At 39.3% G+C, this 72,089-nt stretch overlaps 1 protein-coding gene and 2 pseudogenes across 1 annotated transcript in view; all 3 read left to right on the top strand.

The window, feature by feature from the left end:
* Positions 1-41,488: 41,488 nt before the first annotated feature.
* On the top strand, positions 41,489-42,389 carry LOC117720607 (vomeronasal type-1 receptor 100-like; annotated as a pseudogene).
* Positions 42,390-43,848: 1,459 nt separating this feature from the next.
* On the top strand, positions 43,849-44,943 carry LOC117720608 (sorting nexin-3 pseudogene; annotated as a pseudogene).
* Positions 44,944-69,207: 24,264 nt separating this feature from the next.
* LOC117720711 (vomeronasal type-1 receptor 90-like) overlaps positions 69,208-72,089 on the top strand; it is a 6,764-nt gene continuing 3,882 nt past the window's right edge. Inside the window, exon 1 of the mRNA XM_034519344.1 lies at positions 69,208-69,234. The gene's annotated coding sequence lies outside the window, so the exon portion shown is untranslated. The remainder of the gene's footprint in view (positions 69,235-72,089) is intronic.

Here is a 72,089-nt window from a genome sequence, read left to right as displayed (position 1 = left end):
AGAGACTTCCCCACCTGGGGATCCATCTCATATGCAGACACCAAACCCAGACATTATTGTTGATGTCAAGAAATGTTTGCTGACAAGAACCTGATATAGCTATCTCCTGAGAGACTCTGCCAGAGCCTGAACAATACAGATGTAGATGCTTTCAGCCAATCATCAGACTGAGCACAGGAACCCCAGTGGAGGAGTTAGTAAAGGACTGAAGGAGCTGAAGGGTTTGTAATCCCATAGGAAAAACAATATTAACCAAACAGAGCTCCCCACCAGAGATCTCAAGGACTAAACCATCAACCCCAGAGTACACATGGAAGGACCCATGGCTCCAGCTGCATATGTAGCAGAAGATTACCTTATCTGGCATCAATGGAGGGGAGACCCTTGGTCCTATGGAAGATCAATGCCCCACAGTAGGGGAATGCTAGGGCAGTAAGTTGGGAGTGGGTGTTTGGGGGGAGCACCCTCTTAGAAGCAGTGGGTAGGGGAGGGGATAGGATGTTTGTTTGGAGAAAACCAGGAAAAGGAATAACATTGGAAATGCAAACAAATTTTTAAAAACAATAAAAGTTTTTTAAAGATTCTGAAGAAAAAAATGAAGAAGGTTGAATGATCTCTCATGTTCATGGATTAATAGGGCTAACATAATGAAAATGCTCATCTTACAAAAAGCAGTCTATGGGTTCAGTGCAATTACCACCAAAATTCCAACACAAGTTTTTACATAGCTTGAAAGAGCAATTCTCAACTTAATATCAAAAAACAAAAACCCAGGAAAGCTAAAGCAATCCTGAGTCATAAAAGACCATAGGGAGGGATCACCATCCCTGATCTCAAGCCATAATACAAAGCAATAGTCATAAAACTGCATGGTCTTAATATAGAAAGAGACATGTTGATCAATGGAATTGACTGGAAGAACCAGAAACTGAAGAACCCCCAAACTCGGGAGACCCTTCCTCAAGTCTCAGGAAATCACAACAACCCAAAAATCACAAGAAACCATACCTGGATGCAATCAGCAGAGGTTTATTAGGGAAGAAAGCTGGCAGCCAGCAGCCAAACTGCACACTCACACAGGAGTAGAGTTTGACCCCGCCAGCCAGTCTGAGGAGGGTTTTAAAGGGAGAAACCACAAACCAGGGGAGTGGGAAGGGGGGTGAGGGGTTGTCAAGGATACAAAACATAAAAAAATAGTGGAACGTTTCAGAGGTACTCACCCTAAATGATTAGAGTCGTGTGAAAATCACTCTGCACACTCATTCTTCTCAAAAAATGTAGTTTTACCATGTCACTGTGCCCTACCCTGTCATTTCCAACTATTTCAGCTTAAATATTTCTCACTTTCTTCAGTCACAGCCACATCTAAATGAATTGTATCTTTTTATGGTCAGGAATGTGTCTTCCTGCTTTGGGCTTTTCCCACCCACAGGTGGGGTCTACTCCCTGAGGCTTAAGAAATGTAATCTAGCAAGTGTCCTCTGATTCAGGGATAATGTCCTCCACCCTGAATTTGTCCCAGGGCAGTGAAGGCCTGAAATCTTATTTTCAGTTCCACATTCTGGAACCTGCACTTTTTCTGCTCAGGTCTAAGAGCAAAGAAAAAGTCTACATATATTTCATAAAATGGTCTTTATAATTTTTCACTCTATAAAATAAATACATGTGCATAAGGGCACTTGATTTTTTTGTCAAGGAAGCTGAAAAACATACAGTGGAAAAAAAGACAGCATGTTCAACAAATGGTTCTAGTCTACCTGAATGTCTGCATGTAGAAGAATACAAATAGATCCATATTCATCATCCTGCACAAACACTCAAGCCAAAATGGTTCCAGGATGTCAACATTAAAATGGATACACTAAAGCTCGTGGTGAGGAAAGAGGAAAGAGGAAACTAGAATGCTTTGGTACAGAGACTTCCTCAACAGAATACCAGTTGCTCAGTCTCTAAGATAAACGATTGATAAATGGGACCTCATAAAACTGAAAACTTTCTTTAAGTCAAAGGACAGTGTCAATCCTACAAATGGCAGCCTACCAGTTGAGAAATTATCTTCACTAACCTTACATGTGACTGAGTGCTAATATCCAAAATTTATAAAGAACTCAAGGAGTTGGGCACCAAATAATTAAAAAAAAAAAAAGTACAGAGCTAATCAGAGAAGTCTTAACAGAGTGTGCCCTCCCCCCAGCCTTGAACAGGCCTGAAAGACATTGTTTACCACAATAGACCAAATAATAGGACCTAGGTAGAGCTACCCACCTTGGCTCCACTACAGCCTGCTATAGCCTGCTACAGGAACTTAGAAGAATAACTGCCTGCTGAGCTTGCCTTGATACATCTCTGGCTGTGACAAAGGATGGGTTCCCCCACCCATTTCTGGCTGAAACAAGAAGGGGTTTTGTAGAGCTTTCCCTTTAAATTGAGAGCTGAAAATTAAACTTTGAGCTTTGATCAGAATACTTTGTCTTGGCTTCATCTTTTCTCACCCTCCATACTTTTCTTCATTTCCAGCCCCACCTTTCAGGAGAACCCAGTTGGTCCATGGCTTCAGGCAGCTACAACAAAGCAATCTCAAATAGCCAGGAATCATTTAAAGAAATGTTTGATACCCTTAGTCATCAGGGAAATGCAAATCAAAATGACCCTGAAATTCCATCTTATGACAGTCAGAATGTTTAAGTTCAAAACTTAAGGGATAGTACAGTACATGCTAGTGAGGATATGGAGAATGGAAAGAAACACTCCTCCATGACTGGTGAGACTGCAAATTAGTACATTCATTCAGGAAATCAATCTGGCAGGTTTTCAGAAAATTGGGAATAGTTCTTGCTGAATACCCAGTTATACAGCTCCTGGGCATATAGCCAAAATAAACTCTATCTTACCAAAAGGACACACACTCTAATATGCTCATGTCAGCTTTATGCATAATTGCCATAAACTGAAAGCAACCCAGATATCCATCAACTGAAGAATGGATACAGAAAATATGGTTCACAATGGAATAGTTCTTAACTATTAAAAACAAGGAAGAACATCGTGAATTTTTCAGGCAAATAGATGAAACTAGAAAATATCCTGAGTGAGGTAATCCAGATCCAAAATGGTATGTATGGTATGTGCTCACTGATAAATTGATATTAATTGTAAAGTAGAGGATAACCATCATAAACTCAGAGATCCAAAGAAGTTAAACAAGAAGGAAGGTCCAAGTGAGAATGCTTGAAGGTCAAGTAAAGTAATCATAGGAGGCCGAGGGAGAAAGGGAACTGCATGGGAGCAGGGATGAAAAGGGAAATGTGGGGTCAGGATCAGGTATTTGCAGAAAGACACTGGAGTGTGCCAGAGGGATGAAAGAAAGAATGGAAATCTGTAGCTCTCTGGAGGGGTTGAGGTTGGAGGAATCTCTTGAAAGCACAGGAGACCTGTAGGGTTGGAAAGGCTTTCAAGAGTCAATGTGGGTGACCTTTGCTGAGATGCCTAACAGTGAGGACATGAAGAAAGAAAAAATACACCTCAGTCATGGGATAAGGACAACCCACTCACAACACTTTTAGCACAAAATCCAGTCTAAAAGCAATACAGGGACAAAGATGCAGCATATACTAAAGAAATGGCCAAACAATAAGAAGTCCAACTTGAGATTCATACCCTGCATAAACACCAACCCCTGATACTTTTAATAATACTCTATTGTATTTGCAGACAAGAGTCTAGTAGAACTGAAAAGTTTTGAAAATTCTTTAAAAGGTATAGAAAGTTTTCTCTATGTCCCCTAAAGCTGAGCCAAGAATGTATGCCAGCTGGTTCCAGGAACTAGCTGACCACAAAGAAAGATGCAAGTCAGCTGGGTGGTTCCAGGAACTAGCTGACCACAAGATGAATAGTTGAGCAAGATTGCATTCTTGAGAAAAATGTGTGTACAGGGTGTTTCCCATATGACTGACTGAATTATGGGCTGGGACTTTCCACTATTTTTATGATACATGCCCTTGGCTACCTCCTCATCCCCCTAGTTTGTGGTTTTTCCCTTTAAAAAGCCCTCCTCTCCCCAGGGTCTTTGGTCAATTCCTCTGCTCCTGTGTGAGTTATGAGTTGACCATCAGCCAGCTGATTCCCAGATTAAAACCTCTTGCTGTTTGCATCTAGATTGGTGTCTTGTGAGTTATTGGGTGGTCATGACTTCCCGAGACTTGGGTGAGGGTCTCCCTTCTTGGGGGTCTTTCACTGGCACATAGGATTCCCTCGTCTGTCCTCAGTGGGAGAGGATACTCCTAACTGGGAAGAGACTTGATGTGCCAGGCATTAAGGGGGCATTAAGGGGGATGGGGGTTCCACCCTCTAAGAAGAGAAGGGTAGATGGATAGAGGCAGAAACTCTTTGAAGGGGAACTGGGTGGGGGAAAGCATTTGCAATGTAAATAAATAAGAAATGATTTAAAATAAAAAATTAACAAATAGTCCTGATAAACTATAAAGCTACTGTTGAAAAGTCACAAGCATGCTTCTATGTTCTACACTGATCTCAACATTCTTAATTTATAAACTGCCACAGAAAATCCCACAGAAAAACCCACTGAGATCTCAACACATAGTGAGAATTCTGGTTTCTTGAATAAAATCACAATAAGATGAAAATAATGTTTGTTTTAATCTCAGGTTTGGGGACTTGGGGATGGTTCAGAGTGTCCAAAGCAGCTGTCTATAATTTGCCTTGTGCTCTAGCAGGGACATGATTTTGCCAGCTGCAGAGAGTTATTGTCAGTATGTGACTTCTGGAGTTCAAGAGATTTCAGACCACCCTAATCTCCAAGAACCTGTAGAGTGAAAAATTATAAAGGCCATTTTATGAAATATGTGTAGATTTTTCGCCTTACAGAACTCGGAACTGAAAATAAGATTTCAGGCCTTCACATTCCAGGTGAAGGACACTTGCTGGATTACATTCCTCAAGCTTCGCCCAAGGCAGGAAGACATTCCTGATTACAGATAAAGATGCTACCACCTAGGTGGGGCTATAGCCCTATAGCCGGAAAAAGTAAAGATAGTAATCTGAAATGGCAGGATAGGGCACAATGGCATGGTAAAAACCACATTTTTGAGAAGAATGCAGGGCGATTTCCACATGACACTAATCATTTAGAGTGAGTACCTCTGAATTGTTCCACTGTTTTCATGTTTTGTATCTTTGACAACCCCTCACCCCCCTTCCCACTCCCCTGGTTTGTGGTTTTTCCCTTTAAAACCCTCCAAGGACTGGCCGAGGAGGTCGGACCTTGACTCCAACGCAAGTACCTGGTCAGACCGCTGGCTGCCAACTCTTTCCCTAATAAACCTCTGCTGATTGCATCCAGGTATGGTTTCTTGTGATCTTTGGGTGGCCGCAATGTCCTGAGGCTTGAGGAAGGGTCTCCCGAGTATGGAGCTCTTCAAACCCACTTGGAGGTAAGATTTCACTTGCTTTGTTCTGTCACTGTGTACCCATTTGTTTATCTGGCTATTCAGTTTCTGAAAAGTGCACTTTTGGTTTGCAGCTGTGTTTATTTTGTGAGGCATGATCTGCAGACATGCTGGGGAATCACTGGCTGTAGCCCTGGAAGACATCTCAGGAGATGAGGGACCCCAGGGACGCCTGGGTGATTCCCATTCGGAGGCTGAGGAAGACATGGTGGTCCTAGTAGAGTGGAGGACCTTGGTAAATTCCCAGCCATCTGTCTTTCTGGAGTGGTGTTGGCACTCGTAATTGAGACCAGTCTTTGTTAGTCTTTTTGTGTGTTTGTTCTGTCTGTGTTTTGTGCTACTTGTGACGATGGGACAGACCGTGACAACCCCCTTGAGCTTGACTCTGGACCACTGGACTGAAGTAAGAACTAGGGACCACAACTTGTTAGTTAAAATAAAGAAGGGACCGTGGCAGACTTTTTGTGCTTTCAAATGGCCGACTTTTGATGTTGGCTGGCCGCTGGAAGGCACCTTTGATTTGACCATTATTTTTGAGGTGAAAGCTATTATTTTTCAGGAAGTACCAGGGTCTCACCCTACATCACTGTATGGCAGGAACTGGTCCAGGACCCCTGCCATGGGTAAAACCATGGATTTGGGGATGAAAGCCAAGCTCCTGAGTCTTGGCCTTCCGAGAATCGGAGCACAAGCTGAAACCAAAAACATTGCTTGAGACTAAGCCCTTGGCCCTTCCAAAGATCTATCCAGAGATTGAGAGACACCCCCCCAAAAAAATGGCTGAGCCCTTTACCTCCCCCTTATCCCCAACCCCCTCAACCAAGAGGGAATAAGCTGCGGGCTCTGGCACCACAGGGAGCGGAAGGAGGCGGGCCAGTGACAGGAACTTGGATCAAAGAGGGCAGAGCCCGGAAAGGCCTGATCAGACTGTGGCTTTGCCGCTGTGTGCCTACAGACCTCCGGCTGAGGACCCAGATGCCCTGCAGCCATTACAATATTGGCCCTTTTCCTCTGCTGATCTATATAATTGGAAGACTAATCACCCTTCCTTTTCAGATAACCCTGCCAGTCTGACAGGACTGGTAGAGTCCTTGATGTTTTCTCACCAGCCCACCTGGGATGATTGTCAGCAGCTTTTACAGGTTTTGTTTACCACTGGAGAAAGGGAGGGGATTTTGTTAGAGGCTCAGAAGAATGTTCCTGGGCCACATGGAACACCAACCAACCTCCCTAATGAGATTAATGCTGGGTTTCCCCTCAATTGACCAGACTGGGACTTCAATACAGCTGCAGGTAGGGAGCAGTTGATGGTCTACCACCAGGCCCTGGTGGCAGGTCTCTGAGGGGCAGCATGGCACCCCACTAATTTAGCTAAGGTAAGAGAAGTTCTTCAGGGATCCATTGAGCCACCATCTGTGTTCCTTAAGAGGTTGATGGAAGTCTACAGGTGCTATACTTCTTTTGACCCAACCTCTGAGGGACAACAGGCTTCTGTGGCTATAGCCTTTATAAAGCAGTCAGCTCCTGACATTAAGAAGAAACTACAGCATATAGAGGGATTGCAGGACTATACTTTGCAGGATCTTGTCAGAGAGGTAGAGAAAGTGTATCACAAAAGAGAAACTGAGGAAGAGAAGCAAGAAAGAGAGAAGAGAGAAAGAGAAGAAAGAGAAGATAGGTGGGACTGCAAGCAAGAGAAAAACCTTGACTAGAATACTGACCGCAGTTGTAGGGGATAGAGAGAAAGAAAGGACAGAGCCAAGACAGACAGGGAACCTGGACAACAGAAGACCAAGACCGAATGGGAGGGGACAGATGCAGAGACATCTGTTGGAAAAAGATCAATGTGCCTACTGTAAAGAAAAAGGACACTGGGCTCAAGACTGCCCAAAGAAGAAAGGCAGGACCTCTAAGGTCCTGACTCTTGAGGAAGATGATTAGAGTGGACGGGGCTCAGACCCCTCTCTGAGCCTAGGGTAACACTAAATGTGGAGGGGACCCCTATATAGACTTTTTGGTAGATACCGGAGCAGAGTATTCAGTCATGAAATGATCATTGCGAAAAGTGAAAGACAAAAAGACCATAGTTGTGGGGGCAACTGGGCAAAAGCAATATCCTTGGACCACATCACGAATGGTTGACCTGGGAAAAGGAGGAGTGTTCCATTTCTTCCTGGTTATTCCTAAATGCCCTGTACTCTGCAAGATGGGAAGTGGTGGTTAACGGAAGCTAGGAAAAAGACTCACCTAAATCTTAGTCCCAACCACTGCGTGCCAGTTGAGGGAGTTTCTGGGCACCAGCGGCTTTTGTAGACTTTGGATTCCTGGGTTTGTCACCTTAACAGCTCCCTTGTACCCCCTTATGAAAGAAGGGGTGATGGTCCCCTGACCATCAGAAGGCCTTTGAAGACATCAAAAAGGCCCTAGTAACAGCACCAGCCCTGGCCCCTGCCTGATTTGACTAATCCTTTTACTCTATATGTAGATGAGAGAGCAGAGGTTGCCATAGAGGTCCTTACTCAAACTCTAGGACCATGGAAGAGACCGGTGGCTTATTTGTCAAAAAAACTGGATTGTGTCGCCAGCCAGTGGCCTACTTGCCTGAAGACCATTGCTGCTGTGGCTCTACTTGTCAAAGATGCTGACAAATTGACGCTGGGACAGCAGATAACTGTTGTGGCCCCCTACTCTCTTGAAAGCATTATCCGACAGCCCCCTGACCACTGGATGACTAATGCTAGAATTACACACTACCAGAGCCTATTATTGACTGAGAGGGTGATACTCCCACCACCACCGGCCATCCTGAATCCTGCTACCCTACTACCTGAGGCCAATGATTTAGCCCCAGTCCACTGCTGCCTTGACATCCTGGCAGAGGAGACAGGTCCCAGAAGTGACCTAAAGGGCCATCCCTGGCCAGGAAATCCGAACTGGTATACTGATGGAAGCAGCTTCGAGGTCTAAGGTAAGCGGATGGCAGGAGCTGCAGTGGTGGGTGGGAAGCAAGTGATTTGTGCTGGCAGCCTGCCAGAAGGAACTTCTGCCCAGAAAGCTGAACTTGTGTTGACACAAGCCTTAAAGATGGCAGAAGGAAGGTCTATCGATATTTATACTGATAGCAGGTACGCTTTTGCACTGCCCATGTACATGGGGCAGTGTATAGACAAAGAGGACTGTTGACTTCTGTAGGAAAAGGTATTAAGAATAAAGAAGAGATATTGAACCTCCTTGAGGCTATCCATCTACCCAAGAAAGTAGCAATCATCCATTGCCCTAGGCATCAGAAGATTCAAGATGCTGTAGCCAAAGGGAATCACATGGCTGACTTAGAGGCCAAAAGGGCGGCTCAGGGGACAATGATTTTGACTTCTTTTCAGTCTAAAAACTATTATGATATCAGAGAAACTAGTTTTAGATACACACCTGAAGATTATCAAGCTATGGAATGGGTGGGACTAACCTGTGAAACCCCCTATGGAGTGGTTGAGGCTGAAGGAGGAAAGCAGGTGCTTCCCCATAGAGAGGCCTGCCAATATCTTACCAACCTACATCTACTAACTCACTTGGGAGCAAAAAACCTAAGAGATCTGGTACGAACTTCTGATTATTACATTATTGGACTTGGTGACCTAGCCTCAGAAATAGTTGGGAGGTGTGAAGCTTGCACCCTAACTAATGCTATACCTTCCATGGAAAATGGAAAATGGCTCAGAGGAGATAGACCAGGGGCCTATTGGGAAGTGGACTTTATTAAAATTAAACCAGCCAAATAAGGTAACAAATATTTGCTAGTTTTTATAGATACCTTTTCAGGATGGGTAGAAGCATTTCCTACCCAGAGACTGCTAATATAGTAGCCAAGAAGATCCTAGAAGAAATCTTCCCAAGATGTGGGATTCCAAAGGTAATCGGGTCTGACAATTGACCTGACTTTGTTGCCCAGGTAAGTCAGGGACTGGCCACTCAACGGGGGATTAATTGGAAATTACATTGTACATATAGACCTCAGAGTTCAGGACAGGTAGAGAGAATGAATAGAACTTTAAAAGAGACCTTGACCAAATTGGCCTTAGAGACCTGGTGGGGGAGACTGGACAGTCCTCCTTACTTTTGCCTTGTTTCACATACGGAACACCCCTGGGTGGTTCAAGCTGACCCCCTATGAGATTTTATGTGGGGAACCGCCACTTTTGACGGAGGTGGGTGGAGTTTTTAATCCTGATGCTATTCTTTCTCGATCCCTGCTCACCTGCATGAAGACCTTAGAGGTCGTCCGAAGTGAAGTGTGGGAACAGCTAAAAGAGGCTTATCGTCCTGGAGACCTCAGCGTGCCACACCAGTTTCAAGTGGGAGACGCAGTCCTGGTCAGACAGCACTGGACAGGAAATCTAGAGCCCCATTGGAAAGGACCATACCAGGTGCTTCTGACCACACCCACAGCAATAAAGGTTCAAGGGATCTCCGCCTGGATCCATGCGTCCCATGTGAAGCAAGCTCCTGAACCCTCCAAAGATGAGTGGAGACTGGAAAAGACTATGGATCCTCTTAAGCTGTGTCTATGTCACAGGCATCCTTCCAGCAAAGGGTGACAACCCTTATGCCCCCCCCCCAAAAACTGACTTGGCAAATATCCTCTCAAACGGGGGAGGTTGTTTGGTCAATATCTAAGATAGAACCACCATGGACTTGGTGGCCCTCACTTACACCAGATGTCTGCCAGCTGGCAGCTGGCCTCAAACAATGGGATATCCCTGAGTCTGATCCCCAGAAACTTCAGCTGACCATTCCCAAGCGATTTTCCCCATGGGAGAAGTTTGGCTCCGGGGATGTAGAGGCACGTTGTTGGCTTGCTCAACAGGACTTCTATAATTGCCCGGGAGAAGGGAGAGATAGGTCTCAGGCCCGGCGCTGTGGGGGACTAGAGAGTTACTATTGTGCTAGCTGGGGTTGCAAGACCTCAGGAGAGGACTATTGAAACCCTTCCTCCTCTTCCCTGGGAGCACTGGGTGGTATGGCCAGCTAACATTGTTCTTCCTATTGGGGTTACAACCCACCTCCACTCCTCTAGTCATTCTGCCATCTCCCCACTATGTTCCCCAAGCTCAGTCTGATGGTTGGCTCCAAGTATCCATATATACATTGGTCAGTTGCTGGCAGAACCTCCCAAGGAACAGCCACACCAGGTTCCTGTCTGCTAGCAGCTCTTGGCAACAGCAACAGTGTCAGGGTTTAGTGTCTGCAGGCAGAATGATTCTCAAGGTGGGGTGGACCCTAGATGGCCCTTCCTTCAGTCTATGCTCCATTTTTTTGTCCATCTTTCCTTTGGACAAGAACATTTCTGGCTTAAAAACTCTGAGATGTGTAGCTGGTCCCATTCCTCAACTAGAGGCCTTGCCTATCTACTGGAGATGGTTTCTACATGTTCTATCTTCCCTTCACTGTGTGCATCTCAGCTAACGTCATCCCCTTTGGGTCCTGGGAGCCTCTCACTTCCCTGATGTCTGAGACCCTGAAGTGGCTACCACCAGCTCCTCATCACCCACTGCTTCATATTTTTATTCAATTTCCTGACCCTCTGTACCTCTCTGCCTTCCCCTTCAGTACATGATACTGCCCCCTTATTTCCTTCCCTCCTCTCTCCCTCCCAGGTACGCCCTACCCTCCACCTCCTGCCATCATGCTGTTTACTCCTCAATGTAGGACTTAAGCATCCACACTCTGGTCTTCCTTCCTCCTGAGCTCCATATGGTCTGTTGGTTGTATCATGGGCATTGTTAGCTTTGGGGCTAATAACCACTTATCAGTAAATATAAACCATGTGTGTTCTTTTGTTTCTAGGTTACCTCACTCAAGAAAATATTTTCTAGTTCCATCCATTTGCCTGCGAATTTCATGAAGTCATTGTTTTTAATAGCTGACTAGTACTCCATTTTGTAAATGTACCACATTTTTGGTACCATTCCTCTGTTGAGGAACATCTAACTTTTTTTCCAGCTTTTGGCTATTATATGGCTGCAATGAACATAGTGGAGAATGTGTCCTTTTTATATGTTGGAGAATCTTTTGGGTATATGCCCAGGAGTGGTACAGGTGGGTCTTCAGGTATAACTATTTCCAATTTTCTCAATAACAGCCAGATGATTTCCAAAGTGATTTTAGCAGCTTGCAATCTCACCAGCAATGAAGGAGTGTTCCTCTTTTTCCACATCTTTGCCAGCATCTGTTGTCACCTGCATTTTTTATCTTAGTCATTATTATTGGTCTGAGATGGAACCTCAGGGTCCTTTTGATTTGCATTTCCCTGATGACTAAGAATGTCAAACATTTCTTTAAGGGCTTCTCAGCCATTTGAGATTCCTCAGTTGAGAATTCTCTCTTTTTTAGCTATATACCCCAGTTTTTTAATGGGGTTATTTATTCAGTTCTCTGAAGTCTAACTTCTTGAGTTCTTTCTATGATTTGGATTTTAGCCCTCTATTATGTGAGGTTGGTAAAGATCTTTTCCCAATTTTGGGGTTGCCTTTTTGTCCTATCGAGAGTGTCCTTTGCCCTACAGAAACTTTTCAATTTTATGAGGTCCCGTTTGTCAATTGTTGATCTTAGAGCATGAGCCATTGGTGTTCTGTTCAGGAAATATTCCCTATACCCATATGTTCGAGGCTCTTCCCTAGTATTTTGTCTATTAGATTCAGCATATCTGGTTTTATGTGGAGGTCCTTGATCCACTTGGATTTGAGCTTTGTACAAGGAGATAAGAATAGATCAATTTGCATTCTTCTTTTAAATGCTGACCTCCAGTTGAACTAGCACCATTTGTTGAAAATGCTTCACACACACCCCTCCCAGATGGTTTTAGAATCTTTGTGAAAGATCAAGTGACCATAGGTGTGCAGGTTCATTTCTGGGTCTTCACTTTTATTCCATTGATCTACCTGCTTGTCTCTGCACCAATACCATGTGGTTTTTATTACTAATACTCTGTAGTACAGCTAGAGGTCAGGGATGATGATCCCCCAGAAGTTCTTTTATTGTTTAGAATAGTTTTCACTATCCTGGGTTTTTTATTATGCCAAATGAATTCAAGAATTGCTCTTTCCAACTCTACAAAGAATTGAGTTGGAACTTTGATAGAGATTGTATTGAATATTTGGGTAAGATGGCCGTTTTTACTATATTAACCTTTCCAAGCCATTAGTATGAAAGATCTTTCCATCTTCTGAGATCTTCAATTTCTTCCTTCAAGGCCTTGAAGTTCTTGTCACACAAATCTTTCACTTGTTTGGTTGGAGTCACACGAAGATATTTTATATTGTTTGTGACTATTGTAATGGGTGTTGTTTTGAAAGAGTTAAAAATTTTTAAACCTTCCACAGATGGAGTCAAGAGTACAGATCTGCTTGTTCTGTGCTCTGAGTCCTAGGAAACTAGCTATCCACAAGACAAAATAAATAAGATAAGAGTTCAGAGCTGGGAGTTCAGGTCAGCGTGCCCGAGCACCCTGGATACCAGGAACTGAACTAACCACAAGATAAATTAGATAGGGTTTGATATTTCCCCATGGCCATTCCTTGAACCTGTCACGGAAGCTGAACACTGGACAGGTGCTTTCTATAGATACTTAATCATGATTTCCCCCCTCATCTCCCGGGGTTGCGGTTCTTCCTTCAAAAGCTCTATCTCTTCTCTAAGTGGGGGTCATACTTCATTGTTTGCCTCTGTGTAGGACAGGCTAGAAGTGCAACCTCAACACATTGAAATCAAATATACCTCTTGTTAATTGCATCAAGTTTGGTGTCTTGCAGTTATTGGGGTGGCCGTGAATTCCAGAGGGTTGAGAGGGAGTTTCTTCCTTTCTGGCAGGCCTTACAGTTTCCCTAATTTTTTCTCAGTCCATTTATCCTTTGAGTAGAAGAAGGCTACTGATTTGTTAGAGTTAATTTTATATCCAGTCACTTTGCTGAAGTTGTTTATTAGCTGTATGAGTTCTCTGGTAGGATTTATGGGGCCGCTTATGTATACTATCATATCATCTGTAAATAGTGATATCTTGACTTCCTCCTTCCAAATTTGTATGCTTTTAATTTACAGAAGTTTATGGGCCTAAGATATACATCCTTTTGAGTATTGAAATCACCTATTATTGTGACTGTGACTTTATAAGTATTTGTTTATGATGGTAATATCTTCTTGGTCAACTGTTTTTGATTACAATGAAATGTCTCTACATCTTCAGAGTTTATTTTGTGAGATGTTAGGATAGTGACAGCTGTGGTATTGCTGGTTCCATTAGAATATTTTTGTCTATCATTTTACTATATTTATACCTATAGTTCAAACTAAGATGTGTTTCTTGGAGGCAGCAGGTATAAGAAATTTGCTTCATGAGGCATTCACTCAGTCTATGACTTTTGAGTGGAAAATTGAACCCACACATGATTAAAGTGTTATTGAAATGTGTATGTTAATTCTGGTCATCATGTTGTTGATTTTTGGTGGTGTGTTCTCAGTAGTACTTTGTGACTTTGTAATTATGGCTTCATATTATTCCACAGTCCCTCTGCTATGCTCATTTCTCAATTCTGCCCAAAATAATGCTCCTCGTGTTACCTTTAGATTAGTTTGTTGAACATAAATTTTCTTTAGGCTGTCTAGGCGGTGGAAATTGTTCTTTCTTTAATCATGGCAGTAGTTTTGCTTGGTTGTGGGGAGCCAGCAGAAGGCGGCTATCGCCCTTGCAGCCATCTTGAGCCATATACCCTGACAAGAGACTTGATTACAATAGCCTACAACAGCTGAACACACTCTGATAACATCTTGTTTTAGATACCCAGGATTTTCCCTTGGGTGTGTGAGACTTAAAGGTGTGTGACTTAAGGGCATGACTTAGAGATCAGATTTAGAGACAAGGCCTAAGGGCATGACTTAAAGGTGTGACCTAAAGGCATGGCTTAGAAGTGAGACATATAAAAGGCAGAGGCAGACAGAAGAAAACAACAGATTATTATTAGGTAGTAGGCCCTTGGAGTAGGCACTTGAGACTCAAGACAGATTATTAGGTATTAGACACTTGAACCTGAGAGTAGAAACTTGGAACTTGGAAGCACTAGGAACTAGGAACCAAGGACTAGGAACTCAAGACTTGGGACTTGGAGAGAAGAGAGACTGAAGAATAAATGGGATTGAATCACACTCTGTCTGGTCTCCATTCTTCATGTCCATCCTCACTCTCTCTCTTGCTGAACCCCGACCCGTGGATTGGAGCAGCTTGGGGCAGTGTGAGCTCTAACAATTTAGCCCCCAAGGCTTTTGGCAGTACAGGTTCCAACATTGACAGAGCGGTCCATGACATTTGGGCCCCCAAACGTGGGGCAGCTCGGGCCGCAACACTTGATATAATATTTTAGTTTAGCTGTGATTTAGCATTCAGGATGTTTTGCTGCAGGCTCTTCTGGCTTTACAAATTTACCATGAGAAATCAGTTCTTCCTACTCCAACGTTTTCCTGTAATTAGGGAAGTTTATTTTTTCCATTTAATGTGTTTTATTTGTGACTTGAAGTTTTTCTCTTATTACTTTAATCTACTTTTTAGTTCTGTGTATTTTGTTTTTAAACTAAAGATGCTCTAATTTTTATTCTGCTCTTATCTTTTCTGTGTGTTCTGCATGTTTCTTGTGTTATATCAATGTGTCTTTGGACTAGTTTTTTCTGTGATTTATTCAAGGTCTTCTGTTTGCCATTGACTTGGGGTTATTTTCCACCACCTGTGCCTATAACTTGAATATATTTTTCATAGTGTCTCACATAGACAATACTTTCTAGCGATGCCCATTACCAAATGATTACATCCCTGTCCCCTTAGCCCCATTTCCACTGGTAATGCAGTTACATTACCATACTTCTGTGTTTAATATAAGTAAAAAAAGAACTTTCCTCAAGTGTGTTTGGAGAAGGTAATCTTTTCTTAATTTTATCAAAAGAGCTGTTAATTTCTAGATGAGACACTGAAGCCACTGTGAATTAACAGGGAGCCATTACAAAAGTTTGGAAAGCAGGAAAAATAATTTGGGGAGTCAAAAATGTTATTCAACTTCTTTTCAATAGGATATTATTCTAAGGTTTGTTTTGTTCACAAGTACTGGGTTCAGTTAATTCATACAGAGAGATATGGCCTGGGGAGGACACCACACCCAATAGAAACTCAGAGTTCAGCTGTGTTTACTCCACTGTTCTCCTGAACTTGGGGAAGTTTACTTTTCCATTTGATGATGTCACTTTGTAAGGACCTTAAATTCAGAAGTGCCTTCTCCAGATGACATGATAAATATGGGTCTAGAAGGAGATGAGCTGATGACATTTCTTCCTTATAACTACTTTTGAGGTTTCATCCTACAAGGATGTTTCTCCAAGGCTCAGCAAGGTGAGCATTTCTATTTCTCTTCATTACAGTGAGAGCTGTATGTGGTGGGAATGAAGCAGAATTTTCTGTAATGTGTAATTAAAGAATTCTCTTGCTATATGTTGGAGCATCTTCTGGCTATATGCCCAGGAGTGGTATAGCTGGATCCTTAGGTAATTCTCAGTCCAGTCACCTAAGCTAGACACTGAGGTGGATGGCTGGAAGTGCATGCTGTCAAGAACATGATATAGCTATTTCCTTAGAGGTCTGCCAGTGACTGACACATTCAGAAGACGATGCTCACAGCTAACCACTGATATGATCAGGGGTTTCCCAATGGAGAAGTTAGAGAGAAGACTGAAGGAGCAGAAAGGGTTTGTGACCCCATGAGGAAAGAAACAATGCCAACCAACCAGAGCCCCCCAGGGTCTAAACCACCAGCCTGGGAACATAGGGAGGGACCCATGACTCCAGTGGTATATGTAGGGGAGGATGGCCTTGTCGGGCACAGGTGGGAGAGGACATTTTTGGTCCCATGAAAAATGAACACAGAGTGGGGGGGGTGAGGGTGGGAAGAGGGTAGTGGGGGCAGGGGGTAGGTGAGGGTACAGCCTCATAGAAGCATGAGGAGGGGGTGGGATAGGAGGTTTCTGGGTGGTGGGAGGAAGTGGGGTAAGGGGATAAAATCTGAAATGTAAATATAATGCTAAAAAAGACTTTAATTAGAATATATAAAATAAAAAAATAAGTATGACAATGGCTTACTATGTCAAATATTTTTTTAAAAAATCAGTAAAATGAAAAAAAAATTCTCTTGCTTATAATTTTGATTTTGAGCCAACTGTATCATGAAAAAACACAGCAGATCATTACAGTTATAGAAATATCAGTGCTGGGCAGTGGTGGTGCACGCCTTTAATCCCAGCACTTGGGAGGCAGAGGCAGGTGGATTTCTGAGTTTGAGGCCAGCCTGGTCTACAGAGTGAGTTCCAGGACAGCCAGGGCTACACAGAGAAACCCTGTCTCGAAACACAAAAAAAAAAAAAAAAAAAAAAAAAAGAAATATCAGTGTAAAGATTTTTAAAGGAACATTTATTTCACTTACTATGATCTCTGATTATATATGTGACACTAGAAGTGGGCTATTGGAAAGAGGTCAGTGCCCAGCAGACAGACAGATAGAAATGCAGGAAAGGCTCATGGGGTGAAATTTATCAATGGATATTACACTGTGATTAAAAATATCATGAAACCCATTACTATTTACAATGGATGTACACTGATATATATGTAAAGATCGGTCCATATGAAACATTTTAAGGAGCATGTCTGACATGGGATTCTCCTGAATGTGTTCTCTCATAATGTTTCCACCTAGGCAATGCCAACTGTTAGTTCTCCATCCTTCGAAAAAAAAAAAAACACACACACACAAATACCTTTAAATGTGAAAAAGAAGGACCAGAAATGTATCAGTTTGCAGGACTATATTTATATTGTTAATATTCATTTAAATTTTACTTTTTATTTTCTAATTTTACTACTTTTCTCAAGTTACCTAGCTTTGTACATTTAATTATATGAAACTGAATCTAGGAGTATAAAACAAATATTAACTAATTTAGTCTTCATCAGTAACATTCTATTATGTTAAGTTTGCATATACTTAGGAATTCCTTGGAAAGTTTTTAGTAGTTATTTGGGTGTTTCACTTAAAATAAATTCAGTTTTGATATTTGAAGTTTTCTAAATTGAACCTCGTAATATTGCAAAATGGTTACACCAGCTTATTATCCCACTAGCAATGGAGGAGTGTGCCACTTTCTCCACATCTTCACCAGCATGTGCTGTCATCTGAGTTTTTGATTGGTGTATGGTGAAATCTCATGGTCACTTTGTTTTGCATTTCCCTGATGACTAATGAGGTTGAAATTTTCTTTAGGTGCTTCTTGGCCATTAGAGAATCCTCAGTTGAGATATCTCTATGCCACATTTTTAAATTGAGTTATTTAGTTTTCTGGAGTCTAATTTCTTGAGTTCTTTGTATATTTTTAATATTAGCCCTCTATCAGATGTAGTGATCTTTTCCCAACCTGTAGGTTGCCATTTTGTCCTATTGGCAGTGTCCTTTGACTTACAAAAGCTTTTAGATTTCAAAAAGTCCCATTTCTCAATTGTTGATCTTGGAGCCTAAGTCATTGATGTTCTGTTCGGGAAATTCTCCCTGTGCAGATGTGTTCAGTGCAGCTGTCTCCCACTTTCTTTCTATTAGTTCCAGCATATCTGCTTTCATGTGGCAGTCCTTGATTTACTTGGACTTGAGCTTTTTACAAGGAAATAAAAATGGATCAATTTGCATTCTTCTACATGCTGACCACCAGTTAGGTCAGCACCATTTGTTGAAAATGCTATCTTTTTTCAACTGTATGGTTTTCGCTTCTTTTTCAAAGATCAAGCCAATACCATAGGTATTTGGATTTATTTCTGAATTTTCAGTTCTATCCTATTGATCTACCTGTCTGTCTCTGTACCAATACCATGTGGTTTTTATCACTATTGCTTTATAGTACAGCTTGTGATCAGGTATTTTGATCCCCCCAGAAGATCTTTTATTGTTGAAAAATGTTTTTGCTGTCCTGGTTCTTTGTTTTTCCATATGAAATTCAGAATTGCTCTTGTGATGTCTATGAAGAATTCTGTTGAAATTTGAAATTGTGGTGGTGATTGCAGTAAATTTATAGGTTGCTTTTGGTAATATGGGCATTCTCACCATGTTAATCCTACCAATCCATGAACATGGTAGATCTTTTACTCTTCTGAAGTCTTCTTCAATTTTTTTCTTCAGGGACATGAAGTTCTTTTAATATAAATCATTCATTTGCTTTGTAAGAGTTAAACCAAGATATTTTATATTATTTGTAGCTAATTTGAAGGGAGTGGTTTCCCTAAATTCTCAGCCTCTTTATAATTTGTATGAAGAAAAGCTACTGATTTATTTGAGTAAGTTTTATATCCATCCACTTTACTGATGTTTTTTTCAGCTGTAGGAGTTTTCTGGTATGATTTGGGTAGTCACCAGAAGCACAGAGTCTTAATTCAACAGCAAATGACATGGTAGAGTCGTCATAAACTTCCCTCTGAAATTTTACAATCCAGGATGCCAATGTATGTACTAATCTTAACACTTCCAGCTTTTATACTTCTATGGAACAGTACACTGACTTCTCAACACTCAATGGCTTTTCTAATCTAAAGGTCAAAATTGCATCCATAATCCTTCTCCAAGTACATGGTATTTCTCAAACAAATACCCAAATATTCTGGTACCAGTGTGACTTATTTAGAAATATTATTGCTGTGATGAACATCATGATCCCAAGAAAGTTGTGGAGGAAAAGATTTATTTGGTTTACATTCTATACTTTAATCCATTATTGGTGAAGGTCAGTACAGAAATTCAAACAGGGCAGGAACCTTGAGGCTGGAGCCAATGCAGAAGCCAATGGAAGGGTGTTCCTTGATGGCTTCATCAATTATTCAGCCTGCTTCCTTTTAGAATTCAGGACCCATCCCAGGAATAGCACCACCTTCAATGAGTTGGACCCTCCCATCAGTCACTAATAATAAAATACCCTACAGGCTTGACTACAGCTACATCATTTAGAGACATTTTCTTAATTGAGGTTCCCTTTTGTCAAAAGACTTCAACTAGTGTCAAGTGGACATAAAGCTATCCAGCACATGGATCTACTTTCATTCTTTGACTATATATGTAATAATTCCTTGTTACTTTTGAGTGTAGGGACTAATTGGGTCATTTCAATACATGGCTTCCTTTTTTTCATGTTTGCTATAAATCAGTACTTCTGAGAGCCTGCCTGTCATTCTGGACTCTCTAACATGATCTCAGAATCCAGAAAGTAAATATTAGAGCCAGATTTTGTTCATTTCATACCCATCTACAAGCCTCTCTGTTCCATTTTTATAGTTTATTACAGTATCCCTTCTGCAAAGAGAAAGAGATGTTGTGGATTGCCCTGGTGCTGTTTGTATTTTGATGTTAATTCTGCTTCCTCAATGAGTAGTAGGTCACATACTCAGGTGATTTCAGGTGAACCTTCCTTTATTTTAACTGGTCCAATAAAGGCTAGATCCTGTGATTGGGCAGAGGAAGAAAAAGGTGGGGCTGGGAGTTTTAGAGAGGAAGAGAGAGGAAGAAGGGGGAAGATACAAGGAGATGGAGTAGAGAGAAAGATGAAGGAAGAGTAGATAGAAGGAGAATGGAGCAGAACTATGTGGCCTGGAGGAGCCACAAGTAGCAAGGGATCTCATAGCTGGGGAATAGTGTAGTGTAGTAGTATCTCTACCCAATCTAGGTATGCGGCTTATAAATATTATAACTGAGTTGTGTGTTCTTTGCATGGGCTTGTTGGGGTTGGAGATTTACTGGAACAAGTTGGTGCCCATCTTACCAAGTAGAACCCAACTAACCTGAGATAAAAGTTCACTACCCCTCTCCTCACCCCCACATACATGCTTAGGCAGCAATCTAGGCTGCAGCAGTGTGTGGACTGAAAGCTGACTGGGTCTGAAGAGCCTACAGAGAATTGCAAAGAAGCTTCCTCCTCAAGACCCAGGCAGACAGCTAAGGCCAGGTTCAGCACCACAGCCTGGAGAGGGACTTGGGCAGTGCTATGTAGGACTTCCAGGGAGGGGCAGAGTACCCTGGAGCACAACTGCCTGTAAAGTAGTTTTCTGGCAGACACAGTCTACTGATCAGGACATCTAAGCCCAAAAAACCCTTTCTGTGTTCACTCCCCCATATCCCCTGTGTGTCTACATAGGACACAGACAGCCAGACTGGCTCTCCCTTCTGCTTGTGCTGCAGGCTGCCTAAGATCAGCACACAAGCACATGCTGCCAGCTGCAACCCAAACAAAACACAGAAGCCTGCAGGTCTTTCTACAGTCAGCCCCTCCCTGTGAATAAAAGAATCTGAGAGTACTGCAGTGTTCTTGATCAAACAGCAGAGGGAGACAAAAGTACAAAGGGCTCATGATCAGGTTAAAAACAGTCATACACTGATAATAAAGATGAGAAACACAATAAATACCTTTTGGGCTTTATGGGATGATATTTTGAATAGTTCAACTGGGATGGATTTAAAGGAAATAGACACCTTGTCGTTCACTTGTACTCCAGTATTTATTTTCTTGATTTACTATATCTTCTCGAAAGACGGGGCCATAGATAAAGTTTCATGCCTTAGAAAAGGGATTAGAAGAAACACTAGAACAGAAGGCACAGGATTTTGTAGCTCAAAATAAGCAACAGAAAGAGAGGCATAAAGGTTGGAGACAGAAGCTAGAAGTGATGCTAGAAAACAAATTTCAGAAGTTCATAGACTAGACTGAGCAACCGAGAGATAAACTTAAGACTTGCCAACACAGCCAGAGGAACACTAGAAGTAAAGGTTCGAGATTCTATAGATCAAGATAAGCAACAGAAAGAGGAAGATGAATGTTGGAGACAGGTGCTGGAAAAAGATGCTAGAAAAAGAAAAGGATGCACAATTTCACAGATCAGACTAAACAGCAAAGAGATGGAGATAAAATATAAAAACAGAGTCCAGAGGACAATTTATGAAAGCTAGTAAATCAAAATAAGGTAGATGCTACAATATCAGAATTACAACATAAAGAAAGTTTTAAGACCACCCACTTTTACAACACGGAGAGGAAGTTCAACTACCAGGTGCTCTGACACACCCAGAATCACAGGTGAGATCACAACATCTGCCACAACACCCAGAGTAACTGAAACCCCCAAGATCCAGCAACACAGGAACCCCCACACAAGCAGAGGCATGAGTTCCTTCTGGCTTTTATCTGTGCCAAGAACATACCCAGGGCTCTGACTACCTACCCACTCCTGTAATACCCAGAGAAAACTTGACTCCTAGGAGCTCTGACACAACAAGATCCCAGGAGCTCAGACACACCAGGATCTCAGGGTCCCAGAGACAGCTTGACTCCCAGGAGGTCTGTCACACCCTGGATCTCAGAATCACAGGATTCCTCCAGAATCACAGGATCACAGAGTCAGCTGGACTCCCAAGAGTTCTAACACAACCAGGCCCACTGGAGGGACAGGCTTCAGTCAGTGGCAACAAGGGCAGTTAGCACTAGAGATAACAAGATGGGGAGAGACAAAGGCAAGACTATAAGCAACAAAAACCAATGCTACTTGACAACATTTAAACCCAGTTCTCCCACAACACCAAGCCCTGGATACCCCAACATACCTGAAAAGCAAGATTCGGATCTACTATCCCATCTCATAAAGATGATAATGAACTTTTAAAAGGACATAAATAAATCCCTTAAAGAAATACAAGAGAACACAGGTAAACAAGTAGAAGCCCTTAAAGAGGAAACACAAAAGTCTCTTAAAGAAATACAGAAAACACAATCAAACAGGTGAAGGAATTGAATAAAGCTATCTAAGATCTAAAAATGGAAATAGAAGCATTAAAGAAAACACAAAAGGAGATAAGCCAGGAGATGGAAAACCTAAGAAAGAGATCCAGAGTCACCAACAGAATATAAGACATAGAAGAGAGAATCTTAGGCATAGAATATACCATAGAAGACACATTGAACCTCACACAACAATAGTAGGAGACTATAATACCCCACTCTCACCAATGGACAGATCATGGACACAGAAACTAAACAGAGACACATTGAAACTAATAAAAGTTATAAACCAAATGGATTTAACAGATATTTACAGAATATTTCACCATAAAACAAAAGAATATAACTTCTTCTAATCACCTCACAGTACCTTCTCCAAAATTGACCATATAATCAGACAAAAAAACAAGCCTCAACAAATACAAAAAAAAATAAAATAATACCATGCATCCTATCAGATCACCTTGGACTAAGGCTGGTCTACAACAACAACAGTAAGCCCACATACATATGGAAGCTAAACAACTATCTCAATGATAACTCAATCATAAATTGTTCAGGGAAGAAATAATGAAAAAAATTAAAAAGATTTTAGAATTTAACAAAAATGAAGGAACAACAGATCCAAACTTATGGGACACAGTGAAAGCAGGGCAAAGGGGAAAAGTCATGACTTTGAGTGCTTCCATAAAGAAATTGGTGAGAGCATGCACTAGCAGCTAAACAGCACATCCAAAAGCTCTAGAACAAAAAGAAGCAAATACACCCAAGAGGAGTAGACTGCAGGAAATAATCAATCTTAGAGATGAAATCAGCCAAGTAAAAACAAAGAGAACTATACAAAGAATCAACAAAATCAGGAGCTGGTTCTTTGAGAAAATCAAGAAGAGAGAGTATCCAAATTAACAAAATCAGAAATGAAAAGGGAGACATAACAGAAACTGAAAAAAAAAATCAAATTCTACTACAAAAGCCTATACTCAACAAAACTGGAAAATCTAGATGAGATGGATGATTTTTTAAACAGATACCAGGTACCAAAGTTAAATCAGGATCAGGTAAACCATCTAAAATCATCTCATAAACCCTAAGGAAATAAAAGCAGTCATTAAAAATTTCCCAACCAAAATATCCACAAGACTGGATGGCTTTAGTGCAAAATTTTATCAGACCTTCAAAGAATACCTAATGCCAATACTTCTCAAACTATTTCATAAAATAGAAATGGAAGGAACACTACCCAATATGTTATATGAAGCCACAGTTGCACTAATACCTAAACCATACAAAGACCCAACAAAGAAAGAACTTCAGAACAATTTCCCTCATGAATATTAATGCAAAAATGTTCAATAAAATTCTTACACACAGAATCCAAGACCACATCCAAATGATCATTCAACATGATCAAATAGGACTCATGTCAGGAATGCAGGAATGGTTCAATATACGGAAATCCATCAATATAATCCACTATGTAAACAAACTCAAAGAAAAAAACAGCAATAAGTTTGCTTTCTTGCATTATGTTTATTCCCTCATAAATCATCAAAGTCATCTGTAAAAACTATAATTATAGCCATTATTTGTGAAAAAAATTAGGATAACAAATGATTAAATGATTCCATTCTTGCTTCTTGAAAAAAAAGAAAAAGAAAAAACACATAATCATCTTATTACATGCTGAAAAAGCCTATGACAAAATACAACAGTTCTTCATGCTAAAAGTACTGGAGAGATCAGGAATTCAAGGTCCATATCTAAACATAGTAAATGAATATACACCAAGCCAATAGCCAAAATAGAACTAAATGGAGAGAAACTTGAAGCAAGCTGACTAAAATCAGGGACAAGACAAGGCTGTCCACTCTCCCCCAGTCTATTCAATATAGACCTTGAAATTCTAGCCAGAGCAAGTAGGTAACAAAGGAAGATCAAAGGGATACAAATTGGAAAGGAGGACATCAAGATATCACAATTTGCAGATGACATGATAGTATACATAAATACCCCCCCAAAAAAAAATCATAAGAGAACTCGTACAGCTGATATACAATTTCAGCAAAGTGGTTCAATACAAAGTTAACTCAAACAAATCAGTAGCCTTCCTTTATTGAAAGGATAAATGGACTGAGAAAGAAATTAGGGAAATGACACCCTTTATATTAGTCATAAATAATATGAAATATCTTGGTGTAGTGATAAGTCAGAAAGTGAAATACCTGTATGACAAGAACTTCAAGTCTCTGAAGAAAGAAATTGAAGAAGACCTCAGAATATGGAAGTATCACCCATGTTCATGGATTGGCAGGATTAATATAGTAAAAATGGCCATCTTACCAAAAGCATCTACAGATTCAATGCAATCCCCATCAAAATTCCAACTCAATTATTCACGAAGATAGAAAAAGCAATTCTCAAATTCATCTGGAATAACAGAAAACTCGGGATAGAAGAAAACATTCTCAACAATAAAAAAAAAAAAAAAAACTTCTGAGGGAATCACCGTCCCTGACCTTAAGCTATACTACAGACTAATAGTGATGAAAATAACATGATATTGGTACAAAGACAGGCAGATAGATCAATAGAATCTAAGACCCAGAAATGAACCCACACACCTTTGGTCACTTGATCTTTGACAAAGGAGGCAAAACCATCCAGTCGAAAAAAAATGAAAAAGCATTTTCAACAAAAGGTACTGGTTCAACTGGCAGTCAGCATGTAGAAGAATGCAAATTGATCCATTCTTATCTGCTTGTACAAAGCTCAAGTCCAAATGGATCAGGGACCTCCACATAGATAAGATGAATCTAATAGAAAAAAAAGTGGGAATGAACCTCAAACAAATGGATCCAGGAGAAAATTTCCTGAACAGAACACCAATGGCTTATGCGCTAAGATCAACAATAGACAAATGGGACCTCATAAAATCGTAAAGCTTCTGTAAGGCAAAGGACACTGTCGGTAGGACAAAATAGCTACCAACAGATTGGGAAAAGACTTTTACCAACCCTATATCCGAAAGAGGGCTAACATCTAAAATATATGAAGAACTCAAGATGTTAGACTCCAGAGAAACAAATAACCCTATTTACAACTAGGGTACAGAGCTAAACAGAGAATTCTCAACTAAGGAATCTTGAATGACTGAGAAGCATCTAAAAATATGTTCAACATCTTTAGTCACCAGAGAAATGCAAATCAAAACAACTCTGAGACTCCACCTCACACCAGTCAGAATGGCTGAGATCAAAAACTCAGGTGACAGCACATGCTGAGGAAGATGTGGAGAAAGAAAAACACTTCTTCATTGCTGATGCGTTTCCAAGTTGGCACAGCCACTCTGGAAATCAGTCTGGTGGTTCCTCAGAAAATTGGAAATAGTTTTATTTGGAATCCAACTATACCACTCCTGGGCATATACCCAAAAGATTCTCCAACATATAAAAAGGGCACAATCTCCACTATGTTCATAGCAGCCTTGTTTATAATAGCCAGAAGCTGGAAACAACCCAGATGTCCCTCAACAGAGAAATGGATACAGACAATGTGGTACATTTACACAATGGAGTGCTACTAAGCTATTAAAAACAATGACTTCATGAAATTCTCAGGCAAATGGATGTAACTAGAAATATGTCCTGAGTGAGGTAATCCAGCCACAAAAGAACACACATGATATGTACTCACTGATAAGTGAATATTAGCCAAAAAGAAGTTCAAAAAGTAGCTCTCAGACTTTATGAAACACAAGATGAAAGAACACCACACCAAAGTTTGGATGCTACAGTCCTACTCAAAAGGGGGAAGAAAATAATCTTGGAAATTAGAGGGAGAGAGGGATCTTGGAGGGAGATGGAGAGAGAGTGAAAAGGGGGAGCCAGTTCAAATATGGTGGGAGATGGGAGAGAAGTACACAGGATCAGCAATTTGAAAAGATATGTGTAGCAGTGGGGAAGGGGCAACTAGGGATATCCACTAGAAAGTCCCAGATTCCAGGGACCCAAGAAGTTCCCAGGACACAACTGGGAGGACATTAGCCAGCAAAGGGGAGATAGAATCTGTAGAGACCATATCCCATGTGTAGGCATGGCTCCTGTCAAAAGCAAATGCAGGGACAAAGAGTGGAACAGAGACTGAAGGAAAGACCATTTAGAGACTGCCCCACCTAAAGATCCCATCTGCAGACACCAAACCCAGACACTATTGTTAATGCCAAGAAATGCTTGCTGACAGGAGCCTAGTAAAGCTGTCCACTGAGAGGCTCTGCCAGAGTCTGACCAATACAGATGCAGATGCATGCAGCCAAAGATCAGAGTGTGGGAACCCCAATGGAGAAGTTAGGGCAAATACTGGAGGAGCTGAAGGGGTTTGCAACTCCATAGGAAGATCAACAATATCAATCAACCAGACCCCCCAAAGCTCCCAGGGACTAAACCACCAATCAAAGATTACATATGGGCAGACACATGGCTCTAGCTGGATATGTAGTAGAAGATTGCCTTATTGGGCATCACTGGGAGGGGAGCCCCTTGGTTCTGTGGAGGCTTCTAGTGTAGAGGAATGCTAGGGTGTTGAAGCAGGAGTGGGTGGGCAGGTGGTTGAACACCCTCATAGAAGCAGGCTGGAGAGAGGAGAGAGTAAGATTGTGTGGAGGTGACACTTGGAAGTGGGATAACATTTGAAATGTAAATAAATAAAATAACCAATAAAAATGAAAAAAAAAATCTGAAAGCAGAACCTTGAACAAAGAGTACAGAAACTCAAGGAACAGGAGGAGTGACAAGAAGAGAGATATGAAGTAAGGGCACAGACCTTAAGGGAGGAATTTAAATTTTCAATTAAGAAAAATACTCAGGTAGAGAGAGAAGATAAAATTAGAGAAAACCAACCAAAGGTTATTAGAAAACAAACTTTAGTTTATCTGGTTAGTATACAGAAAAGACCTCCAGATAATGATCATCCATAGGGTTATCAGGATTTCAAACATGAACCCGTGGATATGTTAAAAGTAAGAAAATTTAAGGAAAGTGTTACTAATTTTGGAATGCATTCACCATTTGTAAAAACAAATCCTGATTTCTAGGACTCTTAAAAATAGAATAATCTCCAAAGAATGGAAGGATATGGCAAAAGCAATACTAGAACCTGTGTCACATTTTCAATTGTTCTCATGGAGAAAAAAATGAGGCAAGGGAGATAGCATGACAAAATAGAGCCAGTTGGTAGATGCAGTGAATATTAAGCTCCACAGATGGGATAAAAGTTAAGGAGACTGAATGAAAAAAAATGCTTTAGGGATGATTTGAAAATCAAATCAATTTCTCAGAATCTTTAAACATTATTTACTCATGGAATTTCTGGGATTTGTTTGTCTGGTATGACAAATAAAGCCTGGAAATAGTCTTATGTAGTAAGTAAAGAATAATTTAGGCCTTGATCTCATGAAAGTCCAGGTAGAAGAGAGTAGAAACACTTTCTCAACAGATGATTTTTGTTTAGATTTTTTAATTGCTTTGAGTTGGTTAGTTATCAAAAGGAGTGTGCTTTTGAGTTTACTGGTTATATTAAAATTCCTCTGAGAGAGAGGTTAAGCTAAATCTTTAATGATTTCCAGCTACAGGATTAAGGACATGATATTTTGGGGGAAAGGCTCTAGTTTGTGTTGACAAGGAAGAAGAGGCTCTGGACCCCTTCCAGAATGATATGGATCAGATACAACAGGGAGAGACCCTCTAAAGAACTATACAAATTTGAGAAAATCAAATAGGAAAAGTAAATATTCATTTGTGCCATCATTCACATGACATGAATTAAGACTTATTGTAATTGGTTATTAATAAAACTAACATCTTAAGAAGGGCAGTTGTCTTTCTTTATTGATCTTCATTAACCTATCTGTGCACCCTGCACACTCCATATGAATGTCTTTACAGAACTGTATGTTGCTTGTAAGTTTTGTATACTGCAGGAAGAAGGACAGCCCTGGCAAGATTCACACTCCAGAATGCTGAGACTCTGAAACCTTCCATTCCAGCTCCTTGTTTGATTCTACCTCAACTACATCGAAGCTGCTTCTTTTAAAGACTTGCTTCCAGAACAGATAGCTTGCCCATCCAATCTTTCAGACTGTCATAGTCAAGATGTCAGCTAAGCAATGAACTTTCTCAGCCCATAGTGACTGGAAGGAAAATGATGCCAGCTAGTTCTCATTTGACAGCCAATTTTCCTATTACCCTTTGGGCCCCCAGAAATGAATTCTTTGCCACAATTCAACTGGAAGCAGACAAAAGAAGATTGTCATTCCAGTTCCTTATGTTGGTGTGGACGGTTCTGGTTATTTTATGAATTATAGATATGCTGTCATTTTAAGGAATACTTTACAAATGTTGACGCTTTAGACAGGGAGGAAACTTGAGAGCTTAAACTCAGGGATTTCTACCTTTCTTTTCCTCTTCTATTTCCTTCCTTTCTAGGTAAAGGAGAGGGCAGTGGAAGAGAAAAGGGGAGATAGATGAATATAGATAGTTTATCAAATTTGCTCTTAAACAAAACATTGCATAGCCATATCTTACATTGGTAGAAATCTTTATAATTGATGCAAAGTTGAAGTTATAATTTCTTATGCTGATACAGAATTTATTTTGATACAGATTTAAGGTTTTCATTGATATGAATTTCTTTATTAATATAAAAATTGGAATTAATATTGTTACTCTTATTATAGGCATTGTGCCTGTGCACTACATTTAAGAATACAAAGATTAGACCCAGTCCCTCTATAACTGCTAACTCATTGTTCTGAGTTAATTAAAAGGGTATTTTCAAGATATCTCAACTAGACATAGTGAGAGTAGTCAAGTCTTAACAGTTCAGAAATGATTTGTGTAGATAGTCTTCAAAGGTGTCAGAATTCCACAGAATACATTTATAGCCACTTCTTTGTTAAAAATCATTTAACTAGAGACATGTATGCTCCTGATAGCAACCCTTTCTTGTATTCAAAGAAGAAATTGAGCATCAGTGGAGTTGCTCCAGTTGTGGTGAGAAAGCCACTGAAGAAGAATTTCCTCAATTCACCTACAGACAAAATACTGTCCAGACAAAATACTGACACACTATGCAGAATAGTTGACTAATAATCTCTGCCAATACAGTGTAAGCAGTCTTTCACAATTCTGCATTACAAAGGTCTGTCAGATGATCCTGGGCCAGAAGGCTAAAGACTAATGCTCCAATGTTTTGAGGAATGAGGGACTATCCAAGTGATCAGCTGTCTCTATAAATTGGTTAAGTTTTGAAAGCTAGGTTTTGTGCTCCTTATATTTTCAGGTAATATTTAAGTCATCCTCAGATATCTGGTGGGGTTGAGATTGGTTGTAGTCTCTTGGCCTACCCAAGTGGATTAGGATTGAGACAGATGACAGATTTGAGAGGATCATTTTCAGATGGTATACGATCTAAAACCAGGACATATTAAAGATAGAATTGCAAGCCTTTTAAGTTAGGATAGATAGTATAGTGCTTTATCTAATTGAGAAATTTTTTTGGATTAGGTGTTAAGTGTATCTTTATACTTTATAAATTGCAGAGTGGTAATAGTTGTGCTCAATCTATATCTGAGAGGAAAAGGCCTTTTAATTGGACAAAAGTGGGAAATGTTGTGGATTTCCCTGGTGATATTTGCATTTTGTTGTTAATTCTGCTTCCTCAAGAAGGACTGACCCAATGAGGGGCAGATCATATACTCAAGTGACATCAGGTGAAACTTCTGATTATTTTAACTGGAGGAATAAAGGTTAGATCCTGTGATTGGGCAATGGAAAGAAAATGTGAGGCTGGGAATTTTAGAGAGGGTGAGAGAGGAAGGAGGGGGAAAAGATGAGGAGATGGAGAAGAGAGAAAAATGAAGAAAGAGGAGGTGGAAGGAGGATGGAGCAGAACCACATGGACTTGGAGAACTGCAAGTAGCAAAGAAACTCATAGCTGGGAAATAGTATAGTGTAGTGGTATATTGGCCCAATCTAGGCATGCAGCTTATAAATATTATAACTGAGTAGTGTGTTCTTTGCATGGAATTATTGGGGTTGGAGATATACTGCAACAGGGATACAGAAAGTAGCAGACAGAGGAAAATAGGGAAAGAGAGAATATGGAGGAGAAATAGAGGAATGGAGAGAGAGAGAAAGAGACAGACAGACAGACAGACAGAAATGGAGGGAGATGAAGAGATGGTGAGAGGGAAAGAAGGAAAAAGGGAGAGAGGAAGAGAAGAGGAGAGCTCTTCATGGGTTCCCAAGACCAAGTATCCTAATCCCTGATTCCAGAAGTTTACAGGCCTGGGATATGTCTCCTGCTGGTTACAGAAATCACCTAGTGTTAATGGATTTGTGTTATCTGTGTCTTTTAATTCAGTTGTAAATTTTTTATATGAAATTGTGTGTCCCTGATACATATTTGTTTAGGATGGCAATGGGATCTTGGTCAATAAATCCCTTGATTAGAATGAGATGCCCCTTTTTAAATCTGTTCAATTAGTTTTAGTTTAAGAACTGATTTGTCAGATGTCAGTGTGGTGACATCTGATTTCTTCCTGGTTCCATTGGAGTAATTTTACTATCATTTCACTATAAGGTAGGGCATAAGATAGGTTTCTTAGAAGAAGCATATGAATTGAAATTGGTTCTGGATCCATTCAGTCAGTCTTTGACTTTTAAGTGGATAATTGAGACCATTAATATTAAAGTGTTATTGATGTGTGTGTTAGTTATGGTTATCATGAGGTTGATTTTTGGTGTTGTGTTCTCAGTGGCACTTTGTGTCACATGGATTATGGCTTCATATTTTTCCACATCTCTCTGTTATGCTCATTTCTCTTTTCAGCCCAAAATAATGTTGCCTTTTGATTAGCTTGTTGAGTATAAAATTTGTTTTAGCTGTCTATGCTCTGGAAAATTGTTTTTTTCTTAATCATGGCAGTAGTTTTGCTCACTATATTATTTTAGTTTGGCTGTCATTTAGCACTCGAGATGTATTGCAGTAGGCTCTTCTAGCTATAAAAGTTTACCTTGAAAAATCAGCAGTTCCTGTTCCAACATTTTGCTGTAATTGGGAAAGTTACTTTTTATTCATATAATGGGTTTTCTTTATTTGTGCATTTCTCTTACAGCTTTCGATCCAGTTTTTAGTTCTGTACACTAAGTGTTTTATCTATACAATGTGTGGAAATTTTTTATTCTGCTTTTGTCTGGTCTGTGTTTTCCCTGTGCTTCTTGTGGGGTAAGGGTTTGTCTTTGGGCTGGTTTATTTTATGATTTTATTGGAGCGCCTGTGTTTGTGGTTGCCTTTGCCTTTGGATTATTTTCCCTCACCTGTGCCTATAACGTGAAGGTTTGACTTATGTCATGGTCTACCACACATACAAAACTTTCTAGGCATGTACTCTCACTGAACTACATCCCTGCCACACAGCACAGTTTCTCCTGATAATACAGTTACAGAACCTCACTTCTGTGTGCTGTGTAAGAAAGATTACTTTTCCTAAGTTTGGAGGAGATGACATTTTCCTAATTTTATCATAAGAACTGCTTATTGCTAGGAAGCCAATGAAGCCACTGTCAAGTAAGTATGGAAGAAGCAGGAAGAATTCCTTGGGGAATCTAAAATGTTTCCTACTTTTTAAACATGAGCTAATATTATCGTTACTTTGTTGTGCTCCCAAATAGTGGGATCAGTTAATCCACACAGGCACATATGCTCTGGAGAGAGTAGCTCACACATGGGAAACCTAGAGCTCACCTGTTTCCATATCATTGCTTTTGGGAAATTAGGGAAGTTCACTTTTTTATTTGATGGTACCACTTTATAACAATCTCAAGGTCAGAAGTGCCTTCTTTAGATGACATGATAACTATGCGACTTTAGAGAGATGAGCTGATGACATTTCTTCCTTATAACTACATCCGAAGGCCTCATTCTACAGGGATGTTTGTCAAAGGCCAAGCCTGGTAAGTGTTTCTTTTTCTCTTCATTATACTGAGAGCTGTAAGTAGGTGGTAGAAGGAAGCAGGATTTATCTGTAATAAATGATTAGAGAAGTCTCTGCTTAGAATATTACTTTTGAGCCATACTGTATACTAAACATTCAACAGATGCTTGTAGAAATGAAGTTATTGTTGTAACCATTTATAAAACAACATAGATTTCACGCAATGTGATCTGTTATATATATATTATTATTAATATATATTATATATTATATATTATATATTATATATTATATATTATATATTATATATTATATATATTATTATATTAATGTAATCTCTGTTATATATATTCACTAGAAAGGGGCTTTTGGAAAGAGGACAGGAGCCTAGCAGAATGAGAGGGGGGGACTAAAGGGTGAAGTTCATCAATGGGTATTATATTTTGAATGATCATGTCATGAAATCCATTATTTTTACAATGAGTGTGCATGTAAAAAGTTGTTCCAGATGCAATATTTTAGAGATCAAATCTGGCAGAGTAGTCTCCTGAGTGTGCACTCTACGAACTCCAATTGCTAACTGTGATAGTTTCCAATTCCTTTAACAAAACACTGAAATACCTTAGAGGGTGAAAACAAAGAACAAACATTTATTGGTGTGCAGGAGTACATTTATAGTATTAAGTTACATTTAAATTGTACTTTGTATTTTCTCATTTTATTTCTTTATCCAGATAACTGACTGTATGCTTTAAATGCAATGAAATTGAAGCTAGGAATATACAAGAAATATTAACTAATTTAGTGTTTATCAGTAATTTATAGTTTGATACATTTCATATACTTGGGAATAATTAGGAAAGTTTCAATTCAAGGCCTAAGAAATTAGAAGAAAATTTTCACTTTATATAATAATTTACTGAAAAACTGAGAAATTTATTTATTCTATTGCAAGTAAATATCAGTGTATTTCAGAAGTATCTGAAAATATCATATCACTTATCTATTAAATCCATGTAAAGTTAACCTTACAAACTGGTGTACTGTATAAGCTTCCATAGGTAATTGATAGTTTCATTGAAAATGAATTCAGTTTTAATATTTTAAGTTTTCTAAATTAAAATTTTTATCATTGCTACTACTCTGTTTTTTAGTAAAGTCTTCATTAGCAGTGAGAAAAAATATTTTTACAATTCTCAAACAGTATAAAATTATTTAACATCAAATCTCCCAAAGTTTCCTCTAATAATTATAAAATACAGTTGCTATTGTCCAATTGTATGGAACAAAATACTGCCAATTAATGTCATTATATCACTGGCCACATAGTATCAATAATAAAATAACCAAATAATACTTGAAAATACATTTGCAATCATCACAGAATTTTTTTTTTTAGTTTCTTTTCGGTAATTCATATTAAATGTCTACAGAGGTACACTAGGCAGGGCTGATGCATTTGATCAAGTCAATCAGAAATAGAGAACACATGCTCCATTTCCCTTACAGTTTATTTTATTTAACAAACATATTTCATATGTCTCAATTTTTTAATCAGTTGATATAAAGGTCTTCATGTTAGCAGGACTGGTCCACATTATATCATTGATCTATTCTTTGTTTCAGTATTCAATAATTTCACACATACACGTGCACACCTGCACACACACATGCAAACACACACACACACACACACACACAAATTCCCAGTGAATATTTTCATATCTTTTACAAAATTATGCCATGCAACTTGTAATGAAGATCTGAGTATGACTGTTTCTTCAGTGATGCCACTGCTTCTGTTGCTTCATTTCAAGGGTACTGGATCATAAGTGTGAAGTTGTAATATTCTCATCAGTGTGTGGAAGCTTACTGTTATACCTGCAGTGAACTCAATTTACAATTAACAATTTACCCATTTTGGTTATTTAAGAGTATCAGGTAATAGCTAAGAATTAATGCTGCAATAATAAATGATCAGTGTTTATTTCTGCTGTCATTATGTAGTCCATAAAGATTCATGCAACTAGCTTGGGTAGCTAAGCTCTTTATCTCCTGAAGACTTATTCTTGATGTTGACAGTGGACAGAACATCAGCCAACACCATGTATCTTGTCATCTGAAAGTCACATACACACTTTAGGTTCTCTCTGAGCAGTCACACAGGTTTCCAGTCATTACTCATTACTGATTTTGGTAGCATAAAATAAAATTGATACTTGTCATCTATTATGTTTGTGTGCCCCTTAGATTAATATATCTCCACAAAGCAGAAATGTCATCATAAATTCATAAACCAAAGCTGTTTCAAAATCAAATACTATGAGAATGAGGAGGTAACGTGATCTTTCTTTTAAAATATAGAGCTAAGTAGAAAGCACGTCTAGGTCTCTTATTTTATATCTCTTGAAAGACTTGTGTGCACACTGCTTTGTTTTTCATTCTGTATCAATTTAGTAGTGATAGCTTTTTTTACTCTTATGAATGTTTATGGACACACTTTGGGTTTTAGTACTTATAACTAAATATTACAATGTAACCTATTGTGAAGGCCCCCAGCACTGCAACTGTTTTTCAAATGAAACAAGTGAATTTTCTCAGTGGATGCATATGTTAACAATTCTGTAGTCATGGTAGCTATGGTCTTTCTGGTCCACTCTCAGCTTCAATGAATCTGAGGAAAAGATGCCACGTGATCAATTAGAAGATGTGTCATTTTCTGTATTGGATAAACATTTACAAAGCAATAGATGTGAAGAGAGTCTTTGAAGGACATATCTTTGGGAACAGAAGAAAAAGAACTTCAGATTACTACTTTTAACTTTTATTATCATCTTTTTAGATTACTCATATTACATGTACTATATTAATAAAATGTATACACAAAAGAAATACAAAATTATTATACATATATCTTTGGTGCATTTGCAATTTTAAAATTGGCATATGACTACTTTTCTTTTAATTGGGAGTGCAGAGCTGAAGTTAAATATTATTCTTGTGATTTATATAATTATTTAAGAATAATTTATTTTATTTTGTATATATCAATTTTTTGCTTGCTTGCATTTATGTGTACCACCAATATTCCATGTCACAGGAAATGGATTTTCCAAAACTAGAGTTATAAATGGTCATGAGCCTTCATGTTGTTGCTGACAATCTAACCGTCATCCTTTGCAAAAGTTAAAAGTGATCTTAACCACTATTCCATTTCTGAAGCCTTAATCTCAAAACATTTCTGTGAACAGAATATCAATGTGCAGATACTGCAAATGAATGTTTTTTTCATGTCATTTTTTATTGGATATTTTATTTACATTTCAGATGCCATCCCCTTTCCCAATTTCCCCTCCCTAGAAAACCCCTATCCCATACCCCCTTCTCCTTTATGCTTTTATAAAAAAATTTTTAATGTTACCAATGACTTTATAAATTTGGTAATGCTCAATATCAATCAGAAGTGTAACCTAATACCCAACCTAGATATATCAACTATCTTTGACTGGCGGGGACATGTGAACATCTGCCTCCATGTCTGGCCCCCCTCTCTCTTTCTCTCTCATCACCTATCTCCTCCTCTCCTTACTCCTCCTCCTCCTCTCCTTACTCCTCCTCTCCTTACTCCTCCCACCTTAGCTCCTCCTACATATCACCCTTCCTGTTAAAATAAAACTTTTCTCTCAAAATACAGTTAGAGCATAACTATACTAATTTACGTCAGTAAGGTACAAGATAGACCTAATACCCAGTCCATCATTTTGTTGACTAAGTAGAACCTCTGTCATCTCTCCTAAATAAAAGACTTAGTTCTGAACCTGGCTTTTTTTCCTTGGCTTTAGAATGAATGTCAGCTGAAAACCATCCTCTCAAACCTTTTCTCTCAAAGTAAATAGCAAGGATTGGCTATGAGACTATAAGTTTTCAACCCCATCAGAAATCCAGAATGACTGAGGTAACATAAATTATGTGAAGCACAAAGCATAGTTTCTAAACAGCCAATTTATAGAGACCGCTGAACACCTGGACAGTCCCTATACTACAGAACGTTGGAGCATTCAATCTTCAGCCTTCTGGCCCAGGATCATCTGACAGACCTAGTGATGCAGAATTATTAAGGGCTGATTACTCTGCCTTGGCAGATATAATCAGTTGACTATTCTGCAAGTGTGTCCTTTTCTGAACAGTGATTTGTCTGTAGATGGAAAGAGGCAATTCTTGCCTAGTGGCTGACTCATCACAATTGGAATAACTCCAAAGATGCTCAATTTCTTCTTAGAATCCAAAACAGGAAGCTGTCAGGAGCAGACAGGTCTCTAATCAAAATGAACATTAATACAGAAATGTTTGTCATGTCAATTCTGTGGATTTCTGATGTTTTGAAAACCAGCTATTTATGTAAGGCAATCTGGACTGTTGTCTGTTAACTCCTCTCAGCTATTTCTAAAGAAAATATAGAAAACACTCTAACAATAAACTCAAAGCCATGAATTTGCTATAGGCCCTTAACTCACAGGCTAACCATCTCAAATAAGTTTTAAAAAGTTAAAGAAGGACTGTGTCTAAGCCTTGTATTCCTAAATGTGTTATACAGGCACAATGTCTATAAGAGTAACAATATTCATCTCACTTTTATATTAATAAGAAGCTCATACCAATGAAAACCTTAAATTTGAAATAAAAGTCAATTTTGTACCATTTAAGAAATTATAACTTCATCTTAATAACAATTATACATATTTCTACCAGTAGGTTATGGCTATGCAATAAATCCTAGCTAATCCTCCCTGTTCCACCAAAACCACTACTTTTCCCTAGAAAGACAGCCCAATATTAACCACCTCAGTCTCCAAGCCCAGGGAATAGGGCCGTCGACTCTTCATTAACTTCTTCAAGCTGATTATGGGTATTGAGATATTAGAAGAGGGGTTGGGGGAAGAGTAAATTGATAAGCCTCTGACACTGTATCTTCACTGCATCCAGCTGGAATTCCAGGACATCAGAGGTTCGAGCACGTCTGCTCAGCGTGCCTGATGAGTAGATACACCATGGCTATATACAATTTTAGTATCAAGATAATTTTTTGTTTGAATTCTGGAATCTAGTCTTCTGGTGGCCTGCCTCTGTAATTTCTAATCCATATAATTCTGGAAGTTTCTATGAGGGTGTGCTCCCACCATCCTCACATTTTTGCCTTCCTGCTCTCAAATTTCCCAACATCAGGGAATCCAAACTTTTGGGCACCTAGGCCCTTCACTTCCACTGATGCCTAACCCCTTACCCCATTCCCCCCTTCAATTACTATAAGGGTGTGCTCCCACCATTCTCTCATTCCCACCTCCCTGCTCTTGCAATTCCCCAACACTAGGGAATCCAGACTTTCGGGTACCAAGGCTGTCCACTTCCACCGATGCCTGGCAAGGCCACCCTCAACTACCTATACAGGTGGAGCCATGAGTCCCCCCACCCCCTTTGTGTTCTCAGGCTGGAGATTTTAGAACGGCTACTCCAACTTGTTTCTTAGGACCATTTGCTTGAAAAATTGTTTCCCAGCCTTTTACTCTAAGGTAGTGTCTGTCTTTGCACTGAGGTGGGTTTCCTGTATGCAGCAAAATGCTGGGTCCTGTTTATGTATCCAGTCCATTAGCCTATGTCTTTTAATTGGGGAACTGAGTCTATTGATGTTAAGAGATATTAAGGAACAGTGATTGTTGTCTCCTGTTATTTTTGTTATTAGACGTGAAGTTATCTTTGTGTGGCTATCTTCTTTTGAATTTGTTGGAAGAGGGTTACTTTCTTGCTCTTTCCAGGGTATAATTTCCCTCCTTGTATTGGAGCTTTCCTGCTATTATCCTTTGTAATGTTGGGTTTGTAGAAAGATATTGTATAAATTTGGTTTTGTCATGGAATATCTTGATTTCTCCATCTATGGTAATTGAGAGTTTTGCTGGGTAAAGTAGCTTGGGCTGGCATTTGTGTTCTCTTAGGGTCTGTATGACATCTGTCCAGCATCTTCTAGCTTTTATAGTATCTGGTGAGAAGTCTGGTGTAATTCTGATAGGTCTGCCTTTATATGTTACTTGGCCTTTCTCCCTTACTGCATTTAATATTCTTTCTTTGTTTTGTGCACTTGGTGTTTTGATTATTATGTGACAGGAGGTATTTCTTTTCTGGTCTAGTCTATTTGGCGTTCTATAGGCTTCTTGTATGTTTATGGGCATCTCTTTCTTTAGATTAGGGAAGTTTTCTTCTATAATTTTGTTGAAGATATTTATTGGCCCTTTAAGTTGGGAATCTTCACTCTCATCTATACCTATTATCCTTAGGTTTGGTCTCCTCATTGTGTCCTAAATTTCCTGGATATTTTGTGTTAAGAACTGTTTGCATTTTGTATTTTCTTTGACAGTTGTGTTGATATTTTCTATGGTATCTTCTGCACCTGAGATTCTCTCTTCTATCTCTTGTATTCTGTTGGTGATGCTTGTGTCTGTGACTCCTGATTTCTTTCCTAGGTTTTCTATCTCCAGCATAGTCTCCCTTTGTGATTTCTTTATTGTTTCTACTTCCATTTTTATGTCCTGGATGGTTTTATTCAATTCCTTCACCTGTTTGGCTGTGTTCTCTTGTAATTCTTTAAGGGATTTTTATGTTTCCTCTTTAAGAGCTTCTACGTGTTTACCTGTGTTCTCCTCAAAATCTTTGAGAGTGTTATTTATATCCTTCTTAAAGTCCTCTATCATCATCATTAGAAGTGATTTTAAATCTGAATCTTGCTTTCCTGGTGATATGGGGAATTCAGGACTTTCTTATGTGGGAGAACTAGGTTCTAATGATGCCAAGTACCCTGGGTTGCTGATACTTATGTTCTTGCGCCTGCCTTTTGCCATCTGTATCTTCTTAGTGCTATCTGCCCTGTCCCTGACTGCAGCCTGTCTTTCCTATTATCTTGGTTGTATCAGAACCTTGTGGGGTGGGCATAACTACTGGGGTAAGCACTGGGGCCCAGAATCTGATCAGTGCTTAAGCGCAGACAGGATGCTACCCAGGTTAGAGCTCTGGGAGCCCCATTTCCTCTGGGTTCTTAGAGATTGGGGGCAGAGCTTCCACCCAAGATCTGCTCAGTGCTCTGGCCCAGACCAGAAGGAACCAGTGCTCCGGGCAGGGAGTGACTTCCTAGGTCCTTGTGAGTCCCAGTTACTCCCTGTTTGGGGTGAACGTTGCTGTCTGCTTACCTAAGATACTGTCTGGGTTAGAGTTCCTGGGAGCCTGGCTTCCTCTGGGTTCTGTGTGATTGGGAGCAGAGCTGCCACCCAAGATCTGCTCAGTTCCTGGGCCCAGACCAGAAGGAACCAGTCGCAAATGTATGTTAATGAGAGAATTAGACAATTGGCTCTGGCAATTGAGATAAATCCATTTCTTTACTATATTAAGCATTTTAGGACCAAAAGTCATATAAAAATAAAATGTGTGATTTATCATGTCATCTCCATGGAGACATTATAAAAGGTCTCTTCCACTAACTTCTGCATTATTTCTATATATACATGCATGCTTGTGTCTCTATATGTGGAATATAAAAGTGAACTTGAAAATTTAAACAGGCACTCTTTTTTCACAAGATTCTGGGTCAGTGTAGTCATTTTCTATTTCTTTATCACAAAGCTGATTTTAAAGTACTGAATTAAATCAATTCAATATTACGTTGATCCTGGTAACCAGAGCAAGTAACTTACATAATCATCAAAGGCAAGACTGTTGAGTGAAATTGTAAAAATTTCTGGGTCCTGGTGATATATGATAACACTTGCAACCTTGTTTTTGACTGTATGGGAAGGAATCTCATACAGGAATTCCCAAATAAAATTGTCATGTCATCATCCTCAGCAATACATGTTCATCATAATGTATGGGAAACAGTGTTTGTTTTAATGTCACAAGTTCTCTCTTCTTACAGACTCCTAGTTCCCCATCATCAGGTGTGATTATGTAACCTTTAGAAACTGTAGGAACCAGGAAAACAAAACCACACCATTGTCAGGATAGGGGTGAGTGTTAGAGCAATAGACAGCATAATAGCAGGACACAAATATCTGATCAAGGAAATGAGAAAGACACTGACTGCTACCTAGTAGGGAGGAGACAAGTACATACAGAAAAAGTGGAAAAGAAGGTAAAGAAAAATAGCAGGACACAATTTATCAAATAGAAAAATGTGAAAATGGATGGATTCTAAGGTAAAGTTGTGAGAGATAAACACAAAAAAAAGGGTAGTTAGGTAAAATAACAACATGGATGGCTAGAAAAAGCATAAGGAATCATATTATTAGTGATTTACTTTTCTCCCCCTACAAAAAGGAAAGAAGAGTAGTGTTTGTCTTGATAGCTGTGAGTAGTTCGTTAATCCTTAATTGGAGTTAACAAAAAGTTTTAATGTAATTGTAAGTGAATTGGAAACCATCTAGGACCATTTATAACTATAATACTTACATAATTTGGAAAGTATTCTACTGGTCTTCCAATATATCTGAGTCTTTAATTCTAGATTCTGAAGATTTAAAATTTCATAAAGACAAAAAACATTTTAGAAAGATTAATTGAGATAGACCTTTTGGTAATTAAAATAGTAAGATAACCATGAATTACTTCTGTTATTTCATTAGAATTATGAGTCAAAATACATATAAAACAGTAAAATTATGGAATATGAGACAGAATTGCCTGGCATTTTGGATTACTTTTGTCATTTTGTTCAGTTACATCGATATGATTAATATTCTCTATTCATCACTACTGTTTTAGGTATTAACTCTAAATTGAGACAATTGAAATCAATATTTGGATTTCTAAGACGTTAGACTAAGGTTCATGAGACACAGTGTTCATTCTGTACAGATATGACTGTGAAGGCATTTGTTATCTATAATATTCACACCCAGGAAACACATGGATGCTATATAGAAATGTAGGCTGTGTACATTCTAGAATATCAGAAGTTGAAGAGACAAGTTAATAAAAAATTAGTAGAGAAAATAGAATAATAATATAGACACACTGTCCAGTGAATCACATGTTTCATGAATACACTGTTTTTTTCCAGATATCCAGATGTGTAAAATACACAACTATGCTCTTAAGATGAATATACTCTCCACTTATGTCCTCATTAGAGAATGCCCTTTATATCCAAGCTGGACTTGCACTCCTACCAAATATGTTTCTCCTTTTTTTCTATACTTTCATAATTCTGGGAGACAGATTTAAGCCCACGGATCTGATCTCCTGTCAACTGACCTTCGTTCATATAGTGATGATCCTCACTGGAGGAGAAACTTTGCTTGCGGACATATTAGACTCACTAAAATTTGGGAATGACTTCAAATGTAAGACAACTTTTTACACAAACAGGGTGATGAGAGGTCTCTCTATCTGTATCACCTGCCTCCTGAGTGTGTTCCAGGCTGTCACAATCAGTCCCAGTACCTCATTGCTGGCAAAATTTAAAAATAAAGTAAAAAAAACACATCATCTATGCTTTTTTCTGTCTTTGGTCTTTCAATTTGTCATTCAGTAGTAGGTGGATCTTCTATGTTGCTGGTTTTACCAATGTGAGTGAGACCCACCAGATGAAGGTCACTAAATCCTGCTCACTCTCCCCAATGAACTACATCATCAGGGGATTTATTTTAACAGTGACAATGTCCAGAGATATATGTCTTGTAGGAGTCATGCTGACCACAAGTGCATACATGGTGATTATCTTGTGCAGACATCAGAGGCAATGCAAGCATCTTCATAGCATCAGCCACATGAAAGCTTCCCCTGAAAAAAGAGCCACTCAGACCATCTTGGTGCTAGTGGTTTTCTTTGTGGTCATGTACTGGGTGGACTTCATCATCTCATTCACCTCAATCCTGTTATGGATGTATGACCCAATCATCCTGACTATTCAGCAGTTTGTGATGTATGCCTATCCCACAATTGCTTCTTTGGTACAAATCAGTTCTGATAAGAGAATAATCAGCGTTTGGAAAAACTTGTACTCCAAGTGCCACTAGATTTTTTAAAATATGATTATTTCTCTCCTCTAATAATGAATCACTTATTTCTATTTATATGTACTAGTTTCATACCAGCATGTATGCATGTGTGCATTCCTGCTATTCACAGAGGTCAGGAGAGATCATAGGTTCACCTGGACCTGCAATTTTAAATGACTATAGGTGCTATGCTGATGTAGCCCCAGAAACTATGCTTTTTCTAGATTACAAATTCTTCTTAAGCTTCAATTGTTTAAGTAGAAAAGTGACATTCTTCATATGATTCAAATAAAGTTTGTGGAATTACATACATATATTCTTTTGACATTACTGATGCCAAGTCATATACACTTCTTACGTTCATTGTACAGCATACATTGCTCTTTCCACATGAATTCTCTTTTCTCTTTTTACTTTATTGTAAAAGAGTCCTTGATACTGAGGTTATTCAAAAGAAGCTCCTCTCTGATAGTTACTTTGTAAGAATTGTCATTGAAGCCATTTTAATCTACATTCATTAATAAAGTTTATTTATCTTTCTCCATGTTTTCACCAACATCTGCTGTCATCTGAGTTTTTAATCTTAGCCATTCTGACTGGTGTGAGGTGGAATCTCAGGCTTGTTTTGATTTTACATTTCCTTGATGACTAAAGATGCTTAACATTTCTTTAGGTGCTTCATGGCCACTTGAAATTTCTCGGTTAAAAATTCTTTGTGGAGCTCTGTACCCCATTTTTAATAGGGTTATTTGATTGTCTGGAGTCTAATTTCTTGAGTTCTTTGTAAATTTTGAATATTAGCCTGTTCAGGAACTTTTCCCCTGTGCCAACATGTTCAAGGTTCTTTCCCATTTTCTCTTCTATTAGTTTCAGTGTGTCCTGTTTTACATGGAGGTCATTGATCCACTTGGATTTGAGTTTTGTACAAGGAGATAAGAATGGATCAATTTGCATTTTCCTGCATGCTGACCTCCAGTTCAACCAGCACCACCACCTGTTGAAAATGCTGTTTTTCCCAACTGAATGGTTTTAGCTCCCTTTATAAAGATCAAGTTACTATAGGTATGTGGGTTCATTTCTGGGTCTTTGATTCAATTCCATTGATCTTCTTGCCTATCTCAGTACCAATATTATGCAGTTTTTATCACTACTCTGTAGTACAGCTTGAGGTCATGGATGGTGATTCCCCCCAGATGTTCTTTTATTGTTGAGAATATTTTTCACTATCCTGGTTTTTTTTTTTTTTATTCCAAATGAATTTGAGAATTGCTCTTACTATCTCTGTGAAGAATTGAGTAGGAATTTTGATGGAGATTGCATTAAATCTGTAGATTGCTCTTTGCAAGATGGCCGTTTTTACTATATTAATCCTGACAATCCATGAGCATGGGATGGAAGTAGAAAATATTATCCTTAGTGAGATAACCCAATCAAAAAAGAACACACGGGAGCTTCGCGTGGAGCGAACGCCCACCCGCCCTACGTGCTCGTTCGCCTCCGATCGCTGCGCGGGAGCCGGGAGTCCCCGCGGCGGGCGGCGGCGGCGGCGTTGGCGGCGGCGGCGTTGGCGGAAGGAGGCGGCGGTAGAGAGAAGCCCGCGGCTGCCGCGGGCATAGCGAAATGGCGGAGACCGTAGCGGACACCCGGCAGCTCATCACCAAGCCGCAGAACCTGAATGACGCCTACGGGCCGCCCAGCAACTTCCTCGAGAGAGATCGACGTGAGCAACCCGCAGACCGTGGGGGTCGGCCGCTTCACCACCTACGAGATCAGGGTCAAGACAAATCTTCCTATTTTCAAGCTGAAGGAAACTACTGTTAGAAGAAGATACAGTGACTTTGAGTGGCTTCGAAGCGAACTAGAGAGAGAGAGCAAGGTTGTGGTTCCCCGCTCCCTGGGAAAGCATTTTTGCGGCAGCTTCCTTTTAGAGGAGACGATGGAATATTTGATGACAATTTCATCGAGGAAAGGAAGCAAGGGCTGGAACAGTTCATAAACAAGGTCGCCGGTCATCCTCTGGCCCAGAATGAACGTTGTCTTCACATGTTTTTACAGGATGAAATTATAGATAAAAGCTATACTCCATCTAAAATAAGACATGCCTGAGTTTAGCAAGAAGAAGCAAAACCTGAGACCATCGGTGATTCACCCACACCAATGAAGAAGTTGTAACTAACTTAGCATGCTGCCCAGTCACTGGTATAACACGCCTGGGTATCCTAACACTTCCACGCTCCCTTCCATTCTCTTTGTTTTGGCAGTTGACAAGATGTTAATTTGCTTTAGTGAAAACTCCCTCGCTCCAGCCTTCTTTCTGAGTAGCTCTTCCCGCGGTGTCTGTGCGCGCACGGTAGCCTCCCAGCCCCTAGAACCTGCAGTGTCCTGACTAAAGCTGCCGACTTGCTCTCACTTACAGTTCCTGTGTCTGTTTGCTTCTTGAATCTGATTGACTAGAGTATTTCTCCCCCACCCCTTGATGTGTGATGTCACCACTTGGTCCTAATTTATGTGCAGGAGCACGACACCATTTGTCTCCAGTGCCACACATAGGAGGTGAACTTTGTGTGCAGAACGTGGTGTCTTCCTTCTGGCCTGTAATCCCCTTCACATGAAAGATTAATGAGGGAAATCTTTATATTCTGTATAAAAACAAAATCAAATTTATATACTAAAATCATTTGTCTAAAATTTAAGTTGTTTTCAAATAAAAGTTGAAATGCAAAAAAAAAAAAAAAAAAAAAAAAAAACACACATGGTATGCACTCATTAATAAGTGGATATTAGCCCAAAATCTCACAATACCCAAGACATAACTCACAGACCACATGAAACCCAAGAAAAAGAAAGACCAAAGTGTGAGTGCTTTGGCCCTTCTTAGATGGAGTAACAAAATACTCACAGGAGAAAATGAGACAATGTGTGGGGCAGAAACTGGAGGAGAGACCAGCCAGAGACCACCCCACCTGGAGATCCCTCCCAGCTGCAATCACCATATGCAAACACTGTTGTGGATGCCCGGAAGTGCATGCTGATAGGAGCCTAATATATCTGTCTCCTGAGAGACATTGCCAGAGCCTGACATATACATGTTCATAGGGTTTTTGCAGCATGGTGGCTGCCAGAGTGATTGGTGAGACATGCTGATGCCAGGACAAAGAATGATGCTGACCTGTGAGCTTGCTGAGTGCCCTGACAATGTGACTGGGAAGCAGTATTGGACATATGTTCCTGACCCATCACTGCTTACCTATACCCCTGATGGAACAAGCTACCTTACCTCAAGTTTTTAGACCTTGTGGAACAGAAAATCAAAAAGAGAAGTTATAATGACTCTTGTATTGTTGTTAATGTGACCAGTTATTCAGACTCAATCACTAGAAATCAATCCAATATTGGAAATAACAGTCTGCATTTGGAAGTCTGATTCTGGACAATTCCAGAGACATATATGAAAATTAGCTGCAGTTCTCTATGATGTTATGTTAGCAAGAGATAAAGTTGGGGTAGGATCTGGATTTTAAACGGTGTTAGCATGTAAGGTCCACCAGAAAGGGAGGAACTCCCTCCCTCTCAACCCTCGGGAATTCATGGCCACCCCAGTAATTCACAAGACACTGAACTTGATGCAACAGCAAGAGGTATATTTCGATCGATGCATTGAGGTTGCACTTCTAGCCTGTCCTACGCAGAGGCAAGCAATAAAGTACGACCCAGAATCGGAAAAGAGTAGAGTTTTTAAAAGGCAAAAGCACAACTCAGGGGAGATGAGGGGGGAATCATGATTAAGTATCTACAGAAAGTACCTGTCCAGTGTTCAGCTTCTGTGACAGGTTCAAGAAACAGTCCTGGAGAAATATCTTATATAAGCCTTTTTTCTTTTAAGAATCAAACCCTATTCAATTTATTCTGTAGTCAGTCCAGTTCCCGGAACCCAGAGTGCACAAACACGCTGACCTGAACTCCTAGCTCTGGACTCCTGGCTCCGAATCTTATCTAATTTGTCTTGTGGATAACTAATTTCCTGAGACCCAGACCACAGAACAAGCTGATCTGCACTTTTGTCATCATCTGTGGACGGTTTACAATTTTTTTACCTCTTTCAAGCACATGTGTTAAGGTTCTTTTTGTTGTCAAGTTAAAAATACTTTTCTTTCTTCTACAGTATTTACTGTAAGTTTCATTGATTGTACAACTTCTAATTATGTTTGTGTTTTGAAATCTGGCATGTCAGTTACAGAAGTCTATCAACCAGCTTTTGTTTTAGTGACCTGAGTATCACAGAACCTTGCTATTCTAAAAATAGCTCACAAGTACTGGAGGAAATGAGTCAGGCTTTAAGCAGAAGCAAGAGGGGAGTGGACTTGATTATTGCTGGTATAACAGCTTTAATTACATTAATTGCTAGCACCACTGCTTCTGCAATTCCTGTAACACAAGACAACTACTTTTGTTAATCATTTAGCAAAAAATTTTTTACTAGTGTGTTGAATATACAAGAGAATTTAGATAGGCATTGGGAAGAATAAATTGATGCTCTTTATCCTCTTCAAATTATTGGAAGGAGGTTCAGAATTTAAGGATTAGGAACCATCTAGAGTGTCATGACAAATACCGTTGGATTTGTGTTAGTTCTTAAATTTACAGTGGTAGTCATTATAATTCGAAGAAAGTTTAAAGACACTTGCAGTGTATTTGGCATAATTCTAACACCTCTCTGGATGCTTTAACATTACATAGTGATCTTATGAACTTCAAGAATGCTGCTCTGCTGAGCCTTGATACTATAGATATTACTGATAAAATCACCCATGGCCTGAGGTCAGAATTTCTATTTTGGTCAAGCTTCAAGAATGGCATATATAGTTTGATCATGCTAGCCCTTTTTGTCCTGGGAATACTTTTATTCCTGCCCATCATGTTAAAGCTTGTCTTTAAAAACATCAACATGTTGGCAGCCAAAGTACATGGCTTAAATCTGAAAATGGATCCCCAGACAGAGTTATTAAATTAACAGGCTGACAAGCCAAGGATGGTAAGATTCTGCACAGAGCCTTACCAACCTAAGACAGAAGTGCATTGCTTTTGATAATGCATATTCCATAAAAGGTAAGGAAAGGATTCTTGTCAGAACAACCTAAGCCAGGCTCAGTCTTGTTATTAAAATAAAAAAGGGAGTGAGGTGAAGAACCTTTGGGGCTGCTTGGCAAGAATCTGACATGGGCCAAGGACAAGGAAATGGGCAGATTGGCAGGAATATGACATTGGCCAAGGACAAGGAAGTAGGCTTCAGGCAGGTATCTGACATTAGACTAGAACAAAAAATAATTTCAGGTAGGAATCTAAATATTAGGCTAGAACACAGAAGCAATTTCAGACAGGAACTTCAATTTTAGGCTAGAACAAGGAAGTAGGTTTCAGACATGAAAATGACTTTGGGGTAGGACATGGAAGTTGGCTCAGATATTTTGGTCATCCTGATAAGCCCTTAGAAACAGTGATTATGGGAGTGTTCACGTAACTGGGTTTACTGCCTTGCTTGTTCTTTGACTATTTGTGTTTATTGTCTTGTGCTGGGCCAGCCCTGGCTTGGTGGGAGGTAACTCTTCTTTCTTCTCCTCTTGTGGGTTCTTCTTGAGGCAGTCAAGAGGGAAGAGCATCGGCTGGGGGGGTGGGGGGAGGGGGGAAGACCTTGGGTCTTCCGAGATTCAGAGTAAGACTTAGGTCTCACGGGATATTTAGGGTTGCTGTATAACAAAGTTTACTTATCAATGCTAGAAAAGTTTACTTATTATACTACTGTAGCTGGCCTGCCCTCTGGTATCCTCTGGCCAAAAACTTCAGTTTCTGGCACTTAGCATCTCAGCCCAAAACCAGCAAAGGATTAAGTAAATAGCCTTTGTACTCTCTCAGCAGAAACTACTGGGCCCTGACTTATGCCTGCTAGCCTGAGGTCACAGGAAGAAAAAGACACTTAGAGAAGTTATTATAGAGTTTATTACTAAGTGTACAAAGTTTCCTATGAAAGCTATCTAAGGGGGAAAGTGGAAAGGTACTGAGTGTGGGAAAGAAAAAAATTCTAATAAAGGAAAAGTTCTAAAGGAAAGGATTCTAGGCTGGGAAAAGGAAAGAAAGGGAAAAACAGCTCTTAAGGAACCACTATGACTACTGCTACTACTACTTTGTCTTTGTCTTCAGTACTTATACATCTTTCATAGTACATGATCACATGTTACAAAGTTCATCTCAAGTTCACACCAAAAATCAAATCATAAATTGGAATAAAAGTTTATAACAGAGAATGTTTACATGCATATTCATTAGGAGTAATTATCTGGCTAAACATTCATCACCTGTCTAGCTCCACAGGTTCACTGAAGGTTCAAAACTAAACTAAAAAATTAGTGAAGTTTTGTATACATAAACTCAGGCAATATTTTCTCTTCTGTCCTAGCACCTGTAATAAATCATTAGTTCCCTTTAGTTCCCTTTTAGTGACCTTTGGTTAATTGTTTTACAACCTCTTGAAATGTGCTCTGAGGAGAAGCAAGTCTGGTTACTAAGAACAATTAACTGATGACATTTGGAGACTGGCAGAGTTCTCATTGCAGTTTTGACTATCAGAAAGGGACCTAATAGCAGTCCCACTATAAAAGAGCTTAATAATCATTGATATAATTTCAGGAATTCTTATAGGATCATCATTATGACTTAAGAAGTCATCCATTTGTCTATATAGCATCACTACAAGACAGTACATCTTCATGGATCCGCTGAGATCTGCTCCAAAGGAGTGTGCTATTGCTTAGTGATTGTTACATATGTTTAATAATAATAGTAGAAAAGCATATTAATAGCAGGAATCTTTCCTAAAATGAGTCCCTCACAGCTTTGCTGAATGAGGGCTCACTTGTCACAGATTATATAATAATCCAAGGCAAGCCATTTCAGGATGCTCACCTGCTAATTATTAGCTTGTCCCATTATGGCTCCTGACAGTCTTGCTTATTCCTTGACTATTTGCATCTATTGAATTGCTAGGCCCTCAACCTAGAACTAATCTTAATACATGCATGTAATTAAAATGGTATAAAAGCAAAAAGAAGGAGGGGAATGGGAGGGGGTTCTAGGGAGGGGAAAGGGGGAAAGGGGGTGATATCTGAAATGTAAATAAATAAAATATCCAATAAAAATAATAATAAAAATAAAATTTATTTATAATCATGGCTTTAATTCTGCTTATTAATTCAATTGTCTCTGCATCAAAAGTTAATGTGAATTTATGTTTTCCATTTTTACCACAGTTATGTAATTAGTCTCATATGAAACTTTCTTATGTCTGTTTATTGCACTTCATTTCATCCACCTTTACTGAAATAATATTTGTAAATAAAAATTACTTATATACAGATATATATAGAATATGGTTTTTTGAATATGTACATGCTTATATGTATGTGTACAGACAAAGGAGATATGTTCCTATATGCTTTCTGGCTCACCTCACAACATAAGAATGTTCACTGTTATTAGCTGTCCCTTTCCACTTTCACTTTCTGAACCATCTTCCCTATTCCTGGTTGATATTCTCATTTTAGTTCCCCTCATCCATCCATAACTGTCTAGTATATTTTCCTTTTGTAGGGGGAGACATTCTTCCACATATACCCTTATGATATGACAAAGCTCTGTTGTTATGTGGATTAGGGCTTGCTTATTCATGACTTAATAACTAAAATCCACATATAAACAATCACATACTTTGTATATGTCTTTCTTGGTTGTTTTACCTCACTCAGAATTACTTTTTCTAGATTTACTCTTTTATCTGCAAATCCCATTATTTTAATAGCTGAGTATTGTCTTATTGTGTAAATGAATCTCATTTTTGTTACTCATTTGTCTATTGATGCATTCTGGAATGTTTCCAAATTCTGTATATTATGAATAAACAGTGTCTCTGTAGTAGAATACTGTTTAGGACTCTAGTATGATGTGTCCTTTGGGTATATGTCTAAAAGTTGTATAGCTGTGCTTAAAGTAGATCTGTTGCCAACTTCCTGGTGAACCAACACACTTATTTCCTTAATAGATATAGAAATATGTGCTCCTAACAGCAATGCATAAGTTTTCTCCTTACTCCAGATCCTTACCATCATGAAGAGTCATTGGTGTTATTCATCTTGGCCATTCTATCTGGTATAAGGTTATATCTCAAAGTAGCTTTAAATGCATTAAACTGATGAATAGGAATATTTAATAGTTCTTTGAGTTTCCTCTTTTAAAACCTCTCTGTTTTGGTATTTATTCCACTTTGAAAATGGTCATCTGTCTTTACTATCTCTCAATACTAATGGACTCAACTCACAGATAAAAAGACATAAGCTAACAGACTGCATATGCAAAAAAGATCCAGCATTTTGCTGCATACAAGAAACACGCTTCAATAACAAAGACAGACACTATCTCAGAGTAAAAGGACAGAACACAATCTTCCAAGCAAATGGTCCCAGGAAACCAGCTTGAGTTGCCATTCTAATATCTTATAAAATAAACTTTCAACCAAAAGTTATCAAGCATGATGAGAAAGGACACTTCATATTCAAAGGAAAAATCCACCAAGAAAAGGTTTCCGTTCTGAACATCTCTGCCTCAAATGCAAGGGCACCCACATTCATAAAAGAAACTTTACTAAAGCTCAAAACACACATTGGATCCCACACAATACCAGTAGGAGACGTCATCACCCCTCTCTCACCAATGGACAGGTCACTGAATAGAGACACAGTGAAACTAGTAGTGGTTATGAACCAAATGGACTTAACATATCTCTACAAAACATTTCGCCCTAAAACAATAAACCATCTTCTTAGCACCTCATGGTACCTTCTCCAAAATCAATCATATAAACAACCCTCAACTGATACAAGAAGTTTGAAGTAATCCCATGAATCCTATCAAATCACCATGGCCTAAGGGTGGTCTTCAATAACAGCAAAAACAACAGAAAGCGCACATACAATTGGAAACTAAACAACTCTCTACTCAATGATAACTTGGTCAGGAAAGAAATAAAGAATGAAATTAGAGATTTCCTGGAATTTAACGAAAATATTAACACATCATACCCAAATTTATGAGACACAATCAAAGTGATTTTGAGAAGAAAAATTTATAACACTAAGTGCCCAGGTTAAAAAAAAAAACTGGAGAGATCTTACACTAGCAAATTAACAGCACACCTGAGAGCTCTATAACAAAATGAAGCAAACACCCAAGAAGAGAAGACACAGGAAACAGTCAAACTCAGGGCCAAAATCAACCAAATAGAAACAAGAGAACAATACAATCAACAAAACCAAAAGCTGGTTCTTTGAAAGAATCAACAAGATAGATAGACCACTAGCCAAACCAATTAAAGGGCCCAGAGGCAGTATCCAAATTAACAAAATCAGAAATGAAAAGGGAGACATAACAGCAGAAATGGAGGAAATTAAAAAAATCATCAGGTCCTACTACAAAAGCCTATACTCAACAAAAACTAGAAAATCTAGATGAAATGGACGGTTTTCTAGACAGATATCACACACCAAAGTTAAATCAAGAGCAGATAAACTATCTAAACAGGCCCATATCCCATAAGAAAACAGAGGAAATCATTAAAAACCTACCAACAAATAAAAACTCAGGGCCAGATAGCTTTAGTGCAGAATTCTACCAGACCTTCAAAGAAGAACTGATACCAGTACTCAAACTATTGCATAAAATAGAAACAGAAGGAACACTACCTAATTCATTCCATGAACCCACAATTACTCTGATACCTAAACCACAAGGACCCAACCAAAAGATAACTTCAGTCCAATCTTGCTTATGAACATTGATGCAAAAATACTCAATAAAATTCTTATAAACCAAATCTAGGAACACATTAAAGCCATCATTCACCATGGTGAAGTAGGCTTCATCCCAGGGATGCAAGGTTGGTTCAATATATGAAAATCTGTTAATATTATCCAATATATAAACAAACTCAAAGAAAAAAATGACATGATCATCTCTTTAGATGCTGAAAAAGCATTTGACACAATACAATGCCCCTTCATATTAAAAGTATTAGAGAGATCAAGAATTCAAGGCCCATTTCCAAACAAAATAAAATCAATATACAGAAATCCACCAATATCAAATTAAAGGGAGAGATATTGAAGCAATGCCACTAAAATCAGGGACAAGACAAGAATACCCATTCATCCTCTATCTATTCAATATAGTACTCGAAGTGCTAGCTAGAACAATAAGACAACAAAAAGAGATCAAGGGGATACAAATTGGCAAAGAAGAAATAAAGGTATCATTAAATTGGGTTAGTATTCTTAATATCAAAGTTTTTGAGCCCCTTATATATTTCAGATATTAGCCCTGTACTGGCTGATTTTCTTTCAACTTTATAGAAGCTAGATTCATTAACGAGAAAAGATTCTCAGTTTAAAAAATTGCCTCTATGAGATCCATACTAGAGAGTCAGGCATGTTCTCAATTACTTATCAATTGTGGTGGGCCCAGGTGAAGGTAGGTAGTGCCATCCCTTGGCTGCTTGTCCTGGTTTTTGTTAGAAAGAGATTTATGGTGCTGGTTCAACTGGTGGTCAACATGTAGAAGAATGCAAATTGATCCATGCTTATCTCCTTGTACAAAGCTCAAGTCCAAATAGTGATCATGGGCGTGATCATGGAACTTTGTTTATTGCCTTGATTATTCTTTAACTATTTGTGTTTGTTGTCTTGCTTGTTCCTTGATTATTTGCATCTATTGTATTGCTAGTTCCTCAACCTGGAACTGACCTGAATACTTGCATGTAATTAAAATGGCATAAAAGCAAAAAGGAGGAGAGGGATGGGATGGGGGCTTCTGCAGGGAGAAATGGGGAAAGGAGATGACATCTGAAATGTAAATAAATAAAATATTCAACTAAAAAAGATATGCTGAATCTAATAGAATAGAAAGTGAGGAAGAGCCTCAAATACTTAGGCACAAAGGGAAACTTCCTGAAGAGAACACCAATGGTTTATGCTCTAGGGTCAACAATAAACAAATGATACCTCATAAAATTGCAAAGCTTCTGTAAGGCCAAGGACAATGTCAATAGGACAAAATCGCAACCAGCAGATTAGGAAAAGATCTTTACCAATCCTACATCTGATAGAGCCCTAATATCCAATATATTCAAGGAACTCAAGAAGCTAGACTCCAGAGAACCAAATACCATATTGAAAAATGGGGTGCAGAGCTAAACAAAAAATTATCAACTGAAAAAACTTGAATAGCCGAGAAGAACCTAAAGAAATGTTCAACATCCTTAGTCATCAGGGAAATGCAAATCAAAACAACACTGAGATTCCACCTCACACCAGTCAGAATGGCTATGATCAAAAACTTAGGTGACAGCAGATGCTGGTGAGGATGTGGAAAAAGAGGAGCACTCCTCCATTGTTGGTGGGATTGCAAGCTGGTACAACCACTCTGGAAATCACTCTGGTGGTTCCTCAGACAATTAGACATAGTGCTACCTGAGGACCCAGCTATACCACTCCTGGACATATACCCAAAAGATGCTCCAACATATAACAAGGACACATACTCCACTATGTTCAATGTGGCCTTATTTATAATAGCCAGAAGCTGGAAAGAACCCAGATATCCCTCAACAGAAGAATGGATACAGAAAATGTGGTACACTTACACAATGGAATACTACTCAGCTATTAAAAAACAATGACTTCATGAAATTCTTAGGCAAATAGATGTAACTAGAAAATATTATCCTGAGTAAGGTAACCCAATCACAAAAGAACTCACATGGTATGCACTCGCTGATAAGTTGATAATAGCCCAAAAGCTAGGAATACAATTCACAAAATACAATTCACAGACCACATAAAGCTCAGGAAGAAGGAAGACCAAATTGTGGATGCTTCAGTCCTTCTTAGAAGGGGGAACAAAATACTCACGGGAGGAAATACAGAGACAGTGTATAGCAGAGACTGAATGAAAGGTTATTCAGAGACTGCCCCTCCTGGGAATCCATCCCATATACAGACAACAAGCCCAAACACTATTACAGATGCTAGGAAGTGCTTGCTGACAGGAGCTTGATATAGCTGTCTCCTGAGAGACTCTGCCAGAACCTGATGCAGATGCTCACAGGCAACCATTGGTCTGATCACAGGGTCCCCAGTGGAGGAGTTAGAGAAAGGACTGAAGGAGCTGAAGGGGTTTGCAACCCATAGGAAAAACAACAATATCAACCAACCAGACTCCCCAGAGCTCCCAGGGACTAAACCACCAACCAATGAGTATACACAGAGGGACCTATAGCTCCAGCCAAATATGTAGCAGAGGATGGCCTTGTTGGGCATCAATGGGAGGATAGACCCTGGGGCCTGTGAAGGCTCGATGCCCCAGTGTAGGGGAATGCCAGGGTGGGGAGGTGGGTGTTGGTGGGTGTGCAAGGGAGCACTCTCATAGAAGCAGGGGGGAGGGGATGGGGGGATCTGAAAGGGAAACCAGGAAAGGGGATAACATTTAAATGTAAATAAATAAAATATCCAATAAAAGAAAAAACTAAAACAAAACAAACAAAGAAAAAGAATGAGACTAAGAAAATGTAGGGAAGCAAGGCAGTAAGCAACACCACACCCTGGCCTCTGCATAAGTTCTTGCCTCCAGGATCCTGCCTCATTTGAATTTCTGTCCAGATTTCTTTGGTGATGAACAGCATGTGTTAGTGTTAGCTGAGTAAATCTTTTCCTACCCAACTTAGTTTTGGTTACTGCTATAGAAACCATGAGACAAGCCCTCTACCAGATGTATATTTAGTTTAAAAAAAAATCTCTTCCCATTCTGAAGCTGTTTAATATGTCTGCGTGATTGTCTCTTTCTCTATGTCAAAGATATTTTAGTTGATGATGTCCCATTTATTAATTGTTGTTCTTAGTGTCTGTGTAAATACTGTTCTGCTTTGAACTTGTTTTTCTATAAGAATGAGTTTAAGACTATTTCAAACTTTTTCTTCTATCAGATCCAGTGTATATGAGCTCATGTTGATGGCTTTAATCCATTTGGATTTGAGTTTTGTGTAGTGTGATTAGTTCGGATCTGTTCTCATTCTTCCATATGCAGACATTACATTTGATTGGTACTATTTGTTGAAGGTCTGTCTTTTATCTGTTATGTATTTCTGACTTCATCAAAACTCAGGTATCCATTGGCATATAGACTTACGTCTGGGTCTTCAATATGATTCTCCTGATCATTGTGTCTGTTTTGCACCAATGCTGTGCTCTTTTGTTAGTACAGCTCTAGAGCACAATTGAAGATCGGGAATCATGATCCTGAAGAACCAGTGCCCCCATTTCAGGCTTAAAGTCATCTTATCATAAAGACAAACTATGTTCATTTCTGCTTATGAATAAAAATCTGTTTCTCAGGGGTTGAGCTTTTCCCCTCGTGCAAACCTAACTGCAAATTGCTCTGTACTATCTGATCCAGAAATGGCAACCATGTCTTCGTTTCAAAAAGTAGTTTATAACCACCTTGCAACCCTGTCTTTGTTTCAAATGACTATATGGCCACCAATGATTACCATGGGATGCTCTCCTTGCAACCATGTCTTTGTTCAAGGTCCCTGCCTATTTTGCCTATCAAATGCCCCACAAAGATGCCTTGTCTTTCTCACATCCATGCTGACCTCTTAAAGTTCAGTTTGGGGGGAGGTAGCCCACATACATGAGTAAAAACACTTGCTTTAATTAATCAGGCCATAATCATTTGGGTCCATAGTCTTTCTCTTCCCAACTTTAGAATTAGTAAAACCTTCTGCAGTTCTTAGGAGTGTTTTAACTATTCTGATTTTTGTTTTTGTTTTTCTGTTTGTTTGTTTTTTTTTTTAATTTCCATATGAAGTTCAGAATTATCCTTTCAACTTCTGTGAAGATAGTGTTAAAGTTTTGACAGGAATTGAATCTGTAGATTATTTTGAGAAACTGGCTTTCTTTTACTATGTTATTCCTCCTTATCCATGAGCATGGAAGATCTTTTTATTCTCCTATATCTTCTTCAATTTCTTTCTTCAATAGCTCAAAGTTTTTCAATTCACTTTAGCATACTTTCACTTGCTGTGTTAGAGTTTTCCCAAGATATTTTACATTTTGAAGTTTATTGTTATAGGGGTTTCTTTGAGTTCTTTCTTAGTTCGTTTGTATTATATATAAAAACAACTTTTTATGAGTTAATTTTTAATCCAGGTAATTTGTTGAAAGTTTTAATTTGCTTTAGGAGTTTCTTGGTGGTGGTGTTAGAGCAGTGGTTTTCAATGTATCAGTTCCTAACCCTTTGAGGGTTGACTGACCTTTCATCGGGGGTCACCTAAGACGAGCAGAAACATCATATATTCACATTGCCATCATTCATAACAGTAGAAAAATTTCAGTTATATAGAAGCAATGAAAATAAGTTAACAGTTGGAGAACAGGCAACATGAAAAAGTATATTAAAGGGTTACATCAATAGGAAGGTAGAGAAACACCACTCTATTATAGTCACATAGTATACAATCTATATTAATCAGGGTTCTCTAGAGTATCAGAATTTATAGAATAAATATATATCTATGTAGAAAGGATACTTATTAGAATGGCTTATGGGATGCAGTCCTGTTAAATCAACAATGGCTGTCTACCAATTTAAGTTCAAGGATCTAGTAATTATTGAGCTCAGGAGGCTGGATGTCATATCTGATCTTCAGTATATGCCAGATTCTTGAAGAAGTAGGCACTAATACCAGTCAAGTAATGGACTTGCTAGCAAGAATAAGAACAAGAAGGTAAGAGAAGGGAAGCTTCCCTCTTCTTGCCATATTTTTTAAAGAAGCTGCCAGTAGAAGGTGTGGTTCAGAATAAAGGTGGATCTTCCTACTTTAAAGACCCAGATTAGAAGTGGGTCTTCCTATTTAAAATTATTAATTAAGAAAATGTCACACACAGGTGTGTCCAGTTATTTGAGTTTTACTTAATAGCAGATGTAGTCAAGATGAAAACCAGGAATAGCCATTCACATGAAAATATAGATTGTTTGACTCCTTTCTTATATGTTACCTCCTTGATCTCCTTCAGTTGTATTATTGATCCATTAAGACTTAAAAAGTGCTATATTGAATAGGTATGACAAGAATGGACATTCCTATGTTCTTTCTGACGTTAGTTGGCTTGATGTAAGTTTCTCTCTATGTAACTTAATGTTGAAAAAGGGACTTGCTATAAATTGCCTTTATTATGTTTAGGTATTTTCCATGTTTCCCTATTCTTTTCAGAACTTTTTTTACACAGAAGTTTTGTATTTTGAAAAAGGCCTTTCTGCACCTGATGAGGTGATCATTTGGTTTTTGTCTTTCTTTCTGTTTATTTGGTATATTATATTATCAGTTTACTTTATTTATTCATTTATTTATTTACACTCCAGACTTTATTCCCTTCCTGGTCCAGCCTCCAATGGTTCTACATCTCATACTTCCTCTCTGTCCCCACTCCCTGTCTTCAAGAGGATGTCCCCAACCCCACACCCCACCTCACCAGACCTCTAAACTCCCTGGGATCTCCAGTCTCTTGAGAATTAGGTACATCTTCTCTGACTGAGCCCAGACCCTTTAGTCCTCTGCTATACATGTGTTGGGGGCCACATATCAGCTGGTATATGTTGTCTGGCTGGTAGTCCAGCATTTGAGAGATCTCAGGGGGCCAGGTTAATTGAGACTGCTGGTCCTCCTACAGGGTCACCCTACTCCTCAGCTTCTTCCAGCTTTTCTCTAATTCAACCACAGGGTTAAGCAGCTTCTGTCCGTTGGTTGGGTGCAAATATCTGCATCTTACTCCTTGAGCTGCTTGTTGGGTCTTTTAGAGGGCAGTCATGATAGGTCCCTTTTTGTGAGTGCTTCATAGCCACAGTAATAGTGTCCAGCCTTGGTGACAAGTTGTCAAGGATGTGAAGAAAGAAGAACACTTCTCCATTGCTGGTGAGATTGAACACTGGTACAACCAACCACTCTGGAAATCAATCTGGAGGTTCCTCATAAAATTAGAAATAGATCTATCTGAAAACCCAGCAATACCACTCTTGAGAATAGGTCAATAAGTTGAAGGGTCTAAGTGAGGAAGCCTAAGTCCTACTTGGGAAGGACAAGAAAGCAATTACAAGGGGTGAAGGGAGGGAGGGACTTGAGAGAGAAAGTGGTTGGGGTGGGGGCTGGAAGAGGGGAACCTGATCTGGTATTGGGTGAGGAAAAAGGACTGAAGCCCTGAGGGCCAGCAGAAAGAATGGAAACAGGCAACCTAGGGAGGTAGACGGTTGGGGGGACCCTTCAGAATGTACCAGAGACCTGGGAGGTGAGAGACTCTCGGGACTCAAAGGGAGGGACCTTAAATGAAATGCCCAACAGTAGGGAGAAGGAATTTATAGAGCCCACCTCCAGCAGAAAGACAGGGCAAAATTGAGGGAAGGGGTTTGTACCCCACAGTCAAAACTCTGACCCATAACTGTTCCTGTCTGAAAGAAATGCAGGGATGGAAATGGAGAGGAGCCTGAGGAAAAGAAGGTCCAGCAACAGGCCCAATGTGGAATCCAGCTCAAGTGGAGGTCTCAAGGCTGGACACTATTACTGTGGATGATCTTTTTAATGTGCTCTTGGATCTTATACATTTGCAGATACGTTATTGAGTATCCATTTCTTGATGAAATTGATCTGAATTCTGCCTTTTAAAAACTCTTTCAATATAATATTTTTATTATTTTTTTTAGGAATATTACATTATATACCCTGACCACACTTACTTCCCAGTCTGCTCTCATGTCTGCTCCCCCATGGTTGTAGCTTCCCCTGCCCTCTCAGAAAGATAAAAACAATAAAATATGAAAAATGCCCAAGTTTAATTTGTATTGTTCATATGATCACTGGAGCATGGTCAACTACCACTGGACAGTCAACTAAGGAGAGCTGAGTCCTTCTCTACCTGCATCCCTGCCAGATGCCATAAATTGGGTAGAGCTACAATTCAGTGCTATTATCAAAAGTTTTAAGAAATCTCTTCAGTGGCTTATTATTTAGGCTGTTAATGTTGGAGGGGTTTTAATGGAGGTAGGTGTTGTTGCAAAAGCATAGTATGTTCCTCTTTCTCAACTGTGCATCAGCAGTCATCAATACCTGTGCAAGAATAGCTTCCTCCTCCTCTACTGTCAGCAGGAGCATGTGTCCTGAGCTTTTACATGATTTCTGTCAAGAGCAAGGGCATAAACATCCACATAGTTTCCAGCGTCAGCAAGGGCTAAGGACCTCTGCTTTGTCTCTGGTGGTAGTATGGTCAGCGGGGACTCAGTACTGCTGTCTGCTGAAATCTGAGCTACACACCATCATGGCCTCTGGGACAAGTATGGACCACTGAGGTCTTCTTTTGAGGTTCAGTCCAATAAATGGATCATTCTTCACCTCAGAAATCCTACTGCTGTTCAGACCCAGGGCAACTGTGTGGCTTGATGGCTTGTTCTTGGTTGAGTCCACTGAAGTTCTACGGTGCTGCACAACATCCTTCCAACTTTTGGGGGGTAACAACTTGTTCCTCCATCCATGGCAACCTTCTCTCACACCTTACACAGTTGTCAAGTGTCCATTTATATTGCACACACACACACACACTACTCAGCTACTCTATCTCTCTGGCTAAGGGTTTATCAATATTACTGATTTTCACAAGGAACCAATATTTGTTTCATTGATTTTCTGTAGTTTTTTCCAATCTAATTAATTTTAAATAGAGCTTGATTACTTATTACCATCTACTCCTTTTAGGTGTGATTTCACTGTTTTGTACTAGAGCTTCCAGCAATGTTGCTAAGTAACGATAGGGAAACCTCTTCAATATTTGATGTAGGTACTTTGTGCTGTGTACTTGCCTCTTAGAACTCTTTTCATTGTGTCTCCTAGGTTTCAGTATGCTTTGTTATTATTTTCACTCAATTATAGAAAGTCTTTAATTTCTGTAATAATTTCTCTATTGACCCATTTTTCATTCTGTGATGAGTTGTTTAGTTTCTATGAGTTTGGATGCTTTCTGCTATTGATATTTAGCTTCGTTTTTTAATTATTTATTTATTTTAATTTTGTTTTTTTTTTTTGTTTTATTTACTTTACATCCTAAACACTGCCCCCCTCCCAGTCTCCCCTACCATAGTGATTCTCCCCATTTCCCCTTCTTTTCTCCTCTGGGAGAATGACACTCCCTTCCCTGGATCCCACCCCCCACCCCCCACCCACCCCCACCCCCGCACATCAAGTTTCTGCAGGCTAGGAGCATCCTCTCTCACTGAGGCCAGACAAGGCAGCACAGGTAAAAGAATGTATTCCACAGACAGGCAACAGCTTTAGGAATAACCCCCATTCCAGTTGTTTTGAACCCACATGAAGACCAAGATGCACATCTACTACATATGTGCAGGAAGTCAAGGTTCAGCCTGTGTATGTTTCTTGGTTGGTGGTTCAGTGTCTGAAATCCTCCAAGGGTCCAGGTTAGTTGCCCTTGTTCATCTTCTTGTGGAGTTCCTATCCCCTTCAGGGGCCACAATCCTTCCACCAACTATTCCATAAAAGTCCCCAATCTCCATCCAATGTTTGTCTGTGGGTGTCTGTATCTGTTTGAGCCAGCTACTTGGTGGGGTCTCTCAGAGGACAACATGCTCCTGTTTTTGAGCATAACAAAGTATGATTAATAGTGTCAGGAATTGATACTTGCCCATGGGATGTGTCTCTAGATGGGCTGGTTGTTGTTTAGCCATTCCCTCAGTTTCTGCCCCATCCTTGCATTTCTTACAGACGGAATATTCTAGTCAAAAGTTTTATGGATGGGTTGATGCCCCTATCTCTCTTCTGGGGTTCCTGATGGGATACAGAAGGTGACTCCTTCAGGTTCCATATTCCCACTGATGTGAATCTCACTTCATATCACCCTCATTGATTTTGGGAGCCTCACCTGTCCCATATCTCTAATCCATCGTCAAGAAGTGCCCTAAACCCAAGCACCTCTTCCAGCTGCAGATTTCATTCATTCTGATGGGCCTCTGGGCCCCTTTTCTGCTTCTCCTCACACATGATCTTCAAGCCTCACCACCATTTACCTCCCTCTTCTACCCAGTTCCCTTCCTTCATTTGCCTGCTGTGACTATTTTATTACCACCCTGAGTGAGATTCAAACATCCTTCCTTGGGCTTTTCTTCTTGTTTAGCTTCTTTGGGTGTGTGGAGTGGAGTGTGGGTATCCTGTGTTTTATGGCTAATATCTACTTATAAGTGAATATGTAAGCATGTCACTTTGAGTCTGGGATATCTCTCTCAGGATGATATTCTTGACTTCCATCCATTTACCTGCAAATTTCATGATGTCTTTGTTTTTACTAGCTGAATAGTTTTCCATTGTATAGATGTTACACATTTTCTTTATCCATTCCTCAGTTGAGGGACATCTACATTGTTTCCAGGTTTTGATGACTATGAATAAAGCTTCTATGAACACTTTACATTGTGTCTCTTTGATTTAGGTATATTGTATTTTATTTTCATTCCATTCTAGAAAGTCTTTAATTTCTGTAATAATTTCTATCTTGACTCGTGTTTTACTCTCTAATTAGTTGTTCAGTTTCAGTGGGTTTGAAATCCTATTCTATTGATCTACTTGCCTGTATCTGTACCAATACCATACAGTATTTATCCCTATTGATCTCTAACACAGCTTGAGGTCAGGGATGGTAATTCCCCCAGAAGTTCTTTTAAGGTTGAGAACAATTTTTTGCTATCCTGGGTTTTTTTTTTTTTTTTTTTTTTTTTTTTGTTATTCCAAATGAATTTGCAAATTGCTCTTTCTAACCCTATGAAGAACTGAGTTGTAATTTTGATGAGGATTGCATCAAACCTGTAGATTGCTTTTGGCAAGATAGCCATTTTTACTATATTAATCCTGCCAATCCATGAGCATGGGAGATCTTTCCATCTTCTGAGATCATCTTCGATTTCTTTCTTCAGAGACTTGAGGTTCTTGTCATACAGATTTTTCACTTGCTTGGTTAGAGTCACAGCAAGGTATGGTATTTTATGTTATTTGTGACTACTGTGAAGGGTGTCATTTCCCTAAATTCTTTCTCAGTCTGTTTATCCGTTGAGTACAGGAAAGCTACTGATTTGTTTGAGTTAATTTTATATCCAGCCACTTTGCTGAAGTTGTTTATCAGGTTTAGGAGTTCTCTGGTGGAATTTTTGGTGTCACTTAAAAATAATATCATATCATCTGCAAATAGTGATATTTTGACTTCTTCCTTTCCAAGTTGTATCCCTTTGATCTCCTTTTGTTCTCTAATTGCTCTGGCTAGAACTTCAGGTACTATATTGACTAGATAGGGAGAGAGTGGGCAGCCTTGTCTAGTCCCTGATTTTAGTGGGATTACTTCATGTTTCTCTCCATTTAGTTTGATGTTGGCTACTGGTTTCTGCTGTTGGTGTGTAGCTTTAGCCTGTGGTCTTCACATGGGATTCAGATTGTTATTTCAATTTTTGTGTTTCTGTTGAGACTTACTTTGTGCATATGCATGCAGTGAATTTTCAAGAAAGGTGTACCAATGACTAAGAAGATATATTCTTTTGGTAGTTGGGTAAAATTTTGTGTAAAGGAACACTCCTGTTGTGGGCAGCTCTGTGCTGCCTGCATTTTGAGGTTAATTTCTGCTCTCCTAGGAGGGGCTGCAGACAAGGAGTGAGTCAAGTATTCAGGTGACTTGCGAACCAATTCCCAATATGAATAAAGTAGCCAATCACTGGGACTTCTGGGCTGATAGGAAAAGAGAGGAGGAGGAAGAGGAAGAGGAGGAGGAAGAGGAGGAGGAGGAGAAGGAAAGAAGGAAGAAGAGGAGGAGGAGGAGAGAAGGAAGAAGAGGAGGAGGAGGAAGAGGAGGAGGGGGAGAAGGAGAGGAGGAGGAGGAAGAGGAGGAGGAGGAGAAAGAGAGAAGGAAGAGGAGGAAGAGGAAGAGGAGGAGGAGGAAGAGGAGAAGGAGGAAGAGGAAGAGGAAGAGGAAAAGGAGGAGGAGGAGGAGGAGGAGGAGGAGGAGGAGGAGGAGGAGGAGGAGAAGGAAAGGGTCCTTTTGAATGGAGGTGAGCCCATGGACAAGATGTAGTGGTAGAGTTTCCCAGTATCATGGTTGATTCACAAGGAACCACCACTGATGGTAGTTTAATAAGGCTTACAAGATTAGGTTTTAGCTGTTGCGCCCAGAGATTGAGTTACCATTGTTCCTAAACTCTGTGTGGTGTTTTTCTTTTCACAGTGACTCAACCAAGTTCAAGGAAGAAAGGTACCATAGCAAAGCCTGGATTTGCATGATGTGCCCCCTCAAAGGTCATGGGGGTTTGAAGCACAGAAATGACGAGATAGTGACCTGCCAATGGGAACTTAGAGAGCTGTGTGGTGAGATTCTGGAGCTCTGGAGTTCCAGTCAGTGTTGAGTTTTGGAGTGGAACTTGGATGGCAGATAAGCTGAGAGCTAGCCAGACACATCTTTTCTAGTATTTTCTGCTACACACTCCTCCATTGCTGATGAGATTGCTAGTGAAGGATTTAGAAAACTTATAAAAAATATAGAAAGTTGTTATGACCCTTAGACCTGAGCAAAAGAATTCAGGTTTCCTCATTCCACCAAGAATGTGGAACTGGATGTAAGATTTTGGGCCTTCACTGCCCCAGGATACATTCTATATTCCTGGAGGGGTACATTATCCCTGAGTCAGAGGACACTTGCTGAATTAACATTCAAGAGAGGAAAGGAGGGGCTGATTAACATTCCTCAGAATTCAGGGAAGAGAACCCACCTGCGGGTGGGGAAGGCCCAAAGCAGGAAGACACATTCCTGACCACAAAGATGCAAGTCATCTGGGTGGTTCCAGGAACTAGCTGACTTTCCACTGTTTTTATGTTATGTTTCCTTGGTTACCCCTTCACCCCTCCCCCCATTTGTAGGTTCCCCTATATAAGACCACCCCTGACCAAGCTGTCTTGTCAATTCCTCTGCCCCTGCATGGGTTATGAATTGACCAATGGTTGACTGATCCGGAAATATACCTCTTGCTGTTGCATCAAGAATGGTGTCTTGTGAGTTATTGGGTGGCCTCGAATTCCTGAGGCTTGAGGGAGGTCCTCCCTTCAGGGGGGCCTTACACTAGCTGGTACAACCACTCTGGAAATCAGTCTGATGGTGAAGACTCCCATACTCGGGAGACCCTTCCTCAAGTCTCAGGAAATCACGACCACTCAAGAATCACAAGAAACCATACCTGGATGCAATCAGCAGAGGTTTATTAGGGAAAAGAGCTGGCAGCCAACGGTCTGACTACATACTCATGCAGGAGTAGGGTTCGACCACGCCTGCCAGTCTGAGGAGGGTTTTAAAGGGAAAAACCACAAACCAGGGGAGTGGGAAGGGGGTGAGGGGTTGCCAAGGATACATAACATAAGAATAGAGAAACATTCCAGAGAAACCCACTCTGAAAGGTTAATAGCCATGGAAATTACTCAGTACAATAATTTTTCCCAAAAATGTGGTTTTACCATGTCATTGTGTCCCACCCTGTCATTTACCAACTATTTCAGATTAACTATCTTCACTTCTTCCAGCTATAGCCCCACCTAGGTGGCTTGCATCTTTATCTGTGGTCAGGAATGTGTCTTCCTGCCTTGGGCCTCTCCCACCCATAGGTGGGCCTACTGCCTGAGGCTTGAGGAGTGCAATCCATCCAGAATGTGTCCTGGGGTAGTGAAGGCCTGAAATCTTATTTTCAGTTCCACATTCTGGGACCTGCATTTTTCTGCCCAAATCTAAGGCAAAGAAAAAGTCTACATATAAAAATAGTCTTTATAATTTTTCACTCTACAGTGGTTTTTCAGGAAATTGGACATAGTACTATCTTAGGATCCAGCTTTACCACTCCTGGACATATACCCAAAAGGTGCTCCAGCATATAACAAGAACACATGCTCCACTATGTTCATAGCAGCCTTATATATAATATCCAGAAGCTAGAAAGAACCCATATGTCCCTAAACAGAGAAACGGATACAGAAAATGTGGTCCATTATAATGGACTACTCAGCTATTAAAAACAACGACTTCATGAAATTCTTAGGCAAATAGATGGAACTGGAAAATATCATCCTGAGTGAGGTAACTCAGCCACGAAAGAACACACATGGCATATACTCACTGATAAGTGGATATTAGCCCAAAAGCTTAGAAAAACCCATGATACAAACCACAAACCATATGAAGCTCAAGATGAAAAAAAGAACAAAATGTGAATGCTTCCATCCTACATAGAAGTGGGAACAAAATAATCATGGGAGGTAAAGGGAGAGAGAACTGGGAGGAAGAGAGAAGGGGAAGGGAAAAAGGTAGGCAGGATCACGTGTGGGAGGAGACAGGGGAGAAGTACAAGAGGGTCAGGAAATTGAATGGAGGTGTGTAGCAGTGGGGGGTGGGGAACTGGGGGTAGCCACTAGAAAGTTCCAGATGCCAGGAAAGCAAGAGTCTCCCAGGGAGACACTGGGGATGACATTAGTTCAAATACTCAACATAGGGGAGAGAGAACCTGTAGAGTTCATATCCAGAGGTTAGGCATGGCCATGGGTTGTGGGATAGAACTACCCACCCCTCTCAAAATTATTAACACAAAATTGCTCCGTTCTAAAGAAAATGTAGGGACAAAGAGTGGAACAGAGACTGACAGAAAGGCCATCCAGAGACTGCCTCACCTAAGGATCTGCAGACACAAAACCCAGACACCACTGCTAATGCCAAGAAGCTCATGTTGACAGGAGACTGGCATAATTGTCCCGAGAGGTTATTCCAGAGCCTGACCAATTCAGATGAAGATGCTCACAGCCAACCATCAGACTGAGCATAGAGACCCCAATGGAGGAGTTAGGGGAAGGACTGAAGAAGCTGAAGGGGTTTGCAACCCTATAAGAACAACAATATTAACCAACCAGACCCCCACCTCCCCAGAGCTCCCAAGGACTAAAGACCAACCAAACAGTACACATGGAGGAAGCCATGGCTCCAGCTGCCTATGTAGCAGAGGATGGCCTTATCTGTCATTAATGGGAGGAGCTACTCTTGGTCCGGTGGAGACTAGATGTCCCAACATAGGAGAGTGCTAGTGAGGTGGGTTGGGGGAGCATCCTCAAAGAAGCAGGGGAGAAGGGGGATGAGATAAGGGGTTGCAGAGGGGAAACTGAGAAAGATCATAACATTTGAAATGTAAATAAACAAAATAACCAATAAAAACAGAAATATGTCCTAAAAATGTGAGAGCCTAAATAATACATTACCCATTAAAAATCTAAAGTGGGGATCTTTACCATCTATAAAGTGCCTTTAAAAAAGAAGCTATTGATTGAAATTTAACATCTCATTATAAGAAATAAATTCTATTATACACTATTAATTTACCAAAATACTCAATCCCACCAATCCAAGTGCTAAGAATGTCTTCAGGTAATGTCTTATGTCTATAAACCAGTTTCTCATGTGTCAGGGTACATGTCTATCTCATATGACTACTAACTTACTTTAAATTTGCCATGATTTATATTTGTTTTTGTTATATAAACCTATAAAACAACTATTTTAACATTAGAACTCAGAATTGTGGGGTAACCACAATCTGTTCCTGAGCCATACTCACTTATGAAGTGAGAGCTGATTATTTTTGTAGACTCTTCCATCTTCTTAGACAAATATCTTAATTACACATTCTGAGATTCAGGAAAAAAACAGAGCTTGAGTTTGGGACCACACCATAAATCAGATGTTAGCCACAATTCTATCAATTACCAGACAACAATCAGCAAATACTTCAAGTGGAAAACCACAATGCTTTTGATGTCTTTCAGAATCATTGTCAATTCAAAAAAAATATTCACTAAGGCAGGAAAGTCTGATAGTTTATTTTTACTCAGTGTATAGTCACCCAAGTAAAACCCTGAAGGGTCTTCTTGAGAGAAATGAGGAAAAGTTTATCAGTAAAACTCTTGATTTCAGCTTCCCAGTGTGTGTGCTAAAAACTGAAATTGGGTCCTCTGAAGGAGTGTAAGGGCTCTTTACAACTGAGCCATTTCTCTTCTACCAGGAAAATTAGATTTAAATGGTGAATCTACCTTAATAAAACAAATACCCTGATATTAAAAAGCTTTTCATTGCCATTAAACAAAAGGATCTCAGGCATACACTTATCCTTCACAGTAAGCCATCATTTGAGAAATACATCAGCAAAATCTTGACACTACACACTTACTTTGGATGTGATGCTGAGTATATAAATCTTGCAGCTTCCCCTATTCAGTCACAACTACCTGTGGCTTAGGCACCCTGTTGTGTAGTTCTTCATCTATAGTCCTCTTCCTCAAAGCCCAAAGGAGCAACTGATGCACAGATATCAGTGTATCAATCTGAATTTCAAAAGAGTGGTGTGAGATATGTGGCTGCTCCCACTATAATACCCATACCATCTGGGTGACTTGTACCCTACCAAAGTTATGATCTGTGTCTAGAACACAGATTTTATGTGGTGACTCTCAAGAATACTTTTAAGATTTCTAACTCAATGATGCTAGTGTCTTCTCAATCACCACTAAATCTTCAGTCCCTGTGGATAAGAATAGTGTATTCCAGCAAAGAAAAGTTTTAGTTTTAGTAGTTCTGGTTTCTTGTTAATAACAGCTGATGCATCAGCCCCAGCTTACCAGAACCATGGGATCTTCATTCAATAGCAAATGGCCCTGATAGAGTCTTTAAACTTCCCTCTGAAAAAAGCCAGGCCACCATCATCCACACTGTTCTCTTAGGTTCCCAGCTTCTATAGAAGAGTCCACCAAGATCTCAACATTCAGTGGCCTTGCTAATCCAAAGGTCCAATGTACTTCCACAGTCCTTCCCAAAGCATATGGTCAGGTCGCTCACAGGAATACACCAATACCAACATAACTTGGGCTCACTATTGATGCAACAAACATCATGATCAAAAGCAGGTTGAGAAGGAAAGGATTTATTTGGCTTATACTTCCACATGTTAGTCTTTTCTTTGAAGAGATCGGGACAAAAGTAAAAAGAGGGCAGGAACCTGGAGGCAGGAGCTAATCTAGAGGCCATGGGAGGGTGCTGCTTACTGGTTTACAATATGTGGGTTGCTCTTCCTGATTTCTTTTAGAAGCCAAGACCACAAGCCCAGGACGGCACTATGTAACTCCCCTATAAATCACACATAGTACAGACGTGTTGCAGATAGATATTTTGGAGACATTTTTAGTTTCTTTCTCTTATTTTTCTTTCATTGATTTACTTTATTAGCTATACCTCCTGATCCCAATCCCCCTCCCTTGGAGACATTTTCTTAATTGAGGTTTCCTCCTGTCACATGACTTTAGCTTCTGTCAAGTTGATATGAACTATCCAGAACATGGATCTACTTTCATTCTTTGAGTAGATATCAAGTAATTCCATGCTAGTTTTGAAGAAAGGTGCTAATCACACGCCATACCTACCAATAGCTTCCTCGTTTTCATAGTTACTGTATAAGAAAATGACAAGTTCCCTATTGAGTCTCTCTGTGTCTCTCCAACTCTCAAACATTATCTTCAGTTATCTAGACTCCAAAAAGTAAATGTTAGAGCCAAGATCAGATGCTAATCATTTCACACTCATCTATAGCATTCTCTACTTCCATTCTTTTAGTTAATTATGTTATCCCTGCTGCAAACAGAAGAGATAGAAAAAGAAATACAGAAAAAAGTGAGTGAAAGACGTAGTGATAGCTTGGGGTGGGGGGAAGACCTCTCCAAGACTTCCCATGTGCTCAAGTTTATGGAGAAAGACGACTATCCTCATTCTCACACTGAAAAGATTACAAGCCTAGGACACACCTCCTGTTGGGTATTGAAATTTCATACTGTTAATGGATTGATGTTAATTTGTGTCTTTTAGCCCAGTTGTACATTTTCTTTTATAGAAACTGTGCATCCCTGAATTTGATACATTTTTTAGAATGTTAATGACTTCTTGGTCAAGTGTTCCCTTGATTAGAAAGAAAGATCCCTCTTCTGATTAGTTTTAGTTCAAAGTCTATTTTGGTAGATGTTAGAATAATGACCCCTTTTGTCTTCCTGGCTCCATTGGAGTAATCTTATCTTTTACTCTATTTTTAAACTAAGATGTGTTTCTTAGAGGCCGCAGGTAAATTTGTTTCTTGATTCATTTGGTCAATCTGTGATTTTGACTGGAGAATTGAGTCCATTCATATTTGAATATTTATTAAAATGTGTGTGTTAGTTCTGGACATTCTACTGTTGATTTTTGGTGTTGTGTACTCAGTGGTACTTTCTGTCTTCACACTTATAATTTCCACAGTTCTCATTCCTACCTTCAGCCAAAATAATCCTTCCCATATTGCTTTATGTTTGGTTAAATTGAGCACAAACGCACACACAAACACACACAAAGGCTGTTTATCTCTCTATGTTGTGGACATTTGTTCTTATTCCTTCAATCACAACAGTAGTTTTGCTAGGTGTACTATGTTAGATTGACTGTCATTTACTACTTAAGATACATTTCTGAAGACTTTTCTGCCTTTGAAATTTTACTTGTGAAATCAGCTGTTCCTTCTCTATTAACCTGGAGTAAGGAAACTTCACTTTTCCATTTGACAGGTTTTCTTTGTCACTTGCACTTTTTCCCTTAGAGCTTTCAATCTAGTTCTTGTTTTGTATTCTTAACTATAAGATGCATAAAAACTTTTGTTTCCGCTCTTGTCCTTTTTGTGTTCTGTGTGCTTCTTTTGTTTGTATGGGTGTGGCTTTGTGGTAGTCTTCTTCTGTGATCTTGTTGAAGCTCTTCTCTTTGACATTGACTTGGAATTTTTTTTTTCTCTAGCATGTGCCTACAATTTCAAGATTTGATTTATTTCATGGTGTCCTACATACACACTACTTCTAGGCACTCTACCAACTGAACTACATTTCTAGCCCAACAGCCTGATTTCTGCTGATAATAGAGTTATATTGCCTCCTGTCTGTTTGCTCTGTAAGAAAAATGGCTTTCCCCATGTATGATTGGTAGAGGTAACATTTTTATAATTTTAACAAAAACATGTTAAATTTAAGAAGAGTGCATGAAGTCACCATCTAAAATGTATGGCGGACACCATGAATGTTTTGGAAGCAGGACAGATAGCTTGAGGAATGTAAAATGTTTTTTCTACTTCTTTTAAATGGGATATTATTATTGTTTGTTTTGTTTGTTCACAAAGACTTGTATCAGTTAATACACACACACACACACACACATAGTTGATGCCTGAAGAGAATAGCTCACACATGGGAAACCCAGAGCTCAGCTGTATCTACTCCACTGTTCTCCTGAAATTAAGGAAGTTCACTTTTCCATTTGATGGTTCCAATTTCTAACAACCTTAAAGTCAAAACTACCTTCTCTAGATGACATGATAATTATGTATGTAGAGGGAAATGAACTGATGACATCTCTTCTATATAACTACTTCTTCGGGTCTCATTCTACATAGATGTCTTTCAAAGGTCCAGATGGGTGAGTGTTTCTTTCTCTCTTCATTATAGTGAGAGCTGTAAGTAGGTGTTAGAATAAAGCACAATTATATAGTGAATGATTAGAGAAGTCTCTACTTAAAATTTTACTTTTGAGTTATGTTATATCATAAGTAAATAATCGAGATGCTTTCAGACATAAAATTTTCAGCATAATGACTAGTTTACCAACATGGATTTCACTTAATTTGATTTCTTATTGTATATGTGACAGTAGAAGTGGGTATTGGAAAGAGGACAGAGACCAGCAGAAGGGTGAATAGAGACAGGATAGTCTCATAGGGTGAAGATAATCAATGGGTATTATATAAATGAAAATGTCATCAAACCCCTCACTTTTTACAATGAGTGTACGCTGATACATATTTAAAATACAGCTCCAGTCTCAACCATTTCACAAGCAAATCTGACAGATGATTTTCTTGAGAGTGAGCTATAATGATTCTAAGATCATAGTTTCACCTAGGTATGGCCAACTCTGTTAGTTTTCCATCCCTGTATCAAAACGCCTGGAATAACTTAGAGGGTAAAAAACAAAACACAGACATTTATTGGTGCACAGGCATACATATTAAAGTACGCTTAAATTGTACTTTGTATTTTCTCATTTTACTACTTTTTCAAGTTAACTGTATGCATTTATTTATATGAAACTTAAGCTAAAAATATACAACAAATGTTAACTAATTTAGCATTTGTCACTAATTTTCTAGTCTGGTAAGTTTATGTATACTTAGGAATTCTTAGGAAAGTTTTAGTTAATGACATAGTAAAGCATAAAACACTCTTAACATCATAAAAATCTAAATGTTTTACACAGATTGTTTAATCTATTGCAATGATTTCTAATAAAGTAGATCTTTTATAAGTACTTCAAAACTATTTGGAAATCTAACCTCATTTTTTAAATTCTTGTATAGTTATCCTTACATAAATATAAACTGGATAATTTTGAGTAGGAGTTTCAG

The sequence above is a fragment of the Arvicanthis niloticus genome, chromosome 15 (assembly GCF_011762505.2).
Source record: "Arvicanthis niloticus isolate mArvNil1 chromosome 15, mArvNil1.pat.X, whole genome shotgun sequence".
Classification (NCBI taxonomy): Eukaryota; Metazoa; Chordata; class Mammalia; order Rodentia; family Muridae; genus Arvicanthis; species Arvicanthis niloticus.
This window is presented reverse-complemented; position numbering and strand designations above follow the sequence as displayed.